The sequence below is a fragment of the Phocoena sinus genome, chromosome 15, assembly GCF_008692025.1.
Source record: "Phocoena sinus isolate mPhoSin1 chromosome 15, mPhoSin1.pri, whole genome shotgun sequence".
Taxonomy (NCBI): domain Eukaryota; kingdom Metazoa; phylum Chordata; class Mammalia; order Artiodactyla; family Phocoenidae; genus Phocoena; species Phocoena sinus.
Window position 1 is genome coordinate 78907032 of NC_045777.1, and position 59476 is coordinate 78966507.

Consider the following 59476-nt stretch of genomic DNA (forward strand, 5'->3'; position numbering starts at 1 on the left):
CTCGATGTCTTCCTTTGTGAGTCCCATGTGGTGCCTGAGGATGTCATGTACCTTATCTTCACAACTAGGCTTGGCCAGTGCCATTGTCAGGAAACAGACACTCAGAGATTGTCACCTGTCTAAAATCAAACAGTAGTGAGTGAGCTTTTTCCACTTCACCACACTACTAAGAAAGCACCAAGGTGGCACCAGGGCACAGAAAGGCTCACCAGCAGAGGTGACATTTGAGCTGGGTTTTGAGGGATGAATAGGAGTTCTGAAGTTGAAGGAGAAAATAGTGAAACCAAAGAGAAGCCCATAAGCCAAGGCATAGAAGCTGAAAGTGCCCAACAAGGACTCTCCCAATCCAGCCAGAGCACAGGGGGTGTGGTGGAGATGTCTGAGAAAGAGACAGAACTGATGGAGTGGGGCAGGACAGACTTGCTGATAGACTGTGAAGGCAACACTTCTTCCACATTTTTATGGCAAGTGAAATTTGGTTTTCCTTTTCAAGATTCAGCTGGAACATCACCACCTCCAGGAAGCCCTCTCTACCTCCCCAGGCAGCATTGTGTGCCCCACAGTCCCTGATGTCCCTCCACCACGGTCCTGGGTATTATCAAGAGCTCTTCCACACTTCACAATTTCCTGGCTATGATCTCCCTGGTTCTGGTCTGCGTGCTCCAGACCCACTGTTTCCACTAAGCTTCCAGGGGTCTCCTAGACACTCCCCCTGTCCGGCCCTCCTTTGGCTGGGCAAGAGGCAGTCTTCACTCTAAGAGGCCCTGGTGAGATCTGATGGGAGCTCCTGCCTTGGCTTGTCCCCTCTTCGTCACCAATCCCCATTTGTTCAGCCCAGTGGGCCCCCTGTGGAATCCCACAACAACGGCCCCTGTGAAACTTCCCCACACTCCTCAGACCTCCTATACCCACTCCTGCCCCCTCAGTAGGTGACTCCACTGCCCATCACATGGGAGAGCTTCTGCCACTTCCTGCTCCACCTCTTTGGATCTTTTCTGCACCTGCCCCAGTGCCCTTTCTTCTCTCCTTCCTCCAGGAGGAGGAACCTCCCCTCATTCCAAAGCCAGCCCAGGTACCCTTGCTATGGGTCTCACCTTCACCTGCCCCTCCAGAATGCCTCCCCCACTGTGGTAGTTATGTCTCTTTCTTTCGCTGTCTCTTTCACCTTTAATTTCTGCCTTTAGACTCATACCTCCCTTTCGCCACCCCCACCCAATATTTTGAAAGTACCCTGTTATAAATTGAGTGCTTCCCCCCAAAACTGATATGTCGAAGCCCTAACCCCAATGTAATGATATTTGGACGTGGGGCCTTTGGGAGGTAATTAGGTTTAGATGAGGTCATGAGGATGGGGCCTGATGATGGGATTAGTGCCCTTATAAGAAGAGGAAAAGAGACCAAAGTTCTTTTTCTCTCCACCAGTGTGAGGTCACAGCTAGAAGGCCACTGTCTGCAAACCAGGAAGAGCGCTCTCACGAGAAGCCAAATCTGCTGGCACCTTGATCTTGGGCTTTCCAGCCTCCAGAATTATGAGAAATAGGTATCTTTTGTTTCAGCCACCCAGTGTGTGGTATTTTGTTATGGCAGTCCAAGCCTACTAACATACCATCTAGACTCTGCACCCCCTGCATCCATTTCCTCATACCCGCCCCACCCCACCTTATTCCTTGACTCAGTCTGACTTCACCCCCCCCCACCAACTCCAAGGGCACTGTACTAGCCAAGGTCATGGACTGCTTCTTACTGCCAGGGCCCTTCTTTTTCACATTCAGCGCCATTGACCATCATCTCTTTCTTGACCGCATAGCAGTCAGAGTCCAGACATTTCACAGGTGTCAAGTTGGCAAAAATTAAAAAGTCAGATAATATCAAGTGTTGGTGAGGATGGGAAGTGACGGGAATGCTTTTGTACTGCTAGTGGGAGAGAAAATCAATTCACTTTGGAGGGCAGTTTGACAAACTCGTAATTCAAAGGTGTTCATATCACACTACCCAGCTGTTCCCCTCCGCAGTGGACAGAATAATAGCCCCCAAAGGTGTCCGCATCCTGATCCCTGGAACCTGTGAACTTGTTACCTTCCATGGTGAAAGGAACTTTGCAGATGTGATTAAATCAAGGATCTCGAGATGGAGAGATTTATCCTGGATCATGCAGGTGGGGCCAGTGTAATCACAAGAGTCCTTATAAGGGGGAGGCAGGAGGGTCAGAATCAGAGAAGGAGGTGTGACAGTAAAATCGGAGGGTCAGAGTGAGAGAGAAATTTGAAGACACTACGTTGCTGGCTTTGAAGCTGGAGGAAGAAGCCACAAGCAGGCAGCCTCTAGAAACCAGAAGAGGCAAGGAAATTGATTCTCCTTTGGAGACTCCAGAGAGAGTGCGCCCCTGCCAATACCTTAATTTCAGCCCAGTGAAACCCATTTCAGACTCCTGACATCCAGAAATGTAAGATAATAAACCTGTGTTGTTTTAAGGCACTAATTTGGTAATTTGTTACAGCAGCGATAGGAAACTAACACAAACTCCTAGGAATTTTCGCTGTCTTGGACTAGGAGACAAGAACGGGAATGTTTGCAGTGGCTCTACTTGTAATGACGAAAAACTGGAAACAACCCAAATGTCCAATACAGTGGAACACTTCATTCTACACAGCAACAGAAATGGGCAAATTACAGCTACACGTGTCAACTTGGCTAAATCTCACAAACAATACAGTGAAAAAAAAGGCAGCCTCAGAAGACTACATTCAGTATAATACTGTTTATGTAAAGTTTAGAAACATGCAGAACCGTACTTTATATTATTGCTTGGAGATACGTACAAAGTAAAAGTACAGGAACAATAAATACCAAATTCAGCAGTGTGGCTGTCTGGCAGAAGAGGGATGGAATCGGGGAGGAGACAGAGGGGACTTCAATGGCATTAAGAGATAGTTCAGTTTCTTAGGCTGAGTGAGAGTACACAGGTGTACACTGTATTATTCTTTATATTAATACTTTGGGGTAAGCCTGAAAACTTCTATATAAAATTAATAATTTTTAGGGTCAATTTTTAGACTTTAGCTTTGAAGTCAGACAGACCTGGGTCCCATTCTGACCTCTGCCACTTCCTATGTGACCAAGAGCAAAGTCATTAATTCCCTGAATCTCAATTTTATCATCTTTAAAATGGGTAGTTGAAGGATTAGGTGACTTGATATGTGTCTACCACAATGTCTGGCACTTAGTCGGTTCTCCAAAAACAGCAACTGCAGTGGGTTCCTCTTTCTAGAAATGATCCATTGGATTTAATTTATGGGGTACCTACTATCTTCCAGGGGCTGACTGGAGAAAGGGAACACTTCATCTTCATGGTTCTGCTCCCTGATTCAGTCTTTTTTTTTAAAAAAAAATAATAAATTTATTTATTTATTTATTTTTGGCTGCGTTGGGTCTTCGTTGCTGCGCGCGGGCTTTCTCTAGTTGCGGAGAGTGGGGGCTTCTCTTCCTTGCGGTGCACAGGCTTCTCATTGCGGTGGCTTCTCTTGTTGCAGAGCGTGGGCTCTAGGCTTGTGGGCTTCAGTAGTTGTGGTGCGAGGGCTCAGTCCTTGTGGCTCGCGGGCTCTAGAGCGCAGTCTCAGTAGTTGTGGTACACAGGCTTAGTTGCTCCGCGGCATGTGGGATCTTCCAAGATCAGAGCTTGAACCCGTGTCCCCTGCATTGGCAGGCGGATTCTTAACCACTGCGCCACCATGGAAGTCCGATTCAGCCTTTAAATTCATTATTCTCCAAGGATTCAATCACCACCCCCTCAAAAAAAAAAAAAAAGCAGCTTTATTGAGATACATGCCATACAATTCAGCAATTTAAATTGTACAATTCAATGGTTTTTGGTATATTCACAGAGCTGTGTATCCATTGGCACAATTTTAGAACATTTTCATCACCCCAGAAAAGCAGCTCCGTGCCCATTAGCAGTGATTCCCCATTTCCCCCAGATCCCACCCCGACCACCAGCCCCAGGCAACTAACCTACTTTCTGTCTCTATAGATTTGCTTGTTCTGGACATTTCATACTAATGGAATCCTATAATATGTGGTCTTTTGTGACTGGCTTCTTTCATTTAATATATTTTTTAAATAAGTTTATTTTTTTTAATTTATTTATTAATTTATTTATTTTTGGCTGCGTTGGATCTTCATTGCTGTGCGTGGGCTTTCTCTAGTTGCGTTGAGCGGGGGGCTACTCTTCATTGCAGTGCATGGGCTTCTCACTGCAGTGGCTTCTCTTGTTGTGGAGCACAGGCTCTAGGCGCGCGGGCTTCAGCAGTTGTAGCACGCAGCCTCAGTAGTTGTGGTGTGTGGGCTCAGTAGTTGTGGCGCATGGGCTTAGTTGCTCCGTGGCATGTGGGATCTTCCTGGACCAGGGCTCGAACCAGTACCCCCTGCATTGGCAGGCGGATTCTTAACCACTGTGCCACCAGGGAAGTCCTAATATAATGTTTTAAAGATTCATTCATGTTGTAGAATTTATTAGTAATGATTCCTTTTGATTTTTTTTGTGGTACATATGTGACATGAAATTTCCCATTTTAATCATTTTAAAGTATACAGTTCTGTGACATTAAGTCCATTCCCCTTGTCCTGCAACCATTACCACGATCCATCTCCAGAACTTTTTTATTTTCCCAAACTGAAGCTCTATGTCCATTAAATACTCCCTCCCCATTCCCCCCTCACCCCAGCCCCTGACACACACCATTCTACTTTCTGTTTCTATGAATTTGACTACTCTAGGTGCCTCATATAAGTGGAATCATACAGTATTTGTCCTTTTGCAACTGGTTTGTTTCACTGAGCATAATGTCTTCACGGTTCTTCCATGTTGTATACCATATCAATATTTCCTTCCTTTTTAAGGCCAAATCATATTCCATTGTATATCTATTGATTCCTTTTTATTACCAAATAATATTCCATTGCATGTATTTACCACAATTTGTTTATCCATTCATCACTTGGTGAACATTGGGGTTGTTTCATCTTTTTGGCTACTATGAATAATGCTGTTATAAACATTGTCATACAAGTTTTTATGTGACATGTTTTTCCTCTTGCTTATATACCAGTGAGTGGGTATATGGTAATTCCACGTTTAATCTTTCTGAGGAAAGGCCAGACTGTTTTCCAAAGCAGTTGCGCCATCTTACACTTGCACTAGCAATGTATGAAGTTCCAGTTTCTTCACCAACACTTGTTATTGTCTATCTTTTCTTATTATAACTCCCCTAGTGGGTGTGAAGTGTTATCTCATGATTTCAATTTGCACATCTCTGGTGACTAATGATGTTCACCATCTTTTCATGTGCTATTGGTCATTTTTGTATCTACTTTGGGGAAAAGCCTATTCAGACACTTTGCTCATTTTTCAGTTGGTTATTTGTCTCTTTATTTCTTCTTAATTAATTTATTTTATTTAATTTATTTTTGGCTGTGTTGGGTCTTCTTGCTGCACACGGGCTTTCTCTAGTTGTGGCGAGCGGGGGCTACTCTTCACTGAGGTGCGCGGCCTTCTCATTGCAGTGTCTTCTCTTGTTGCAGAGTGTGGGCTCTAGGTGCACGGGCTTCGGTAGTTGTGGCACATGGGCTCAGTAGTTGTGGCTCACGGGCTCTAGAGCAGAAGCTCAGTAGTTGTGGCGCATGGGCTTAGCTGCTCTGTGGCATGTGGGATCTTCCCGGACCAGGGCTCGAACCCGTGTCCCTTGTATTGGCAGGCAGATTCTTAATCACTGCACCACCATGTCCCTTGTATTGGCAGGCAGATTCTTAATCACTGCACCACCAGGGAAGTCCCATGTTTCTTTATTTTTGAGTTGTAAGAGTTCTTTATATATTCTGGAAACTAGTCCTTTATCAGATATATGGTTTATAATTTTCTCCCATTCTGTAGGTCGTCTTTTCACTTTCTTGATGGTGTCCTTTTTTTTTTTTTTTTTTGCGGTACACGGGCCTCTCACTGCCATGGCCTCTCCCACCGCAGAGCACAGGCTCCGGAAGCGCAGGCCCAGTGGCCACGGCCCACAGGCCCAGCCGCTCCACGGCATGTGGGATCTTCCCGGACTGGGGCACGAACCCACGTCCCCGGCATTGGCAGGCGGACTCTCAACCACTGCACCACCAGGGAAGCCCCGATGGCGTCCTTTGATGCACAAAAGTTTTTATGAAAGTCTGATGAAGTACAATTATCTATTTTTTTCTTTTGTTGCTTGTACTTTGGCATCATATCTAAGAAACCATTTTCTAATTCAAGATCATAAAGATTTATTATACCTTTATGTTTTCTTCTAAGGGTTTTATAGTTTTAGCTCTTCCATTTAGGTCATTGATCCATTTTGAGTTAATCTTGTTTATGGTGTGAGGTAGGGATCTGACTTCATACTTTTGCTTGTGGATATCCAGTTATCCCAGCACACACACACACACACACACACACACACACACACACACATATCCCTTTTAAAATGTGGACCTCAGGACTTCCCTCGTGCTGCAGTGGTTAAGAATCCGCCTGCCAATGCAGGGGACACGGGTTCGAGCCCTGGTCTGGGAAGATCCCACATGCCGCGGAGCAACTAAGCCCATGTGCCACAAATACTGAGCCTGCACTCTAGAGCCCGTGAGCCACAACTACTGAGCCCACACACTGCAACTACTGAAGCCCGCGCACCTACAGCCCATGCTCCGTGACAAGAGAGGCCACTGCGATGAGAAGCCTCTGCACCACAACAAAAAGTAGCCCCCTCTCACCGTAACTAGAGAAAACCCACGCGCAGCAACGAAGACCCAACGCAGCCAAAAATATAAATTAATTAATTAATTTTTTTAAAAAGTTCCTTTATGTTCTTTTGTAATCACTCCCTCCAGTCTCTCCCACACCCCTCAACTCCATCCCCAGATAACCCTGATCCGCTTCCTGTCACTGCAGGTTAGACTGCATTTTTGAGAATTTTACATAAATGGAATCATACAGTGTATACTATTTTTCTTATTTGGCTTCTTTCACTCAGAATAATTCTTTTGTTATTCATCCAGACTGTTGCATTTATCAGTTTGTTCCTTTTTATCTCAGTATAATATTTCATTGTATGGATATACCACAATTTGTTTATCCATTCGCCTATTGCTGGACCTTTCGATTGTTTCCAGTTTAAGGCTTTTTTGTTGTTGTTTTCAGTTTAAGGCTTTTACAAACAAAGCTGCTATTAACATTGCATATGTCTTAGTATGAACATAGCCTTTCATTTTTCTTGACTAAATACCTAGGAATGAAATGACTGGGTCAGGTGGTAGGTGTCTGTTTAACATTTTAAGAACCGCCAAACAGTTTTCCAAACTGTTTTAACATACCCACCAGCAGTATCTGAGTTCCAGTTACTCCATATTCTTACCAACACTTTATTCGCTTACTCTTTTTCTTTTTAGCCATTCTAATGGGTGTGGAATTCCTTTGTTTTGTTAAAAATAGTTTTGGTATATAGACACAGGAGTCTAAACAATAGATCATTTGTAGCTGTTTTGAACCTCATAAAAAGTGAATGCTCCGACTTCAGCCGTCTTATCTTTCTGCTGAGGGGGACACTCTCCTACCATATTATGAACATGTTGCCACAAGCACGGGGCTAGGTACACGGGAGGCTGAAAAAATAAGCAGCCTGACACCCTCAGCAGCCTCAGAGCTCCACCATCTTCCTTGTGAGGGGCTCAGTCATTACCTGCCATCCTGAGGACAGCAGCCGCCTGGACGTCACCCCACAGCAGCCCTTGGATGCAGTATCTCCCACCTCTGCCCACAGTCGGTTTCCCCCATACCCCCTTATTTGATTTAGACAGTCAGCATCCTGCCAGGCACTTAGGCTCAAATCAGGAAAGCCTTTCTCACCCCTAAACCTTTGATCTGTCGACAAATCCTCTTCACCCAATTCTGCCGACATTTACAAGTGTGTTATTTTGTTAACAAAGGTCCTGTTCTGGGGCTGGATCTAGAGTTGAATGAGACCCAAGACCTTTGGCAAAGTGACAGTCAGTCCCTTCAGCTGGGCAAGTCCTCCCTCCACCTCCCCAAGGCAGTTGTGCAGTCCTGGCCCAGCTGAGGCAGACATGCCCCTCCTGGGCTGAGCGCCCCCTCCCCTCTTTTATGGCTCCCTGTCCTCTCCTGGATGGGGTTCTACATTTCTTTGTCTAATGTCTGTGTTCCTCTATGATTTTCTTCCTTTTTCCTTTTCCCCCATCTCATACTTGCCTATAGACCCCCTTCCACTCAAGCCAGACTCTTGACTATTCCCCAGTCTCACACTGCATCTCTACACCTCTCCTGCCTTTGCCCAAGACGTCCCGCTACCTAGAATGCCCTTCATGGGAATCCCCTGGCGGTCCAGTGGTTAGGACTCCATGCTTTCACTGCCGAGGGCCCGGGTTCAATCCCTGGTCGGGGAACTAAGATCCCGCAAGCTGCATGATGTGGCCAAAAAGAAAAAGAAAAAGAATGCCCTTCCTCCCAATGCCTTGTCCTAAAACTATTGAAGAACTGACCCTTCCTTTTGGCCTAGCACACACCTCCTCCTCCACAGGCAGAATCAATCCTACCTTCCCAGCACACTCTGTCCCATCCCTGATCCCAGCCTGACCTGTACCAGAGTCATTAAAGACTCACACATCCCCACTCCTTGCTAGACTCGAGGTCCCCTGTGAGACAGAATCTGTGTCATTTTTCCAATCCCAGCCCCCAGCACAGGCTCTATTACATGGCAGGTGCAGGACCAGGACACCTGGACTCAAATTTCACTGTGTGAACCTCAGACAAATCACTCAGTATCTCTGTGCCTCTGTTTCCTCATCTGTAAAATAAGGAAAAACACCCAGCCCATTTTGTGGTTGAAGGGATTCAATGAATAAACCCACATAAAGGGCTTAGGAAGTGTAGGCAGGACCCTGGCAAGTGGTCAGTGCTTGACAAATCTTAGCTAGAAATGGTAGTAATTTGTTGCTGAAATGAGACCCTGTCCTCACTCTAAAGAATCTTCATATAAAGGGGGAGATACCTTCTACTTATCTTCAGGAGACTTCCTTAAATGAGGAGACCCCCAACCCTCCCCAGTTTCCATTAAGGGAGGGGGAGCCATCCACCAGAGTCATTTAACTCACCTCCCTTCTTTCTCAGTGTCAAAGTAACCATGAACGTCCTCCTCCTTCAGGAAACCTTCCAGGATTGGACTGCCTCAAGGAACTTCTGCTTCCCTCTGTCTTTCTCTGATGTGAAGGCCATCCCCTCCACCCTGCTTCCCATCTTCACCTTGCTCTCCTCTTATTCTGCAAGGAATGTAACCCTCCAGACCACTTCCAGGTCAACCTGAGGTTTTTCTATAAGTGTAGCTGGAGCTAAGAGGGGCCCTGGAGAGAGAAGATCCTGTCGGAACTTCCCTGCCTCCCCTGTTTTACATATGGGTAGGATAAATCTAGGATGCTCAGTTAAATCGGAATTTCAGATAAACAGTATCCTTCTCAATCTTTTAGTATAAGTATGCCCCAAATATTGCATGAGACATACTTAGACTTAGTGGTGGGGTTCAGGGAGAGGGCAGAGGCATAGGAGGAGACAGGGACCCAGGGGAGAGAAAGGAGGTCAGAAAGAGGTTCCAGGAGGAACCGGGAGCTCAGGGAGAGTAAAGGGTGTGTGGAGGGGGAGGGCTCCATAAGGGGTGGGTGTGTGTGAGAAGGGGAGGGCTGCCCAAGGAATGGGAGTGGGGATCGGTGAGGACGATGGGAAATCAGGCAGAGAGAGCAGGTCTCAGAGGCAGGAGGGGGCTCAGGACAGGGCATGAGTGGAGCTGGCGCTCAGGGAATGAATGGGTCTCGGTGAGCAGGATGGGAACTCAAGAGAGAAGAGGGGCTGCGGCTCAGGGCGTAACCGAGGCTGTCCCAGGCTCTGCCTCTGCCCACCTGGGCCTGGCTCCACACCTGTGGCTCCTCCCTTCTCCAACCCAGCCCGCGGGTTGGGAGCCGGGCACTAAGCCCCGCGGAGAGGGAGGTTAAAGGTGAGCGGCGCGCGCCGGTCGCAGACGGGGATTGGCAGGCGCCTGGGCTCATGGCCCGGGCCAGGGCTGCCCCACAGGCCGCCGGCTGGGTGAGCGGTTGCCACCCACGTGCTAAGGAGAGAAGGAGGCACCGGATCAAGGGGCAAAGGACACCCTGAGGGGGCGGGAGGGCGGGGGCCGGGCAGTGCCAGCGTCCACACCCGCTGCGTAGACAGCGCAGAGCCATCTGCCGCCGGCGCAGAGAAGACACCGAGAGCGAGTGGCGTCGGCCCGGAGCATCCCGCGTGCGCCCCGGACGCGGCACGGACGCAGCACGGGACACCCCGTGGCCCTGGCTGGGAGCCACCACGCCCTCCGCAGATCGCGCGGAATCCAGGTAAGGGGCGTGGGGGGGGTCAGGTGGGGGCAGGTGCCTAGCCCGAGGAGAGTCGGAGCCTCCGTTATGCTGGACCTCAGTGTCCCCACCTGTCAAATGGGGAGGGGCGCTTCTATGGCTCTGCTGAGCTGAAGGGGTTAATACTCTTGTGTACCTGCCCCCCTCACTCAAGCCGGGGGTGGGGTGGGGGGGTCGGGTAGCGAAGAGGCAAGCTCATACCCCAGAGAGGGCTCAGGATCAAGAATCCAAGAAGAGTTCATCCTGCCTGCCCTTCCAGGAGGCCCACAGGCTCCCACTGCTTCCTCGGTCCCACTGGCTGGGCTGGGATTGAATCTTGGTCCAGGGGGCTCTCCATGGAGCCGAGTGTGGGTCCAGGAAGCCAAGAGGGAGGGCCTTCCTCCCTGTCATTCCCCCCTGCCCTGGACAGTTGTGGGTGCCAATAGAGAAGCTGGTTCCAAGTGGGCCCTGGATCGGGGCAAGGACCCAGACTCCTCCGGGCTGGTCAGGAAGAAGCCAGCTGTCTCTGTGGGGCAGGGAAGCCATGTGGATTCCTAGTCACCAGGCTTCTAGTCAACAGGTAGGGACTAGGGAAGTGGTGAAAGGCATCCCCACTGGTCTGGCTCAGGGAGGCCAGGGCTCCCTGCCGGCTCCCAGCCACCCTTCTCCCAGCCACCCTGCCCCCAACCCCAGGTCTCCTGCGTCCACCTGCGGGGCCAGGAAGCCAGAGTCAGGCCTGGACTGGGTTTAGGAGCTTCGAGCTCTTGTCTGTGTCTGGCTGTGTGACCATGGGCATGTTACTTCCTTTCTCTGGGCCTGGCTCTCCCTCTGTGACATGGGGAGGCTTGTTCCTGGGCCACTGGTATGGAGACAGGGACAGAACAAACTGGGACACCAGGATGCTTTGGGGTACAGGGCAGCCCCCCCCCAAACAAGGTCTCCGGTCCGTCACAAGGAGGATGATGTGACAGGGTCAGTTGGATCAGGTGGCAGGTGAGGCCAGGGGTCTAGCCCTGGCCTCCATCTTGCCCAGGTTCCTCAGCATCTGGCCAGATCCTCAGAAGAGGGGCCTGGGGCTCTCAGGCCTGGGAACCCGAGGGCTGGGCTCAGGCCCACCCCGGGGAGGCTCAGCTCCTCAGCCACAGGGCAGAGACAGCTTCTGGGGAAGGAGGGGGGTTCCAGCGGAGGAGCTCTGAGCTGTGACAGCCAGGCTTCTCCCTCTCTTGGGAGGGTGATTCTTCTGAATGCGCCCCTCCACCCCTACCCCCTTACCCCGCTAAGGACACAATCTGCCTTAGACCTGGGCTCAGTTTGGAATCGTGCTCAGGGCTCAGGCTGGGATCAGGACTCAACCTGCGCTCAGGTGAGAGGGCCGCTGAGAGCTGGGGTCAGGGCCCCACGTCGGGTCATGGAACGCTGTGAATGAAATCCTCTGACACTGGTGCGGGTGACTTTGTAAGCTGAGGTGGATGGGAATGAGCGTTGACAAACTGCAGAGTGGAATGGAAATGGGAGGGGCCGCGCTTTGGAGGCTCCCACGACCTCACCTGCCCAGACACTCAGACTCCCCTCCCAGGGTCTTCCCTCTGAGGCTGCCCTTGACCTCACTGCTGGCCCTGTGGCGGGCAAAGGCGGGCTGAGACCAATGTTGGCGCTGTCGGGCTGGGAGGGGCCCTCTTTAGGCCAATTCTCACCCCCTGGTCAGGGCTGAAGAAGGGGTTTGGGCTCGGAAGCAGAGGAAGGAGAAGAGAGGGCCAGCTGGGAGTGGGAGGAGGAACTGAAACTCGCTGTGCACCTACTGTGTGCCAGGCACTGTGTGGGGGCTCTTCTGTCTCTGTTTCCTGCTTCCTGATAGCCTGAGATGGAAGAGGATATTCTCTCCACTTTACAGATGAGGAAACAGAGGCCTAGAAAAGTCAAGGCACTGGCTCAAGGTCCCACAGCCTGGAAATGGCAGGGCTGGGTTCAGACCCAGGCAGCCTGATTCCAAAGCTCTGGTTTCTGTTCCCACTGCTGCCTCTGACTCTCCTCCAGGTGACCCTGTCCTCTGCTGGGCCTCACTCTGCTCATCTGTAACCTGGGCCTAAGCATTCTTACCCAGACTGTTGGGCAGCAGCTGTGGGCGAGTATGTGCTCTGCATTCAAGGAGTAGCACACAACAGGGGGTGTATTCATGGGTGCTCACGGGTGTCCTCATGGCCTGTACCCACCTCATCCATTTCTCCACCTGTCTTTCCTGCTCCTGAGATACAGGGCAAGGCAGCTCATGTTGCGAGGTGGGCTAAGCCGACCTTGAGTAGGGGACCCTGACAGACCCCAGCAGGAAAGAACAGGACATGCCCAGGACAGGGCCTGGCACCAATAATTAGGTGACGCCTCCTCCTGGCTGGCCAGCCACTGAGTTATGGAGGTCAGCAGGCAGGTGGGTGAGCAGGTGACAGTCAGCTGCTGGGGGCCCCCAGTAGCCCCATGACTCTGGGTGAGAGAGATGTGCCTCCCTGGGACCCCCTTTCCATGTCAGTCCAGGAGTCTGAAGCCCTGATGAGGCTGGTGTGGGACCACAGTTGGTATGACTCCCAGAGCTCCCAGCACTGAGGAAGCCTGGGGATTCTGGGCAGGGCCGAGCTGACTGTCGGCCCACCCACAGCTGGTTTGAGATGGCTTTTTCCATCCCTGATTCCCCTGGTGGAGGTTGTCCCCTCATTGTCTGTATCCTGCAGCACCTGGTTCTTTCTCTAACACCATACCCAGAGCTGTTGGCTAGGAAGGAAGGAAAAAAAGAAAGGGTAGGGGTGGGAGAGGCAGAGAGAGAAGAAAGAAGGAAACCCACACTTACCATGTGCCAACCACGGGCCATCATTCACGTATTTCACTTAATCTTCACAACAACCCCCTAAAGTAAATATAACATCATATCACCACACCCATTTTAAAGATGAGAAACCAGGGGCTTCCCTGGTGGCGCAGTGGTTAAGAATCCACCTGCCAATGCAGGGGACACGGGTTTGAGCCCTGGTCCAGGAAGATCCCACATGTGCGGAGCAGCTAAGCCTGTGTGCCACAACTACTGAGCCTGCACTCTAGAGCCCGCGAGCCACAACTACTGAGCCCTTGTGCCACAATTACTGAAGCCCGTGCGCCTAGAGCCTGTGCTCTGCAACAAGAGAAGCTACCGCAGTGAGAAGCCCGCGCACCGCAACGAAGAGTAGCCCCCGCTTGCCGCAACTAGAGAAAGCCCGCGCACAGCAACAAAGACCCAACACAGCCAAAAATAAATAAATAAAATAAATCTATTAAAAAAAAAAAAAAGAAAGATGAGAAACCAGCGCTCAAAGCCCATTATACCATTCCCTCCTTGTATAGGGGTCTCACTCAGAGAGGACTCCAAAGACACCGAACAGGGGCAGGTTTGAGCACTACAGTACACGCCTCTGTGCCAGGGAGCCCTGGGCGGCCCGGGCATCGTCTGACCCTGACGTTTCTCAGGCAGGCAGGGGTCTGAGCGGCCAGGGAGGTCCTGGCCTTGACAATCATTCCACCCCTCCAAGGCACCCCCATTCTACTCTCCGGGGACTGACTCTGGGCAACCACACCCACACCCCGCCTCGACACGCAGAGGTGGCCAGAAATGCACAAAGAAGGAGGCTGCACTGCCAGGCGCACCTGCTTTCCGGCCCTCTGTTTCCTCCTCTGTAGAATGGGTCAACTAACACAGTGGGCCCTGTTCTACCTCTCCTCGCCCGCTCTCGTGAGACTCCGATGGTGCAGCTTGGAGGGCCCAGAGCTGGGAGGCAGGAGGCCTGGCGTGGTCACTGACATGACATGCTGGTGGTCTGAGACAGCCCCTGAGCCAACTCAAGCCCCACTTTCCCTCTGTGTAACGAGGTCTGCGGACACGTGGTCTGCAGCCCTCTCCAACTTACAAACTTCTAGGTCGTGGATATGAGTCTTGAGCAGCTGATGAGACCCTAATCCTCACACCCCCTCCTAGAGAGCGTAGGGAGAAGGACTTGCCAGTCTTTCGTTGACTCAGCAAGTATTCACAAAGCACCTACTGTGTGCCAGCTGCCCCTTCCACCCTGGCCCCTGCGCTTCAACTCTGTCTTGGGTGGGCTTATCTGATACTTGATATTTAGGGGCGGTCAGGTCATCCTTCAGTGCCTCTGAGCAGCCCAGTGGAAGGACACACTTGGGCTCTGCCTTCGGACACACCTGGCTTCAAATCCAGGCTACACTACTCATTAACTGTATGACCTGGAATGACTGTCCTACTCTCTCTAACACGTGTAAATAAACAACTCCCTGAGCTAGGTGTGCTCTGTAGACTGGGGACCATCAGCCCTATGTGCAGGTGTTTGGGTGGGTTGATTAGACACGACAACCAATGTTCAGGGCCTGGCAGGCCACTGGGAGGCCTGGTTGTGGTACAATGGGAAACACACATATCTAGTTTTTGTCTCTGGTTCCCAGCACACAGCTCCTAAAACCCATGGAATCTTCAGAGTGATAAGTGTCTTTTGTATGCTAATGAGATGACTGGTGGCCCCCTAGATAGTTCTGAGCTGGTCACTAGGAAGATCAAGGCATGATTAGAGGGTTGGAACTTTCAGCCCCACCCCCCATCCCGGGGAGGGGAGATGGCTGGAGATTGAGTTCAGCCACCAAGGGCTAATGATTTAATCGATCGTGCATATGTAGTGAAACCTCCATAAAAACCCCTAAATGAAGGCGTTGGGAGAGCTTCTGGGTTGGCGAACACATGGAGGGGCTGGGAGGGCGCGTACCAGGAGAGGGCATGGGAGCTCTGTGCACTCTGCTCCCATACCTTGCCCTGTGCGTCTCTTCCATTCAGCTTTCCTGAGTTGTCTCCTTTATGCTAAACTGGAAAGTGTAAGGAAAGAGATGTCCTGAGTTCTGTGAGCCTTTCTAGCAAATTATGGAACCTCAGCCAGGGATCACAGGATCTCCTGATTTATAGCTGGTTGGTCAAAAGTACAGGTGACAACCTGCACTTGTGATTGGTGTCTGAAGTGGAGGCAGGCTCGTGGGACCGAGCCCTTAATTTGTGGGATCTGATGCTAACTCCAGGTAGACAGTGTCACAATGGAATTGAATTGGAGGACACCCAGCTGGTATTGGTGAATTGGAGAAGTGTTGGAAAAGACATCACGCATTGTGTGTCAGCAGTGTTGTGAGTAAAAACTGCCCACTGGCAAATGGCAGCCATCGGCATTTTTACAGACGACAGACTCTTGGTGAAACACCAACTCCAGGCTGGCCCCCATCCTTTGCTCTGCTGTGATGCCAGTGGCACATTCTGCTCCCCTAGCTGTTCACAACACACAAGAGGCTGGCTGCTTCTGCCCATGTTACAGGGAGGGCAGCTGAGGCCCAGAGAGGGCAGATGACTTGCCTGAGACGACCCAGCCTCCCTGATGAGCCAGCCTCCTGGGCCTTATGCCCTGAAGGGAAGGTGTCCCCATGGGGTCCTTGGGCCCTGCAGAATGAGAATAAAGTGTCAGACAAGCTGGGGTGGGAAGCTGCACCCCCAGCTTCCCCGGTGTCGGATCAGCCGAACAGGGAGTCTTTTCTGCTGTTTGGGCAGCTTTGATCTCTGGACTTCAGGGTCCTCAAAAAGAGGGGAAGGGTTCCCATACCATCTTCTACTCCTCTTGTTTTCTTTACTTTTTTGGAGGATTTCCCCCCCTGGTTTCAAAAGCAATACGCAGGTATTACCCAACTTTAAAATTTATAGACATTTATAAAGTAAATGTCTCTGTTACCCACCCACCAAAGACTACCAGTATCATAGTTTGGTGCCTGTATGTCCAGACTTTTCTTCTTTCTTCATATGTGTGTTTACTATTATTAATTTACTCACATGGGATCACACTTCACCTATTGTTTGATAAGTTTCTTTTTTAATCAGCATTGCGTCTTAGTGATTATAAGTTTCTTTTTTAATCAGCATTGCGTCTTAGTGATTTTTTCCTATTTCTACAGCTGTAACAATGATGACAGCTAGCATTACTATGGAAGCACTTTGCAGGTATTAATTCACTTAATCCCCATTAAAAACTATGAGAGACAAATCCTATTATCACTATTTTACAGATGAAGTTGTTAACAGCTACATAGTATTCCACTGTAGGGACATCAAAATTTATTCAACCATTCTCCTGTTTCTCAGTATTATAAACAGTCCTGCAAGGAACATCCTGGTACATCTTTGCACACTTATGAAGATATCTTTATAGGACAGATTCCTGCAGTTGAAGTTGGTGGGTCAAAGAGTACCAACATTTTTGGTGTAATACATTTTGCCAAATGGTCCCGCAAAAATATAGTCCCATGTTACTTGGTCCACCGACAGAATAGGAAAAAAGCCTCACCTGGCCCATGTTATTCCTGCCTCTTCCTGGCCTGGGATAGGGGTTCTCAGGTTGCCCAGGAAGCAGCCACAGTGCTGAATAAGAAGTTTCTGGGCAGGGAATTCCCTGGCGCTCTCACTGCCAAGGGCCCAGGTTCGGTCCCTGGTCGGGGAACAAAGATTCCACAAGCTTTGAGCCGAGGCCGAAAAAAAAAAAACAGTTTCTGGGCAGATAACCCCTCTAGTTATGCCACAGGCCACTGTTTTCTTCCTCCCCAGCTGGCACTACACACCAGCCACCCACTCCCTGCCCCACTATGGGCTTCACCCCAGGGCCCTAAGAGAATGGCTTCCCTCTCCTCTCTACTATTCAACCATACTAGTCAAAAAGTACAGGGTCAGGAATTAGAGCCTTGTGACCTCAAGCTCATAAGTGAGGAGTAATCATAATCCCTGTTTTTCTAGTCTCCCCCAGGACAAGAGGAGAGGATGTGTCTGAATGTGCAATGGCTCCTGCCAAGGGCCAGGCAGAGACCCGTTTCGCTGGCTGAACTTTGGGCTTTGGGCACAAGAGGGATGGGCAGAAGCCCTAGCTTCAGGGATCCCACAGCGTGGCTGATGGGGAGTGTGGATGCAGGAGGAGAAGAGGAGGGAAGGAGCTGGAGAGGGATTGAAGTGGGCCGGGCCTGGAACTAGCCCCAGCGTACGTTTCCAGAGATCCTGGGGCCTGGTTCTTCTGGGACCACCTGGGGAAGCCCAGGCTGACCCTTGGGCCGCTCTCCTCAGGAAGTCTTCCTGTCCTCACCCTCAGTGCCCTGAGCACCCACTGACACCCTGGGACAGGCTCTGGACAGTTCTTTCTCCAGATGCTTCCCCTTCCTCTCCTGGGCCCACCCCCCAGCTCAGCCTACCCTGGAGCAAGAGCTCATGGGAAGCTGCCTGATGTAGTGTCAGCCCTGGGTTCAAATCTCAGCCCTGCCACCTACTCTGTGAGAACCTGGGCCAGTCGTGCTATAAAATGGGGACGATAGTCCTCGCCTTGCCCCTCTCTCAGGGAAGTGTGATAATGACCTGGAGGTCACTTTGGCAAAGGGTACATGGGTGTAGGCTGTGCCATCTACCAGAGCTTCTCTAAGTGCCTGCAGTCCATACAGACGGGCAAAGGGCTCATTTTTATTTTCAATCGGCCATGGATGCATAAGTATGCAAAAAAGAATAGAAAACGAATTACTATAAAAATTAAATTAAAAAATAGACAAATTATAAGCTCAGCTTCTTATTACATTCAACTATCAGATTACTCCATTAAATCAATATAAATGTTTCTAAACACTTGCTCTCAATTTATGTCTTTTTCTTATCTCACGAACTGGTAGGGGAATCCATGAGCTGGCAGTGGCCCACGGGGCATGCTTTGGTACAGATGCCTCAGCGCACACTGGAGCCGGATGAGGGGCAGGGCCGGGAGGTGGCTGCCCGGAGCACAGCAGCTCTGTGGGCTGCTGGCTCCCTGCTCTCCCCAGACCTGCCAATCTATGGCTCCCCAGTCCTGCCTTTGCCCCTGCTCTCCCCTCCCATAACAGCTTCTCCCTTCGCTGTGTGTCTGCTTCCCACTTTGTCTTTTGAGGCCCACCTCAAGCACACCTTCCTAGACAGCCTTCCCTGACTCACAGCCTGGGGGACAGGGAAGGCTCTCTAGAAGAGGATGTGCTTGAGGTAGGCCTCGAAATAGTCCCAGGCACTATTTCTGCCCCTCTCTGAGTTGCTGGTGGGCATGCTTCACTCTCCCATGCAGAGTTGCTTGGAGGCAGGATGCAGGTTATAAGTATCTGAGCATCCCCCCACCCCCCTACCCCTGGCTTAACTGAGGGCCTGATACCCGCAGCCAGTTCATATGTGTGCTGGATGGGCAGGTGAGTGGGTATTTGGGTAAGGGGATGGATGAAGAGATAGAAACTTAGGTAGATGTATAGCTGGAAGGACGGAGGGGCAGATAGATTGACTGGTAGGAGCTGGATGGGTGGATGAAGAGATGGATGGATGGATTGACAGGTTAGGAGTGGATAGATGAATGCGTGGATAGGTGGACAGTCTATTAGGGGATGGATAGACGTATAGGTAAATGAGAAGATGCATAGATACATGCCCAGGTAGATGAATGGATGGGTGGGCAGATAGCTGGATACTCACTTGATATATACTCTGATGTGTTTCCTTCTTCTTTCCCTCCTCCTCCACTCTAACAGTCTCAGAGCACAAAGGCAAGTGGTTCTCGATCCAGATCAGAGGTAGTCTATTTGGGATTATTTTTTCACTTGGTATTTTCGTAATTTAAAAATGTATGGGGCTTCCCTGGTGGCGCAGTGGTTAAGAATCCACCTGCCAATGCAGGAGACGGGGGTTCGAGTCCTGGTCCGGGAGGATCCCACCTGCCGCAGAGCAACTAAGCTCGTGCGCCACAACTACTGAGCCCGCGAGCCACAACTGCTGAAGCCCGCGCGCCTAGGGCCCATGCTCCACAGCAAGAGAAGCCAGTGCAATGAGAAGCCTGCGCACTGCAACTAAGCGTAGCCCCCACTCGCCGCAACTAGAGAAAGCCCGCGCGCAGCAATGAAGACCCAATGCAGCCAAAAATAAATAAATTTATGAAAAACAATGTATGAACTGGGACTTCCCTGGTGACGCAGTGGTTAAGAATCCACCTGCCGATGCAGGGGACATGTGTTCGAGCCCTGGTCCAGGAAGATCCCTCATGCCGCGGAGCAACTAAGCCCATGCGCCACAGCTACTGAGCCCATGTGCCACAACTACTGAAGACCGCACGCCTAGAGCCCGGGCTCCACGACAAGAGAAGCCACCACTGTGAGAAGCCTGCGCACCACAATGAAGAGTAGCCCCCTCTCGCTGCAACTAGAGAAGCCTGCGTGCAGCAACGAAGACCCAACACGGCTGAAAAAAAAAAAAGTATGAACAATATGACACTACTTGTAATATCACTATACGTAAATATAGAAGCAGAAGGTCTGTAAGCATGAAGTGTACTTTTCGCAAAGAGAAGTGACTTTTTTCTTTCCTCATAGGATGAGACCCGTATTTTTTGATAGAACAGCTGGGTGCTTCTGATATGAAAACTCATCCAGTCCAACTTCCTCTTTGATGTAGTCATATTTATCAATTGTCTCTTCATGATTTGTTCATCCATTTTTCAGATACAGAAACTGAGACCCAGACAGGGGAAATGACTTCCCAACTTGCTGCCGGTTAGACACACAGCTAAGACTCCTCTTTCTCACTCTCATCTACCTCTCCATCCTCTATTCCCTCAACTCACTCAACGATCTCTCCCCCTGCCAAATCCTCCTCTGGGTCTGATGCACCATCGCTCTCCCCACCTCCTGGATGCCTGATGCACCCCCAGCCAAGGCAGGCTTCCGTGAGGCTGCATGTGCACCTGCAAACTGAGTCTCTCTTTCAAAAAACTTGTAAGTCTAACGTCCATATAGAAAGGGTAAACATCATAAGTATCCAGCTCAGTGAATACTCACAGTGAACACACCTGTTACCTGAACCCAGATAAAGAGACAAAATGTTAGCAGCCCCTTCTTGATCCCTTCTAGTCATCCCAAGGCTAAAACACAGCCTAACACCAGAGATTAGCCCGTTTTGGAGCTTTATATAAATGAAGCCTTACAGCATCCACACTTCCATGTCAGGCTGCTTTTGCTTAACAGACTGTCAGTGAGATTCATCCATATGGTTGCATCTGGTGGTAGAGTGTTCATCTCATTGCTGTGTTAAGATTCCGTAGTGTGTCTGTGCTGTGATATATTTATCCGTTCGCCTGTTGATAAACATTTGAGTTGTTTCCAATATTGAGCTAATAAGAATAATGCTGCTCTGAATACTCTTTGGTGCACATACGTGCACGTTTCTGTGGAACTGCTGGGTCATAAGGTACGTGGATGTTCAGTTCTGGTAGATACTGACAAATAGTTTTCCAGAATGATTGTGCCAAGTCACACAGCGATGGTGGCAGTGGATGGGGTTCTGTGCACACCACATCCTCACAAACAATTGCTAGTCCTTTTAATTTGAGAAAGTAGGTATTTGTAAGGCAGGCTTCCATCAGATTGCCTGGGTTTGAATCCCATTCTCTTTTTTAAATTTTTAATTTTATTTATTTATGTTTTATGGCCGCACCACGTGGCATGTGAGATCTTAGTTCCCTGACAAGGGATCGAACCCGAGTCCCCCTGCAGTGGAAGTGCGGCGTCTTAACCACTAAACCACCAGGGAAGTCCCTCCCATTCTCTTTTTCCCTTGTGACCTTCAGCAAAGCCTGTTTCCTTGTCTACAAAATGGGTTGAAAGTCATGGGGCTGTTAGGAAAATTCCCTAGACTGAGTAGGTTAGGCTCCATAAACATTAACTATTTATAGTTAATTCTCACAACAACCCTCTGAATCACTTCCCTTCCTCAGTTTCCCCTTCCGTAAAATGGCAATAAAAATACGAACACACCCACACATACACACACAGTGGGGAGGATTTTCAGTAAGTGAAATAATATATTAAATGCCTAATTTTTTTTACTGAGATATAATACACTTATTATCAAATTTACCCCTTTTCACTGGCTTTTAGTATTTCACAAAGTTGTGCAAACATCACCACAATGTAATTCTAGAACATTTTCATCACCCCAAAAAGAAACCCCATACCCCTTGTAATCATTCCTCATTTTCCCACACCCAGCTAGTCTCAACCCTTGGCAGCTGCTAATCTACTTTCCATCTCTATGGATATTAAGAGTACCAAATCTTTGCTTTTCTATATGTTTTAACTTTCACAAAAGTGAAATACCTAGCACTGGGACAGGCGCATAATGTGCTCTTAATAAATGTTATCTATGTGTGTGCATGTGGCTGGCTGGCTGGATAGATGGAGAGATAGATAGATAGATAGACAGATGAATAGGTAGAGCACACTTAGTAGATAGATATAATATAAACTCATTCATTCAACAAGTACCCATTTGCACTTGATAGGAAAATGGTCCATTGAGAGAAGTAAGATGTGATTCTTGCTTTCGGGGAATTTGCCATCTAGTGGGAAGAGAGGCAGGTGCATGTGAACGCAGGGCAGAATGAAATTACAGTTGTATCTGAACAAGATGCTAGAGGAGGAAGTGGCATCTAGGGTCCATCTAGGATGGGTAAGCTTTCCTGACGTCGAATGGCAGTCTGGGGGAGCAATCCTGAGAACTAAGGCTGGGAGACAGGGAGGGTTTGGTGTCAGGCAGGACCTCTGGGACGGCCACGTCTTCACACCCCGCCCTACATCTCCACAGCTGTGAAAAAGACTTGTCTGTAGCAAGAGGTTATAAACACTGGGTGATACAGGCCAAATGGGAAAGGAGTGAAGGGGTGACCTGGGCTAGCACACGCAAGTCTGCACTGTCATCTGGGCAAGGACACTCTGAAATGGCTATGCCCTCGGTCTGTGGAGAGTGGCAGCCTCATAGGTGTAGGAACCAGGACTTCCAAGTCAGATCTGGCTCTGCTTTTTCTCAGCTGGGGACCTTGAGTAACTGCTTCCCCTCTCTGAGCCTGTCTCTTCAACTGTAATATGAAGCTAATAACACTTACTTCAGTAGCATTAGAGATGATGGTTCAAAAGTGTTGGACACAGTGCCTGGAATGAGGAATACGTACTCCCTTAAATGGCCATACAGATAGGTTGGGGGAGGCTGGATAAAGTGAATGAAGCACACATTCAAGGCCTCAGGAAAGTTGAGGCATTTAGAACACTTTTAATTAAATTATTTATTTATTTATTTATTTAGACTAGTGATGGATTTTATTTATTTATTTATTTGTTTATTTATTGGCTGCATCGGATCTTCGTTGCTGTGCACAGGCTTTCTCTAGTTGTGGCGAGCGGGAGCTACTCTTCATTGCGGTGTGCAGGCTTCTCGTTGCAGTGGCTTCTCTTGTTGCGGAGCACGGGCTCTCGGTGCACGGGCTTCACTAGTTGTGGCGCGTGGGCTCAGTAGTTGTGGCTCGTGGGCTCTAGAGTGCAGGCTCAGTAGTTGTGACACATGGGCTTAGCTGCTCCACCGCATGTGGGATCTTCCTGGACCAGGGATTGAACCCATGTCCCCTGCATTGGCAGGCAGATTCTTAACCACTGCGCCACCAGGGAAGTCCCAGAACACTTTTTAAAATTTAGTAATTGATATACGTATTTTTAAGATTGAAGATGTCATCATGCAAGAAATCAGAATTTGTGGACTTCCTTTTTTTATTCAGATAAGTGAGTTTATTTTTTTCCAAAATTCATTTGGGTAACTGTTTTGTATTTTTTGTGTCATTTTTTTTTAATTGAAATATAGTTGATTTACAGTGTTGTGTTAGTTTGTTAGGTGTACAGCTAAGTGATTCCATTTTTTATATATATATTCTTTATATAGATATATATTTTTTCATATAAATATAATATATATTCTTTTCCGATTCTTTTCTATTATAGGTCATTACAAGATATTGAATATAGTTCCCCGTGCTATACAATAGGCCCTTGTTTATCTTGGACTTCCTTTTATTTGTTGTAGTGTTGTTTTGTTTTGAATTATGTGCAGAGGCATTGTCTTTTCAGTGCTTAAGCCTCCAAAGGTATTATCAGGCCCTCAGGAGGGCAGAAATGGGGTGCAGATGCCTGTGGAGGGTTAGGGCAAGGGGTGAGGGAGATAATGCACTCTGCTGAGAACCAGCTCAAAGGAAAGTCTTTTGAACCACAGAACACAACTCTGAGATTTTCTCCTGGGGACAGGAGGCCTGAGGAGCCTGGGAGGGTGAGCTGGAATGCTGATCGCAGGGACTTAGAACCAAGGGTGGTTCAAGTTGCAGGACCCTAAGAAATCACTGAATTCAACTTCCCCATTTTACAGAGAGACAGATCCCCAGTAAGACAGAGACCTGCCCAGGGTCATTCACGGAATTAGCGGCAGAGCAGGATCAATTCAGGTGTCTGCTTAAGCCAGGGCCCCTGAAGCTAGGAGGCGCCAAGGGAGAGGAGGCCCTGCTTCCTACTCCTACCTCCACAGTGCATTCCCCAAGTGCCTGGGTGCCCAGCATGGGGGCTCAGATACTCTAGGACACAGTTCTGCCTCAGGGCCCAGAGGCCAGGGGAGAAGTCAGACAGGCACATAAGGGAAATCCACTGTGCCAAGGATCCCAAAAGGGCCACTTAGGGAGGGCCCTCTCTCCAGAGGAGGCAGGCTGAGGTGGGCATACGAGGAGCCCCAGAATTTGGGAGAGGTGGGCAGGGAGAATGAACACCTGCAGAGAGCAGCAGGGGGCAAGTGGAGCAGGGCAGCTGGGGCTCCTGGGAATGTGAGGTGACTGTTTGTCAGGGACAGAGGGAACCTGTCCAAGGGACGTGGTGTGTGGAAGGGCTGGCCTGTGACCAGCCTGGGTAAGCATTTCAGCACCTCAAGCGGTCCCAGGGGCCCTCGGGGCACTGCTGTTTGATTGTGGGAGCTGTGTGATCCTACCAGGGGATGGAAGAAAGTGTGTGGGGGAACCTTTTCCAAGCCTTCAGCCCCCAAATGACCACTTCCTCCCCTTTCCCTCCTGTGTCTTAACTAGGCCACACCCTCTGCAAAACCAAGGGAGGTTAACATTTGCCTCCAGCCCTCACCTGTCCCTGCAGCAGAGATAGCCCTGGGTGGGAATTCCAGAATTCTTCTAGACCAGGCTTTGTGGCTGTCCCTCTGTAGATCCGTGGGCCTGTTTCCACTCCTGTGGACTCTGGTGCCCGCTCTGATGTGGGGCAAGAACTCTACCTCTAAGGATTGTTAAAGGCGCCAGTGAGGTGACAGGTGTGATTGCCTCAGACCGAACAGCCTAGTTTGTGTCCTCTGGGTGAGAAGAGGGTCTTCAGAAACAGGAACACAAGGTGGACCACTGGGTCGGTGAGAGGAGGGGGCCCAGAGCAGATGGCCTGCCTAGGGGATGTCCAGGGGAGGGTGACCAAGGCTCTGCCTTGCCAGCGATTACCCATCACCACCGGTAACGATCCTGCGTGGCCAGGCAGGATTCACGCTCATCTAACCCCCAGGACCTCTGTGCAGGTGCAGTGATGATTATAATGGTAACTGGAGGTATTGAGACCTTCTTGTGGGTAGGCCATGCGAGACTTCTGAGAGGTGGGTGCTTCCAGCTGCGTGGAGCACTGAGAGAGTGAATGTGAGCCGGGAGATCAAAGAGAGCAGGGGGGCAGTAGTTAGGTGAGGGGCTTCACGGGAGGGCACCCCTGGGGGCAGGAATCCCTGGCACTGAGGCGCTTTCTGGCTCAGGTGTGAACGACTCTTCTTGAGACCCCTTTTGGGTGAAGTAGGGGCGGTTCCACCAGGACTCCAAGTGGTCACAGCATAAGGAAAGACGGGAGGGGACATAGGGACCTCCTCCTCTTCCAAACTCTAGACCCGCTGGAGCTCCAGGCCAGCGTTCTCACACCTGGCGCATTGATTATGCTAATTTAAGACAGCGCCGTCCACGCCCACACGCCATGAGGCCCCGCCCCTCGAGCGACCTATCGTGATGGGGGGCGGGGCTATGCTAATGAGCCGGCCTGGCCCCAAGGGCTGCGCGGGCAGCTGCACCTAGCCCAGGCGAGGCGGCGGCGGCTATGGCCACGGCCGGAGGGCTGGCGGGTCTGGTCGCGGGCTTGCAGGGCCCGCGGGTCGTCCCCAGCCCGGATTCGGACTCAGACACAGACTCGGAGGACCCAAGTACCCGGCGCAGCGCAGGTGGGCTGCTCCGCTCGCAGGTCATCCACAGCGGTCACTTCATGGTGTCGTCGCCGCACAGCGACTCGCTGACCCGGCGGCGCGACCAGGAGGGGCCCCTGGGGCTCGCCGACTTCGGGCCGCGCAGCATCGACCCCACACTCACCCGCCTCTTCGAGTGCATGAGCCTGGCCTACAGGTGAGGGGGGCTTCGGGGCCGACGACCTCGGCCCTCCATGGCGGAACCGCGCGCTGGGGCCCCGGACACCCCACCCGGCCCCCAGCCTTGGTCCCGGCTGCTCTCAGAGACTCCGGCGACATCCTGGATACCCTCCTCTCCCCAGCCCGGAGCGTCTTCTGACCCCGGCCCAGCCCACTGGCCCCCGACATGCTTGCGCGCCTCCTGGTTCCCATTCCTCAGCACCAAGACCCCCTTCCCTAAGGCTGGGATCTCCTGCCCTCCACCTCGACCTCCGTAGGCCCACCGCGGGCCTCTCTCTCCCGTCCCGACCCCTCTGCCCCCAAAGAATGCCCCCAGGGCATCCCTTGCGCTCCCAGGACCCTAGGCCATCCTAACATTCCCACCCTCCACTCCGGGGGCCACTCCACCGGACAACCTGCAGCCTTCCGCTCCCTACGCAGCAGTCCCCGCCCAGGCCCGCTCTAGTCTTGCATCCTCGCGATACACCTCGCGCCCATGTTGTCCCAATTCATAGCCAACGTCGACTGAAACCCAGTCTCTCGTCCCCCCTGCACCCCTCAATTGCCGGGACACCTGTTCTTGACCAGCTAGGTCGAGGGTGGCGGGAGGAGGGTGCCCCGGCCGGCCCAGAGGGGCGCAACTCTTAGTTTCCCAGCCGTGGTCCGGCAGTGGGTGTTGCAGGCCGCGCGGGGCTGGTCTCCGGGCGGCGTGGCCTCGCCCACCCGGGTCGCCACGCGAGGCTGAGCGCCTAATGTTGCCTGGGACCCCTGATTGGCGCGTCGCAGAGCACGCCGGCCGCGCCCGGCCCCAGCTCCACTCCTGTGTCCCAGGGGAGGGCGCGAACCGGGGTCCTGGCTCAGTGCCCGGGAGAGCAAAGTTCCCCGGAGCGGAGGGACCAGGATAAATTATCAACCGAGAACCGTAGGGGAGAAAGGGGGATCGGCCAGCCTTGATCTTTTCTCTGTGTAAATATTCCTCTTCCTCTGCGGCTCCTCCTCCTCTTCTGAGAACCGCTGGCTACAGACCTGCACTTGCTCTGACTGGGATCCAGAGCTGGGGTGGGGGTTGGGGAAAAGTGTTGCCCACCCCCCACTGTGGCGCCCAGCCTCGACTCCATTGGCTGGACGCTTTGTAACCTTGGCCCACACGCTCTGGCCCCGGGCCCAGGTCGTGTTGCAATCTGATCATCCAGAGCGCCAGACCTGTGTGGAAAGTTCAAATTCCCATCCCTTCCTCCCGCCCCTCCTCGGACATCAGGGGACCTCCTGGGAAAGGGCATCTAAGGTCACGGTACACCAGATTTGGGCACCCCTGCTCCCCAGACTCCCCCAGGGTCCCCCTTTTCCCATCCATTCCCAACTTAAGCTTTCTGCTTTACATTACACAGTGCTCTGCCTGGGCTGGCCCATGCCCCTATCTCAGACCACAGTGACCAAAAGGGGAGGCTCAGGGGAAATGGCAAGGCAGGGGGCAGAGCACACTCCAAGAACCGCCCACACTAGGAGGCTGACTGGAAGCTGATGTGACCCCATTCAGGGGCAGCTGGGGTAGAGAGGGCTGTGCTTTCTCCCTAAACTCCCAGAATATTCAACCTCTGTGGCCCGCCCCGGGTGGGGTCCTAAGTGCCAGGGATGGTAGTGGCTCAGTATCAGAGGAGTCTTTGAGTTCCCCCATAGAGGAAAAAACTGAGGCTCAGACTGGGACAGTGTTTTAGCCCTTAAAGACCCCTAATTGTAGGGGTTCCTTGGAGGGGAGAGGATTATGGAAGCTGGGGTATCCCAAGAGAGTAAGGAGATGGGCAGGGACAGCAAGGCAAGGAGTCCAGAGGTGCCAGGAAGAACTGGCCAGCTTGACCCGGAGAACAGCCTGTAGACGTCTGACCAGCTTTCACCCTCAGCAGGGCTGTATGGGCAGAGAGAGGACTGCTGCACTGGGAGGAGGCCCGTGTTCCACGGTTCTGCGGGTGGAACCCTCAGGGAGGCAGGTTCTGGAAGTTCCAAGAAAACACTTGTTCATGGTCAGAGCTGGCTAGCTATGGAAAGAATGGCCTCAGGAGTGAGGTGGAACAAGCAGGACTCTAAGGAAATTTCCTGGGAAATTTCCACAAGGTAGATATGTGTGTGTGGGCAGGGGAGGGTGGGGTGTTCTGAGTTTTCTCCATCCCATCCCCAAGATTCCCAGAATTTCTATTGCTCGTAAGAATCCCTTGAACCCTGGTCACAGGCTTTTGGCTCCAGGCTGGGCCCCTCTCCTCCCCTCCCAGCCAACAGGCCCAGCACAGACCAAATCCTTTCCTCCTGGGCGTGGATGTCACTGTCTCACCTCCCCCAGCCCTGCCTGGCCACAAAACGCTGTAGCCTCAGCAGGGAAATGGAGGAGGGAGGGCAGGCAGGCTGGGGGTAGGGCGCTGGGTGATCAGAGTGGGCTGGGAGGTTGCTGGGATACAGGCTGGGGCAACAAACTCAGGAGTGCCCCCAGGTGCCACAGAAGAAGCTGGCCCAGGAGGTATCAGAGTGCCCCTACTCCATGTCTCCCTTCTAGACAGATGGTGTTTATCTGACTTAGGAGGGAAAGGGGCCAGCCAGCGGGCCTGGGTGCTTGGGCCATGTGCTCTATTTGGGTAATGAGGCCTGTTGTGCCTGGGGGTAGCAGTCCCCCCCCCCCCAACCCCAGAGCAAACATAGGAGCTTGGAGACCAGAGAGTAGAGGGGACCCAGTGACCCATGCACTCAAGGGGCTGCAGGAGCCAGACTGCCACCCACCTGCCCCTTACCCCCAGGAACTGGGAGAGGGCCCTGGAGAGAGCAGGCCTGGAGTTCTGAAAGACTAAGCCTTGGGGCCTCAGCCTTCCATGTGAGCAAGGGCCAGAGGGGACTCATACATAACCCAGCCTGTGACTCCTGAGGAGCGGGGGAGGGGCCAGCAGGGGTCTAAGACCCTGAACATCTTGGCCTCCTAGGCCAGCTCCCCGGGGGTGGCAGACTTGGCCTGTGCCCATCAGGACCCTGAGAGTCAAGCCCCTCACCTGGTAGAGCCCTTCCGTCTCATGGATTTGATTGACTACTAGGGTTAGAGTCAGGGTCAGGGTTAGGGTCAAGGTGCCCCCTGCCCATCACTCCACCATCCTAGCTGCCTTCCTTTGGGTGGGCCCTGGTGGCTATTGTGTTGCACACACCCCTGGGAAGGGGTGCACCTTCCAGGTCAGTCCAGATTGCCATCCTGGGATTCTGGGCTGGGCAGACACCAGAAGGGCAGTGAAAAGGCAGTGGCTGGCTGCTTGGAGGCTGCCTCTGGTGAAGAGGCTCCGTCTCTACTCAGACAAACCTTACCCATCCCCTAGGCCTAAGGGGGCCAGTGAGACTGGTGGAGAAAAAGCCACAGGTCCTGAGTGAGTCTCCATCATGTCATGTGACCTTGGGCATGTCCCCTTCGTTTCTTGACCCTCAGTTTCCTTAAGGAAGAAACAGGCGAAAACCCTCCTTACCCAGCCTGTGAGATAGATGCCTGTGAGGCCAATGGGCATTGTCTTTCTGACACCTGAGCTGCTAAACAGATTTCAGCAGGTCTCACCAAAGAACACAGAGGCCCCAAGTGGGGACCTGGGAGAGTATTTTAAAGGTCTGCCTCTCAGGGTAGACATTTCAGGCAGGTTAGAGTGAGGGGCAGGATTTGGGAGGGGTGTCCATCAAGTTGCCCACCATAGATGAGCGCCTCGTGCATGGGAAGAAAGTGGAGCCAGCCCCCTCCAACCATCCCCTTTCCCCACGCCCCCCCTGACCCATCCCTCTCCCTCTGACAGTGGCAAGCTGGTTTCTCCCAAGTGGAAGAATTTCAAAGGCCTCCAGCTGCTGTGCCGGGACAAGATCCGCCTCAACAACGCCATCTGGAGGGCCTGGTATATCCAGTGTGAGTGGGCACCACAGGCCCCAGCAGGAGGGCTGGCAAAGGGGCTGCCCCGGAAACCCCCAGGGCCCTCAGGGCCAGCAGCCACAGAGAGCTTTGGGGGAGGCCAGGTCCCCAGCATCAGGACCCCTCAACAGCTTCTAAACCCAGAGGGTCTTGGGGGATGTGTCCCAAAGGGCGCTCTCCACTGTGAAGTTGGACACAGCAGGGGTCACCCTTCGGAAGTCCTAAAGTGAGCTGAGATTTGGGGAACAGTTCAAGGCCCATCCTGCATCCCATTCGTGTAGTCAGGTGCCTCGAATGCCAGGGTAGAAAGAGGCGCTCAATACTATCCGGGCCAATCGCACCCCTTTGCGAAAGGGAAACTCAGATCCTGGTGGGTCTCTACCAGCCTTCCACTGATGTCCTTAGGTTCCCCACCATGGAGATTTGGGGGGAGGGGGCCCAGAGAGGCCATGTGGAAGGGACTCTGGTCTTGGAGTCACCCAGAGCTGGTTTCCCACCCTGTCTCTGCCCCTTGCTGGCTGTGTGACTGCAGGCAAGTTGTCTAACCTCTCTGAACCCATTTTTTCATCTATAAAATGAGGCCAAGAGTCCTAACTTTGATGGCTGGCATGGGGATAACGGGTATGAACAGGGCTGGCACGAAGTTGGTGCTTAATAAATGATGGTTGAATCCGATGTACCCTTGAGGAGGTCACGGTCATTCATTTGGGGATACAAAACCCACCTATGCCCCATGGCAGGGTAGCAGAGGCTGAGAGACCTGTGCTGGACCTTGTCCAGCTCAGTAAGGTCCTCCTGTAGGATCAAAGGCTGCGCTGAGCTGGGAACACACAGCGTAGGAGGGACCACACATGGTATTCTCTGTAGTGGCCCCACTGGATTCCATTCAAGCAGAGAAAACAAGTGGGGTTTTTTTGTTTGTTTGTTTTTGGTTTCTATTCATCTTTGTGCCTGGCACTTTCCTAAATCATCTTATTTAAGGCTTCCTAGCAACCCTGGGAGATAGGTTTCATCACCCCCATTTTATGGATGAGCAAGTGAGACCCAGAAGGCGAGTGACTTACTCAGGGTCACTGAGCATAAAAGGAGCAGAGCTATGACTGGCTGTGAGTTCAGGGCTCTGCAACTCAGCCCAGCGCTCCTTCCACTGCTCCCAGCTGGCTGGCTTCCAGCCCTCGCCTGAGAATGTTAAGGACGGGCCCTGCCCAAACCAGGAAGCTGATAGGCGGGGGTGGGGGGGGGGGTGGGGGGGTGTCTCTAACTCCCTCACCCTCCCACCCCACCCCAAGCTTTCACCCTCTACCCTTTCCCCTCAAACCTGGATGGGGTGCAGACCCTTCTCTCTGCAGAAGGAATTTCTGATGCCACCCAGGGGTCCTCACCCAGCTTGTGGCACAAGTTGATGGAAGGACCCCAAGTTCTAAGTCAGAGGGAGGTTGAGTCAAGTTCTAGCACACCCTAGCTGTGTGACCTTGGGCAAGTCCCTAGCCTCCCCCAGTTGGTGCTTGCTCATCTGTCGAGTGGGAATCATAATAGATCCTATTGCTGAGGTTTGCTGTGAGCTTTCAGCGAGATAGATGGTCTGTATCTCAGCACAGGGCCTGAAACACACAAGGGCTCCCTGAAGGTGAGCTGCTGGGATTTACTACTATTATTGCGATAATAGCAACAGCAGGCCTCTAACCAATGTCAGGACTCCTCCTCCCTGAACACGGAAGGTTTGAAGGGAGGCTTCAGGAAAGGGGGAGGAGTGGGGTTGCTGGAGGGCTGCCTGGCTCCTCCCCCTCACACCCCCACCCTTTCGGCAGGCTCCTGACCTCCAAGAGCCCTTTTCCACACCCCCAAGTCATCTTGATTTCCTCTGATATCCCAGAGCACCTCTCATGAGCTGACTCTCCACCTTGCTTTAGCTCAGGTGATGTGTGTGCTTTCCTGTCTCTCCCACTAGGCTGGGAGATTCATCCCCGATTCATTCATGGATCCCCTGTCCCAACATCTATCCCAGCATAGGTGCAAGGGCCTAGGAGGCTGCATGAATGGATGAACTTCTCATTGTTAAATAAAGCATGTCCCAGCTCTAGGAAGCCACGTGATCCCTGCCCTTCTGTCCAGAGCACAGGGTTGCCAAGTGGGGGAGGGCAGAGCCTGACCAGGCCTGCTCAGCACTGACTCTCTGGGGGCCCTGGGCAAGCCCAGTCTTTCCTGGTGCTCATATCCTCAACTAGGCAGCCAGGAACAGATACTCTGAGATCCTCCTTGCTCTAACCCCCAGGAGTCCACGCAGCCTGGACTGCTGTGTGCCAAGCTCTGTGCCAGATGTAAGGATTTGGGGCTAAAAGCAACAGCTTCTGCCTTCACTCCCAACGGAGAGGCCAGCATGTAGAGAAATGGCCAAGGCAGGGTGGAAAGTGAGGCACATGGGACCATGGGGTTTCAGACAAGGGAAAGCTTCCTAGAACAGGAACAGCCCTAGGCTATCCTGATGGGAGGGCAGACTGATGAGGCAGAGGGAAGGGAAGGGCACTCCACGTAGAATAAAACCAGAGGGCTGTTGTGGGGGGGTGGTTAGGGTCTGGCTTCAAGGTGGGGCATATGAAGGCAATGGAAAGGCAGGAGAAGCAGTGGGGCCAGTCCCGGAGGGCTTGGAAGCCAAGCTAAGGGGTGTGGGCTTTATCCTGGAGGTTCAGGGAGCCATGGAGGGGTTTAGGCCTGTACTGCCCTTTAGGAAGAATTGACTTGGCCGCAGCAGGAAGATGGGCTGGAGAGCGTGAGGCTGGAGTCAGGGAGGTCTAGGCGAGAAATGACACCAGACCAGGGGGAACAGTGAGAATATGGAGGGTAGGAGACGGTGGAAGAAATGCCACACACCCTTGGGAATGAGAGGGTTAGTCCAAGGATTAGATGGGGACACTGGGAGACGGTGGGGAGCTGGGAGACTGGGAGGCAGTGTTGGCAGTCCAGAGGAGGCTTGGGCTTGGGAGGGAAGTTCCCAAATGTCTGAGAGTGATGTTTTGAGACTTCCTAATGGAGGTTCCCCAGGCAGCTGGAAGATGGGTCTCAACTGGAAAGGAGCAGGGTGAGAGAGGCTAGGGGGAGTGGGCCTGGCAGAAGGGCCAGTGAAAAGTGGTCAGGGAGGTAGGAGAACAGAGGGAAGGTTCCCGGGGCTTAGGGAGGAGGAGGGTGCCCTGCAGCCAAGGTCTCGGAGGACAGGACTGGGGAGGGCCAGAGCCTCGAGTTCAGGAGCTGGGCCAGCGGGGTGGGTGTGCGGGCAGATGCTGAGGTACCGGAGGTGACAATGCAACTGGGAGGGCAGAGGTGGATGTGGTGAGTGACAGGTCTGCCAGAGTCTGGGAGGAAAGCAAAGGGGTGATGGGAAGAAATTTAGCTTGTTGGGAAGCAAAGGAAGGGGAAGGTTTGAGAGGTAAAGGAGAGCCTGGAATTTGTTTATAGGCCAAAAAAGAGCCTGGAGAGAGATAAGGTTGAAGACAGGGATGGGAGTGGAGGAGGCAGAGAAAGGGCTCAGGCAGGTGGCCTGAAGTGGGCCAGCGGTGGCTCTCAGATGGAATTGGGTATCCTGAAGCAGGGGACCAGGGCTCTGGACCTCTAGCCCGCCAGCCTGACCAGGACCTTCTTGGGGCAATTAACTTTGTGTGGCCCAACAATGCCATTCAGCAAGCATTGCCTGCGCACCTACTAGGCTCCCAATGGGGCAGATGGGGTGTGGGAGGTTTGTTTTACAGGGTCTCATAGAACAGGGAGATCTGGGCAGCAGGCAGCAAGGCTTCCTGGAGGAGGTGGCACTTAATCAGAGCATGGAAGGCCAAGCAGGATTTCATAGTGTGGCACTTGAGTCCCAGTCCCCTTGGAGTGGGAGATGAGGGAGCTGGACACCCCTGACCTGGCGCTCTTCTCTCAGATGTGGAGCGGAGGAAGAGCCCCGTGTGTGGCTTCGTGACCCCCCTGCAGGGGCCTGAGGCTGATGAGCACCGGAAACCGGAGGTAGCTGAGACCACGGGACCAACCACCTGCCGCCCCACCAAGCCAGGCCCCTCCTGCCCATCACTCCTCATGCTGAGCGGGAGGGGCTGGCCCAGAGGGAGACTGGGTGAGGGGTGGGGTGAGTGCCACCCCTCGCACTGAGTCCCCTATCCGGCCCTCCTCAGGCCGTCGTCTTGGAGGGGAATTATTGGAAGCGGCGCATCGAGGTGGTGATGCGCGAGTACCATAAGTGGCGCATCTACTACAAGAAGCGGGTCAGTTGGGGGGGCCCTTTCCCCTGCGACTTCTGGCCACGGCCTCTCTTGCAAGAGCCCCGGAGGGCTTCCCCCCGCAACCCCAACCCCGACCCTGTCCTCCATTAAGACCCAGGCCGACAGCGCCACCCAGTGGCCACAGGGCCTCCTCGCAACCTCCTTACCTCCCAGGGCCAAAGAGCTTCCGAGGGGAAGTGAGGGATCCGGTTGATCTGGGGGAGCTAGTGAGTAGGGAGGCCTTGGCGGGGAGCGATGGAGGAGCGGAAAGGGATCCAGTGTCCACCTTTGTGTGTTCCTGCAGCTCCGTAAGTCCAGCAGGGAAGGGGATCTCCTGGTCCCAAAGCAGGTGGGTGCTCCCTGGACCCAGAGAATGGATGCTTCCCTCTGGGTGGGCGAGGCAGTGGTGGTGGGGTGAGGGTGGGACGTGAGTGGAGTGGGTGTGTCCTCTGGTTGATTAATTGAGCTTTTCTCCTCTTGGGAAGGGCAGCATTGGAGCGCAGTGGTGGGAAGACCCCAAGCCTTCTGGTTCACTAAGCAAGTGGTGGGGAAGCATGGGGCTCTAAGAACTGGGGACCCAGGCAGGGAAAAGTGTAGGGGCAGGAAGGGACCCTCATCTCTTCAGCAGGCCACCCCAGCCTCTCTCCTGGGAGGAGTTGTTGGAGGCCAGTGGGGTGACCCTAGCCTTTCAGGCAGCAAACTGGGTCCACCGGAGAGAGGAGAGGAGGGGCTGTATGCAGAGAGGCCCCCTGGATGGCTGACCACTTCATCCCCCAGGCAGGGGGCGGTGGGAGACCCCTGTGTCTCCAGACTGGGAAGGAGTAGGGCAGTGGAGCCCACCCGGGGCTGCTGACAGCTCTGTCTCCTCAGGTGGAAGGGGCGTGGCAGCCACCGGAGCGATGGTGCGAGCAGCTCTTCACCAGCGTGGTGCCCGTCCTGCTGGCGGGCCCAGAGGAGGAGACCGGCGGGCGGCAGCTTCTAGATCTCGATTGCTTTCTGTCCGACATCTCCGACACACTCTTCACCATGACTCAGCCCGGCCCTACACCCCTGCAGCTGCCCCCCGAGGACGGTGAGGGGCTGCGCCAGGAAAGGGAGGCCTGAGGGGATCCATGCAGCCAAGGGAGGATGGCCAGGCATGGGTGCCCCCACGCCGCCCTGCCCGATGCTGCTGACGTCACCACTGCCCCCTCCAGCCTATGTTGGCAACGCTGACATGATCCAGCCAGACCTGACGCCTCTGCAGCCCAGCCTGGATGACTTCATGGAGATCTCAGGTGGGGCAGGCCCCTCCTCCTGGGTGAGTGGATGGTCAGGGTCAGTGGGAGGAAAGCCCCAGTACGCTTGAGACCTCAGGCCAGTCCCAGGCCCCTCTGGGAGGGCGGATGATCTGGGTGATTTCTGAGGGATCTTCCTGGTCTCCCTTTGTCTGGCCTTGGGATGCAGGTGCCGTGGCCTCAGATGAGAGCAAGCCAGACAGGGTACCTAGCAGGGGACAGGGGACCAGGAGCGTCGAAGCTGCAGGCTCTGGGGAGTTCCCAGGAGAGCAGTAGATGCTGGGACTCTCTCAGGGGAGAGAGGGTCTTTGATGGCTCTCCTTTGTTTGGGTCTATTTATCAGTATTTATATAATTCATTAAAAAAACAATTTATTAAAGAACATTTCAAGCATACACACAGGTAGGGAGAGAGAGGAGTTCACTGACCCTCATGGAATCCTCACCAACGTCAACATTTATCAACTCTTGGCCATTCTTATCTCATCTAGACCTCATCCAATTCTCCCCTCCTATGTTATTTTTAAGAAAATCCCAGGAATCATATCTTACAAAGCATTCTTTAAAGTAGCCCTTTAAAGTAGGCCTTGGCTCTGGCTCCCTCTCCTGAACCCCAGGGCCACCAGTCGCTGCTTTCTCATGTCCCTCCAGAGATATCATGTCTATATAGCACATGTGGACCAATGTCTCTTCTTGTCTCTGTAACAGCCTGTTTCTCGCATTGCTTTCTTCACTTAGCTGTAGACCTTGGAGACTGCTGCTGATAGCCACACACTTAGGGGGCTCCGGAGCCGTGCTGGGGGTCAGACATGGAGGCTCAGCCTGTCTCAGCTGAGGCCTTGGGTGCAGAAAGGGGGTTCCTGGGATAAAGGCTTGCATTGGGTGACCCCTCCACTCCTTCCTGACTGGCAGGGTCCTGGGCCTGTCAGTTAAGAGGTGGAAGCCTATGGGGCGGGGACGAGGGAATGAGGAACCACCCCCATGCCTGCCTGGGTGGGGGCTGGGGGCTGCGGGGACAGCAGTGTTGATGGCAGTGCCCTGGGAGCAGACCAGCCTGGGAGGGCAGCAGCCCCGTCTGGGCACACAGACCCCTGCCGCAGGTAGGAGCCCAGCCGCTGCCCCCCATACCCGGGCTCTGGGCAAAACCTGATCGACCGGGGCTGGGAAGCGACTTCTCTCAGCGCAGGGTGGCTGCCAGAGTGGGGGCCAGCGAGGGCAACCTACAGTAGGGGGTGTGGGTCGCACAGGGGAGGCGGCTAGTGTGGCCCCCTTAAGCGCCCTGTGAACTGGGAGGGCAGGGAGCGCCAGGGCCGTCAGGGCTGCCGCTTGGTCCCCAAGAGCTCCTCACTTGAGAGGAAACCTAGTGAGGGGGCCATAACCCTGTGGAGAGAGGGGGCTTGGTGGAGGGGCTCAGGGAGCAGGGAGAGGCTGGCTGAGGGCCACTCGGGGAAGCACCGGATGGGGGAGGGGCTCAGCCAGGGGATGGCAGGTCAGTGGGGGCGACAGGGTGGGAGGGCTCCGCCGGTGGCTGGGACTCGGAAGTGCCTTCTGCGGGCATGGGGTGGGGACACGCCGTGGTGAGGGGACGTGGTGACTCAGGCTGGGCTGGGCTTGCTGCTCTGTGAGCCCCACCGGGTTCTGGGGAGTGGGCGGCACGGTGAGCAGCAGCTGCTCTGTGGCCCTGAGCATCCCGGGGCTACGTGATGAGGCCCGTGGTCCCTGGGGGCCGGGGGTGGAGGATCGGCAGCCGCTCACCCGCTGCCGCCCAGTCCTTCTGTGGAAGGGAGGCAGGAGGACAGCAAGAAGATCCCTTCAGACCTTGTGGCCGAGAAGGACACACAGACACACACAGAGGTGGGCACAGGACAGACATGTACACACTGAGCACCTCACACCAGGGCAGGTGCACACGGACTCAGACAGAGCTCCAGACAGCGGGACCGACACACAGGGAGGCAGACAGACAGGTGCTACATGAGACTGACACACGCAGAGCCGGCCATCCAGCAGCACACGCGCCCCCAGTCACATGAGATGCACAAATAAGACCCGGTCAGGCTCGAGGTTTGGTGCTGGCTTATCCCACTCCTGAGTTTCCTTCGAGGGGGCCCCCGGGAGAAAGGCCTGACCACCTGTCTTGGCCAGGGGGCTGGGGTCCATCCAAGGCCAGTAGGGTCGCGTCTGACCAGACCAGGAGGCCTTGGGAGCTGGTGCAGACAGGAGGCTACTCAGGGTCAGAGAAAGGTGCCCGGAAGGCAGCGGGCGGGCGGGCGCACCCAGGCCCGGGATGTGGTTAGGCCCCAGGCAGCTGCTTCCCAAAACCAGAATAGCCTGGGGCTTACACAACCCGCACCTCGAACAATCTGGCTGCCCCGCTCCCCGCCAGCTCTTCCAGGCCTTCCAGCACCCCCTCACTCCTGCCCCCGCTCTGAGCCCACCCTCTGACCCCTGCTCTGACCCCCCTTAGTCCCTTCACCCACACTCCTGAGCTTTGTCCTTGTAGCCCTACCCATTGACCTTCCAGCAAACCCGACTTGTCCCAGACCCACTGACCTTCTGACCCCTCTCACCCCTAACTCACTCCGTGAACTCCTGACGCCATGATGCCCTTTTCCCCATCCTAGACCTCCTCCCCTTGGACCCCACCCTTTCCCTCCCTGGTAGTCTCCAGTACCAGTACCACCCCGCCCCACCACGTCCCCAGCAGAGCTGGTAACAGAAGCAGACAAGGCCTGGGATTCCCAGGCTGGGGGTGGGGAAGGGGGGCCTCTGGAGCCAGTTTTGGGGCTCGGTGGGAAGGCTGCTTCCTGGGGTGTCCCACTGATACCCCCGCACATCCCCCTGCTGTCTCCCACTCAGGCCCATCCCACCAGAGCCTCTGCTGTGGCTTCCCCTGAGTGAGACAGAAACTCTCCCAGTTTCACAATCTCCTGTGGAAGGCCCCCCCTCCCTCGCCGGCCCCCACCCCACTGCCAGCCCAGCCTGGGGACAGGGCCAGCCCGCTGCTTCCAGCCGCGACCTTAGCCCTGACAGCTGCCACCCTGTGTGTCTGAATTACAGATTTCTTCACCAACTACCGCCCCCCACAGACACCTACACCCTCAAGCTTCCTGGAGCCCCCCAGCTTCGGCCCCATGGCTGACCCTGTCCTCAGCAGTGGGATCCTGGGCTCGGAGGTGCCCTCTGCCTGCTCGGGCATGATCCACCTCTCGGGACATAACCGCCTGCAGGTGAGCTCACCCTGCCCAGCTCACCTGCCCACACCCCGGAGGTATTCAGGGTACTTCCTGAGTATGCTCAGTCCAACAAGGGAGACTGGAGGGGGAGAAAGACCCCATCTGTGGCCTCCAGGAGGGCACCGTTCAGCTGGGGAGGAAAGACCCTCGTGAAGCAGAACTGACAAGATGGTTGGGGGGGAGCCTGAGGACAGAGGAGCGTGGAGCTGGGCTGCTTGTGGAAGACTTCCTGGAAGAGGGGGGAGTTCTGGGCCTTAATGAATGACTTGGGTTTGGGCAGAAGAAGAGACCAGTAGAGGGGAGGAGAAGCAGGAACGGAAGCATGGAGGCCGAAGCTGAGCGTGTGCATTTAGGAAGCAGTGACTCCATCACTTTGGTTCAGGAACTCCCAGGCCCACTTCAGACGTTGCCCCCGTGATGCTAGGATAGTTGCCTTTTCCCTCTGTTATCAGACTTCTCAGGCACTAGCATAGTTCATTGTTTGAGAGGTTTCTCTCCTTGACTAGACTGTGAGCTCCTTGCTGGAAGGGCTATGCTTTACTCACCGCTGCATCTTCTCATACTTAGCACAGTTCAAGCACCTTAACGGCACTGGGTAAACGGCTGCCCAATGAGTGAGCAAGTGAGTGAACGGATGAGTGTGTGGATGGATGGGTGTGTGGACAGATGGGTGTGTGGACGGACGGGTGTGTGGACGGGTGGGTGTGTGGATGGACGGGTGTGTGGATGGATGGGTGTGTGGATGGACGGGTGTGTGGATGGACGAGTGTGTTGGATGGACGGGTGTGTGGATGGACGGGTGTGTGGATGGATGAGTGTGTGGATGGATGGGTGTGTGGGTGGATGGGTGTGTGGACGGATGGGTGTGTGGACGGGTGGGTGTATGGACGGATGGGTGTGTTGGATGGATGGGTGTGTGGATGGACGGGTGTGTGGATGGACGGGTGTGTGGATGGATGGGTGTGTGGACGGATGGGTGTGTGGACGGGTGTGTGGATGGGTGTGTGGACGGACGGGTGTGTGGACGGGTGTGTGGATGGGTGTGTGGACGGACGGGTGTGTGGACGGACGGGTGTGTGGACGGACGGGTGTGTGGACGGATGGGTGTGTTGGATGGACGGGTGTGTGGATGGATGGGTGTGTGGATGGACGGGTGTGTGGATGGATGAGTGTGTGGATGGATGGGTGTGTGGGTGGATGGGTGTGTGGACGGACGGGTGTGTGGACGGGTGGGTGTGTGGACGGATGGGTGTGTTGGATGGATGGGTGTGTGGATGGACGGGTGTGTGGATGGACGGGTGTGTGGATGGATGGGTGTGTGGACGGATGGGTGTGTGGACGGGTGTGTGGATGGGTGTGTGGACGGACGGGTGTGTGGACGGGTGTGTGGATGGGTGTGTGGACGGACGGGTGTGTGGACGGACGGGTGTGTGGACGGACGGGTGTGTGGACGGATGGGTGTGTTGGATGGATGGGTGTGTGGATGGATGGGTGTGTGGATGGACGGGTGTGTGGATGGACGGGTGTGTTGGATGGACGGGTGTGTGGATGGACGGGTGTGTGGACGGACGGGTGTGTGGATGGATGAGTGTGTGGATGGATGGGTGTGTGGGTGGATGGGTGTGTGGACGGATGGGTGTGTGGACGAGTGGGTGTGTGGACGGACGGGTGTGTGGATGGATGGGTGTGTGGATGGACGGGTGTGTGGATGGACGAGTGTGTTGGATGGACGGGTGTGTGGATGGACGGGTGTGTGGATGGATGAGTGTGTGGATGGATGGGTGTGTGGGTGGATGGGTGTGTGGACGGACGGGTGTGTGGACGGACGGGTGTGTGGACGGATGGGTGTGTTGGATGGATGGGTGTGTGGATGGACGGCTGTGTGGATGGACGGGTGTGTGGATGGACGGGTGTGTTGGATGGACGGGTGTGTGGATGGACGGGTGTGTGGACGGACGGGTGTGTGGATGGACGAGTGTGTGGATGGACGGGTGTGTGGGTGGATGGGTGTGTGGACGGATGGGTGTGTGGACGGGTGGGTGTGTGGACGGACGGGTGTGTGGATGGATGGGTGTGTGGATGGACGGGTGTGTGGATGGACGGGTGTGTTGGATGGACGGGTGTGTGGATGGACGGGTGTGTGGATGGATGAGTGTGTGGATGGATGGGTGTGTGGGTGGATGGGTGTGTGGACGGATGGGTGTGTGGACGGGTGTGTGGATGGGTGTGTGGACGGACGGGTGTGTGGACGGACGGGTGTGTGGACGGACGGGTGTGTTGGATGGATGGGTGTGTGGATGGACGGGTGTGTGGATGGACGGGTGTGTGGATGGACGGGTGTGTGGATGGATGGGTGTGTGGACGGATGGGTGTGTGGACGGGTGTGTGGATGGGTGTGTGGACGGACGGGTGTGTGGACGGGTGTGTGGATGGGTGTGTGGACGGACGGGTGTGTGGACGGACGGGTGTGTGGACGGATGGGTGTGTTGGATGGATGGGTGTGTGGATGGATGGGTGTGTGGACGGACGGGTGTGTGGATGGACGGGTGTGTTGGATGGACGGGTGTGTGGATGGACGGGTGTGTGGACGGACGGGTGTGTGGATGGACGGGTGTGTTGGATGGGTGGGTGTGTGGATGGACGGGTGTGTGGATGGATGGGTGTGTGGATGGATGGGTGTGTGGATGGACGGGTGTGTGGATGGATGAGTGTGTGGATGGATGGGTGTGTGGACGGATGGGTGTGTGGACGGATGGGTGTGTGGACGGATGGGTGTGTGGACGGGTGGGTGTGTGGATGGACGGGTGTGTGGATGGACGGGTGTGTGGATGGATGGGTGTGTTGGATGGACGGGTGTGTGGATGGACGGGTGTGTGGATGGATGAGTGTGTGGATGGATGGGTGTGTGGACGGATGGGTGTGTGGACGGATGGGTGTGTGGACGGGTGTGTGGATGGGTGTGTGGACGGACGGGTGTGTGGACGGACGGGTGTGTGGACGGACGGGTGTGTGGACGGATGGGTGTGTTGGATGGATGGGTGTGTGGATGGACGGGTGTGTGGATGGACGGGTGTGTGGACGGATGGGTGTGTGGACGGGTGTGTGGATGGGTGTGTGGACGGACGGGTGTGTGGACGGGTGTGTGGATGGGTGTGTGGACGGACGGGTGTGTGGACGGACGGGTGTGTGGACGGATGGGTGTGTTGGATGGATGGGTGTGTGGATGGATGGGTGTGTGGATGGACGGGTGTGTGGATGGACGGGTGTGTTGGATGGACGGGTGTGTGGATGGACGGGTGTGTGGATGGATGGGTGTGTTGGATGGATGGGTGTGTGGACGGATGGGTGTGTGGACGGGTGGGTGTGTGGACGGACGGGTGTGTGGATGGATGGGTGTGTGGATGGACGGGTGTGTGGATGGACGAGTGTGTTGGATGGACGGGTGTGTGGATGGACGGGTGTGTGGATGGATGAGTGTGTGGATGGATGGGTGTGTGGGTGGATGGGTGTGTGGACGGACGGGTGTGTGGACGGGTGTGTGGACGGACGGGTGTGTGGGTGGACGGGTGTGTGGACGGGTGTGTGGATGGGTGTGTGGACGGACGGGTGTGTGGATGGATGGGTGTGTGGATGGACGGGTGTGTGGATGGACGAGTGTGTTGGATGGACGGGTGTGTGGATGGACGGGTGTGTGGATGGATGAGTGTGTGGATGGATGGGTGTGTGGGTGGATGGGTGTGTGGACGGACGGGTGTGTGGACGGGTGGGTGTATGGACGGATGGGTGTGTTGGATGGATGGGTGTGTGGATGGACGGGTGTGTGGATGGACGGGTGTGTGGATGGATGGGTGTGTGGACGGATGGGTGTGTGGACGGGTGTGTGGATGGGTGTGTGGACGGACGGGTGTGTGGACGTGTGTGTGGATGGGTGTGTGGACGGACGGGTGTGTGGACGGACGGGTGTGTGGACGGACGGGTGTGTGGACGGATGGGTGTGTTGGATGGATGGGTGTGTGGATGGACGGCTGTGTGGATGGACGGGTGTGTGGATGGACGGGTGTGTTGGATGGACGGGTGTGTGGATGGACGGGTGTGTGGACGGACGGGTGTGTGGATGGACGAGTGTGTGGATGGACGGGTGTGTGGGTGGATGGGTGTGTGGACGGATGGGTGTGTGGACGGGTGGGTGTGTGGACGGACGGGTGTGTGGATGGATGGGTGTGTGGATGGACGGGTGTGTGGATGGACGGGTGTGTTGGATGGACGGGTGTGTGGATGGACGGGTGTGTGGATGGATGAGTGTGTGGATGGATGGGTGTGTGGGTGGATGGGTGTGTGGACGGATGGGTGTGTGGACGGGTGTGTGGATGGGTGTGTGGACGGACGGGTGTGTGGACGGACGGGTGTGTGGATGGACGGGTGTGTTGGATGGACGGGTGTGTGGATGGACGGGTGTGTGGATGGACGGGTGTGTGGATGGACGGGTGTGTGGACGGATGGGTGTGTGGACGGGTGTGTGGATGGGTGTGTGGACGGACGGGTGTGTGGACGGGTGTGTGGATGGGTGTGTGGACGGACGGGTGTGTGGACGGACGGGTGTGTGGACGGATGGGTGTGTTGGATGGATGGGTGTGTGGATGGATGGGTGTGTGGATGGACGGGTGTGTGGATGGACGGGTGTGTTGGATGGACGGGTGTGTGGATGGACGGGTGTGTGGATGGATGGGTGTGTTGGATGGATGGGTGTGTGGACGGATGGGTGTGTGGACGGGTGGGTGTGTGGACGGACGGGTGTGTGGATGGATGGGTGTGTGGATGGACGGGTGTGTGGATGGACGAGTGTGTTGGATGGACGGGTGTGTGGATGGACGGGTGTGTGGATGGATGAGTGTGTGGATGGATGGGTGTGTGGGTGGATGGGTGTGTGGACGGACGGGTGTGTGGACGGGTGTGTGGACGGACGGGTGTGTGGGTGGACGGGTGTGTGGACGGGTGTGTGGATGGGTGTGTGGACGGACGGGTGTGTGGATGGATGGGTGTGTGGATGGACGGGTGTGTGGATGGACGAGTGTGTTGGATGGACGGGTGTGTGGATGGACGGGTGTGTGGATGGATGAGTGTGTGGATGGATGGGTGTGTGGGTGGATGGGTGTGTGGACGGACGGGTGTGTGGACGGGTGGGTGTATGGACGGATGGGTGTGTTGGATGGATGGGTGTGTGGATGGACGGGTGTGTGGATGGACGGGTGTGTGGATGGATGGGTGTGTGGACGGATGGGTGTGTGGACGGGTGTGTGGATGGGTGTGTGGACGGACGGGTGTGTGGACGTGTGTGTGGATGGGTGTGTGGACGGACGGGTGTGTGGACGGACGGGTGTGTGGACGGACGGGTGTGTGGACGGATGGGTGTGTTGGATGGATGGGTGTGTGGATGGATGGGTGTGTGGATGGACGGGTGTGTGGATGGACGGGTGGGTTGGATGGACGGGTGTGTGGATGGACGGGTGTGTGGACGGACGGGTGTGTGGATGGATGAGTGTGTGGATGGATGGGTGTGTGGGTGGATGGGTGTGTGGACGGATGGGTGTGTGGACGAGTGGGTGTGTGGACGGACGGGTGTGTGGATGGATGGGTGTGTGGATGGACGGGTGTGTGGATGGACGAGTGTGTTGGATGGACGGGTGTGTGGATGGACGGGTGTGTGGATGGATGAGTGTGTGGATGGATGGGTGTGTGGGTGGATGGGTGTGTGGACGGACGGGTGTGTGGACGGGTGGGTGTGTGGACGGATGGGTGTGTTGGATGGATGGGTGTGTGGATGGACGGGTGTGTGGATGGACGGGTGTGTGGATGGACGGGTGTGTGGATGGATGGGTGTGTGGACGGATGGGTGTGTGGACGGGTGTGTGGATGGGTGTGTGGACGGACGGGTGTGTGGACGGGTGTGTGGATGGGTGTGTGGACGGACGGGTGTGTGGACGGACGGGTGTGTGGACGGATGGGTGTGTTGGATGGATGGGTGTGTGGATGGACGGGTGTGTGGATGGACGGGTGTGTGGATGGACGGGTGTGTTGGATGGACGGGTGTGTGGATGGACGGGTGTGTGGACGGACGGGTGTGTGGATGGACGAGTGTGTGGATGGATGGGTGTGTGGGTGGATGGGTGTGTGGACGGATGGGTGTGTGGACGGGTGGGTGTGTGGACGGACGGGTGTGTGGATGGATGGGTGTGTGGATGGACGGGTGTGTGGATGGACGAGTGTGTTGGATGGACGGGTGTGTGGATGGACGGGTGTGTGGATGGATGAGTGTGTGGATGGATGGGTGTGTGGGTGGATGGGTGTGTGGACGGATGGGTGTGTGGACGGGTGTGTGGATGGGTGTGTGGACGGACGGGTGTGTGGACGGACGGGTGTGTGGACGGACGGGTGTGTGGACGGACGGGTGTGTTGGATGGATGGGTGTGTGGATGGACGGGTGTGTGGATGGACGGGTGTGTGGATGGACGGGTGTGTGGATGGATGGGTGTGTGGACGGATGGGTGTGTGGACGGGTGTGTGGATGGGTGTGTGGACGGACGGGTGTGTGGACGGGTGTGTGGATGGGTGTGTGGACGGACGGGTGTGTGGACGGACGGGTGTGTGGACGGATGGGTGTGTTGGATGGATGGGTGTGTGGATGGATGGGTGTGTGGATGGACGGGTGTGTGGATGGACGGGTGTGTTGGATGGACGGGTGTGTGGATGGACGGGTGTGTGGATGGACGGGTGTGTGGACGGACGGGTGTGTGGATGGATGGGTGTGTTGGATGGGTGGGTGTGTGGATGGACGGGTGTGTGGATGGATGGGTGTGTGGATGGATGGGTGTGTGGATGGACGGGTGTGTGGATGGATGAGTGTGTGGATGGATGGGTGTGTGGACAGATGGGTGTGTGGACGGATGGGTGTGTGGACGGGTGGGTGTGTGGATGGACGGGTGTGTGGATGGATGGGTGTGTTGGATGGACGGGTGTGTGGATGGACGGGTGTGTGGATGGATGAGTGTGTGGATGGATGGGTGTGTGGACAGATGGGTGTGTGGACGGATGGGTGTGTGGACGGGTGTGTGGATGGGTGTGTGGACGGACGGGTGTGGGGACGGACGGGTGTGTGGACGGACGGGTGTGTGGACGGATGGGTGTGTTGGATGGATGGGTGTGTGGATGGACGGGTGTGTGGATGGACGGGTGTGTGGATGGACGGGTGTGTGGACGGATGGGTGTGTGGACGGGTGTGTGGATGGGTGTGTGGACGGACGGGTGTGTGGACGGGTGTGTGGTTGGGTGTGTGGACGGACGGGTGTGTGGACGGACGGGTGTGTGGACGGACGGGTGTGTGGACGGATGGGTGTGTTGGATGGATGGGTGTGTGGATGGATGGGTGTGTGGATGGACGGGTGTGTGGATGGACGGGTGTGTTGGATGGACGGGTGTGTGGATGGACGGGTGTGTGGATGGACGGGTGTGTGGATGGATGGGTGTGTTGGATGGATGGGTGTGTGGACGGATGGGTGTGTGGACGGACGGGTGTGTGGATGGATGGGTGTGTGGATGGACGGGTGTGTGGATGGACGAGTGTGTTGGATGGACGGGTGTGTGGATGGACGGGTGTGTGGATGGATGAGTGTGTGGATGGATGGGTGTGTGGGTGGATGGGTGTGTGGACGGACGGGTGTGTGGACGGGTGTGTGGATGGACGGGTGTGTGGGTGGACGGGTGTGTGGACGGGTGTGTGGATGGGTGTGTGGACGGACGGGTGTGTGGACGGGTGTGTGGATGGGTGTGTGGACGGACGGGTGTGTGGACGGGTGTGTGGATGGGTGTGTGGACGGACGGGTGTGTGGACGGGTGTGTGGATGGGTGTGTGGACGGACGGGTGTGTGGACGGGTGGGTGTGTGGACGGGTGGGTGTGTGGACGGACGGGTGTGTGGATGGACGAGTGTGTTGGATGGACGGGTGTGTGGATGGACGGGTGTGTGGATGGATGAGTGTGTGGATGGATGGGTGTGTGGATGGATGGGTGTGTGGGTGGATGGGTGTGTGGACGGGTGGGTGTGTGGATGGACGGGTGTGTGGATGGATGGGTGTGTGGACGGACGGGTGTGTGGACGGGTGTGTGGATGGGTGTGTGGACGGACGGGTGTGTGGACGGACGGGTGTGTGGACGGATGGGTGTGTGGATGGATGGGTGTGTGGATGGATGGGTGTGTGGATGGACGGGTGTGTGGATGGATGAGTGTGTGGATGGATGGGTGTGTGGACAGATGGGTGTGTGGACGGACGGGTGTGTGGACGGGTGGGTGTGTGGACGGGTGGGTGTGTGGACGGATGGGTGTGTGGACGGGTGTGTGGATGGGTGTGTGGACGGACGGGTGTGTGGACGGACGGGTGTGTGGACGGATGGGTGTGTTGGATGGATGGGTGTGTGGATGGACGGGTGTGTGGATGGACGGGTGTGTGGATGGACGGGTGTGTGGATGGATGGGTGTGTGGACGGATGGGTGTGTGGACGGGTGTGTGGATGGGTGTGTGGACGGACGGGTGTGTGGACGGGTGTGTGGATGGGTGTGTGGACGGACGGGTGTGTGGACGGACGGGTGTGTGGACGGATGGGTGTGTTGGATGGATGGGTGTGTGGATGGATGGGTGTGTGGATGGACGGGTGTGTGGATGGACGGGTGTGTTGGATGGACGGGTGTGTGGATGGACGGGTGTGTGGATGGACGGGTGTGTGGACGGACGGGTGTGTGGATGGATGGGTGTGTTGGATGGGTGGGTGTGTGGATGGACGGGTGTGTGGATGGATGGGTGTGTGGATGGATGGGTGTGTGGATGGACGGGTGTGTGGATGGATGAGTGTGTGGATGGATGGGTGTGTGGACAGATGGGTGTGTGGACGGATGGGTGTGTGGACGGGTGGGTGTGTGGATGGACGGGTGTGTGGACGGACGGGTGTGTGCACGGATGGGTGTGTTGGATGGATGGGTGTGTGGATGGACGGGTGTGTGGATGGACGAGTGTGTGGATGGATGGGTGTGTGGGTGGATGGGTGTGTGGACGGATGGGTGTGTGGACGGATGGGTGTGTGGACGGGTGTGTGGATGGGTGTGTGGACGGACGGGTGTGTGGACGGACGGGTGTGTGGACGGACGGGTGTGTGCACGGATGGGTGTGTTGGATGGATGGGTGTGTGGATGGACGGGTGTGTGGATGGATGAGTGTGTGGATGGATGGGTGTGTGGGTGGATGGGTGTGTGGACGGACGGGTGTGTGGACGGACGGGTGTGTGGATGGACGAGTGTGTTGGATGGACGGGTGTGTGGATGGACGGGTGTGTGGATGGATGAGTGTGTGGATGGATGGGTGTGTGGGTGGATGGGTGTGTGGACGGATGGGTGTGTGGACGGGTGTGTGGATGGGTGTGTGGACGGACGGGTGTGTGGACGGACGGGTGTGTGGACGGATGGGTGTGTTGGATGGATGGGTGTGTGGATGGACGGGTGTGTGGATGGACGGGTGTGTGGATGGACGGGTGTGTGGATGGATGGGTGTGTGGACGGATGGGTGTGTGGACGGGTGTGTGGATGGGTGTGTGGACGGACGGGTGTGTGGACGGGTGTGTGGATGGGTGTGTGGACGGACGGGTGTGTGGACGGACGGGTGTGTGGACGGATGGGTGTGTTGGATGGATGGGTGTGTGGACGGACGGGTGTGTGGATGGACGAGTGTGTTGGATGGACGGGTGTGTGGATGGACGGGTGTGTGGATGGATGAGTGTGTGGATGGATGGGTGTGTGGGTGGATGGGTGTGTGGACGGACGGGTGTGTGGACGGGTGGGTGTGTGGACGGGTGGGTGTGTGGACGGATGGGTGTGTGGACGGGTGTGTGGATGGGTGTGTGGACGGACGGGTGTGTGGACGGGTGTGTGGATGGGTGTGTGGACGGACGGGTGTGTGGATGGATGAGTGTGTGGATGGATGGGTGTGTGGGTGGATGGGTGTGTGGGTGGATGGGTGTGTGGACGGATGGGTGTGTGGACGGGTGTGTGGATGGGTGTGTGGACGGACGGGTGTGTGGACGGGTGTGTGGATGGGTGTGTGGACGGACGGGTGTGTGGATGGATGAGTGTGTGGATGGATGGGTGTGTGGATGGACGGGTGTGTGGATGGACGGGTGTGTGGATGGACGGGTGTGTTGGATGGACGGGTGTGTGGATGGACGGGTGTGTGGATGGACGGGTGTGTGGACGGACGGGTGTGTGGATGGATGGGTGTGTTGGATGGGTGGGTGTGTGGATGGACGGGTGTGTGGATGGATGGGTGTGTGGATGGATGGGTGTGTGGATGGACGGGTGTGTGGATGGATGAGTGTGTGGATGGATGGGTGTGTGGACAGATGGGTGTGTGGACGGATGGGTGTGTGGACGGGTGTGTGGATGGGTGTGTGGACGGACGGGTGTGTTGGATGGACGGGTGTGTGGATGGACGGGTGTGTGGATGGATGAGTGTGTGGATGGATGGGTGTGTGGGTGGATGGGTGTGTGGACGGACGGGTGTGTGGACGGGTGTGTGGACGTACGGGTGTGTGGATGGACGAGTGTGTTGGATGGACGGGTGTGTGGATGGATGGGTGTGTGGATGGATGGGTGTGTGGGTGGATGGGTGTGTGGACGGACGGGTGTGTGGACGGGTGGGTGTGTGGATGGATGGGTGTGTGGACGGATGGGTGTGTGGACGGACGGGTGTGTGGACGGGTGGGTGTGTGGACGGGTGGGTGTGTGGACGGATGGGTGTGTGGACGGGTGTGTGGATGGGTGTGTGGACGGACGGGTGTGTGGACGGGTGTGTGGATGGGTGTGTGGACGGACGGGTGTGTGGGCGGACGGGTGTGTGGACGGATGGGTGTGTTGGATGGATGGGTGTGTGGACGGATGGGTGTGTGGACGGACGGGTGTGTGGACGGGTGGGTGTGTGGACGGGTGGGTGTGTGGACGGATGGGTGTGTGGACGGGTGTGTGGATGGGTGTGTGGACGGACGGGTGTGTGGACGGGTGTGTGGATGGGTGTGTGGACGGACGGGTGTGTGGACGGACGGGTGTGTGGACGGATGGGTGTGTTGGATGGACGGGTGTGTGGATGGACGGGTGTGTGGATGGATGAGTGTGTGGATGGATGGGTGTGTGGGTGGATGGGTGTGTGGACGGACGGGTGTGTGGACGGGTGTGTGGACGGACGGGTGTGTGGATGGACGAGTGTGTTGGATGGATGGGTGTGTGGATGGACGGGTGTGTGGATGGATGAGTGTGTGGATGGATGGGTGTGTGGGTGGATGGGTGTGTGGACGGATGGGTGTGTGGACGGGTGTGTGGATGGGTGTGTGGACGGACGGGTGTGTGGACGGACGGGTGTGTGGACGGATGGGTGTGTTGGATGGACGGGTGTGTGGATGGACGGGTGTGTGGATGGACGGGTGTGTGGACGGACGGGTGTGTGGATGGATGGGTGTGTGGATGGATGGGTGTGTGGATGGACGGGTGTGTGGATGGATGAGTGTGTGGATGGATGGGTGTGTGGACGGATGGGTGTGTGGACGGACGGGTGTGTGGACGGGTGGGTGTGTGGACGGGTGGGTGTGTGGACGGATGGGTGTGTGGACGGGTGTGTGGATGGGTGTGTGGACGGACGGGTGTGTGGACGGGTGTGTGGATGGGTGTGTGGACGGACGGGTGTGTGGACGGACGGGTGTGTGGACGGATGGGTGTGTTGGATGGATGGGTGTGTGGATGGATGGGTGTGTGGATGGACGGGTGTGTGGATGGACGGGTGTGTTGGATGGACGGGTGTGTGGATGGACGGGTGTGTGGATGGACGGGTGTGTGGACGGACGGGTGTGTGGATGGATGGGTGTGTTGGATGGGTGGGTGTGTGGATGGACGGGTGTGTGGATGGACGGGTGTGTGGATGGATGGGTGTGTGGATGGACGGGTGTGTGGATGGATGAGTGTGTGGATGGATGGGTGTGTGGACAGATGGGTGTGTGGACGGACGGGTGTGTGGACGGGTGGGTGTGTGGACGGACGGGTGTGTGGACGGGTGGGTGTGTGGACGGACGGGTGTGTGGACGGGTGGGTGTGTGGACGGGTGGGTGTGTGGACGGATGGGTGTGTGGACGGGTGTGTGGATGGGTGTGTGGACGGACGGGTGTGTGGACGGGTGTGTGGATGGGTGTGTGGACGGACGGGTGTGTGGACGGACGGGTGTGTGGACGGATGGGTGTGTTGGATGGATGGGTGTGTGGATGGATGGGTGTGTGGATGGACGGGTGTGTGGATGGACGGGTGTGTTGGATGGACGGGTGTGTGGATGGACGGGTGTGTGGATGGACGGGTGTGTGGACGGACGGGTGTGTGGATGGATGGGTGTGTTGGATGGGTGGGTGTGTGGATGGACGGGTGTGTGGATGGACGGGTGTGTGGATGGATGGGTGTGTGGATGGACGGGTGTGTGGATGGATGAGTGTGTGGATGGATGGGTGTGTGGACAGATGGGTGTGTGGACGGACGGGTGTGTGGACGGGTGGGTGTGTGGACGGGTGGGTGTGTGGAAGGATGGGTGTGTGGACGGGTGTGTGGATGGGTGTGTGGACGGACGGGTGTGTGGATGGGTGTGTGGATGGGTGTGTGGACGGACGGGTGTGTGGGCGGACGGGTGTGTGGACGGATGGGTGTGTTGGATGGATGGGTGTGTGGACGGATGGGTGTGTGGACGGACGGGTGTGTGGACGGGTGGGTGTGTGGACGGGTGGGTGTGTGGACGGACGGGTGTGTGGACGGGTGTGTGGATGGGTGTGTGGACGGACGGGTGTGTGGACGGGTGTGTGGATGGGTGTGTGGACGGACGGGTGTGTGGGCGGACGGGTGTGTGGACGGATGGGTGTGTTGGATCGATGGGTGTGTGGACGGATGGGTGTGTGGACGGACGGGTGTGTGGACGGGTGGGTGTGTGGACGGGTGGGTGTGTGGACGGACGGGTGTGTGGACGGGTGTGTGGATGGGTGTGTGGACGGACGGGTGTGTGGACGGACGGGTGTGTGGACGGATGGGTGTGTTGGATGGATGGGTGTGTGGACGGATGGGTGTGTGGACGGACGGGTGTGTGGACGGACGGGTGTGTGGACGGATGGGTGTGTTGGATGGATGGGTGTGTGGGTGGATGGGTGTGTGGACGGACGGGTGTGTGGACGGGTGGGTGTGTGGACGGGTGGGTGTGTGGATGGACGGGTGTGTGGATGGATGAGTGTGTGGATGGATGGGTGTGTGGACAGATGGGTGTGTGGACGGATGGGTGTGTGGACGGGTGTGTGGATGGGTGTGTGGACGGACGGGTGTGTTGGATGGACGGGTGTGTGGATGGACGGGTGTGTGGATGGATGAGTGTGTGGATGGATGGGTGTGTGGGTGGATGGGTGTGTGGACGGACGGGTGTGTGGACGGGTGTGTGGACGTACGGGTGTGTGGATGGACGAGTGTGTTGGATGGACGGGTGTGTGGATGGATGGGTGTGTGGATGGATGGGTGTGTGGGTGGATGGGTGTGTGGACGGACGGGTGTGTGGACGGGTGGGTGTGTGGACGGGTGGGTGTGTGGACGGATGGGTGTGTGGACGGGTGTGTGGATGGGTGTGTGGACGGACGGGTGTGTGGACGGGTGTGTGGACGTACGGGTGTGTGGATGGACGGGTGTGTGGATGGACGGGTGTGTGGATGGATGGGTGTGTGGATGGACGGGTGTGTGGATGGATGAGTGTGTGGATGGATGGGTGTGTGGACAGATGGGTGTGTGGACGGACGGGTGTGTGGACGGGTGGGTGTGTGGACGGGTGGGTGTGTGGAAGGATGGGTGTGTGGACGGGTGTGTGGATGGGTGTGTGGACGGACGGGTGTGTGGACGGGTGTGTGGATGGGTGTGTGGACGGACGGGTGTGTGGGCGGACGGGTGTGTGGACGGATGGGTGTGTTGGATGGATGGGTGTGTGGACGGATGGGTGTGTGGACGGACGGGTGTGTGGACGGGTGGGTGTGTGGACGGGTGGGTGTGTGGACGGACGGGTGTGTGGACGGGTGTGTGGATGGGTGTGTGGACGGACGGGTGTGTGGACGGGTGTGTGGATGGGTGTGTGGACGGACGGGTGTGTGGGCGGACGGGTGTGTGGACGGATGGGTGTGTTGGATGGATGGGTGTGTGGACGGATGGGTGTGTGGACGGACGGGTGTGTGGACGGGTGGGTGTGTGGACGGGTGGGTGTGTGGACGGACGGGTGTGTGGACGGGTGTGTGGATGGGTGTGTGGACGGACGGGTGTGTGGACGGACGGGTGTGTGGACGGATGGGTGTGTTGGATGGATGGGTGTGTGGACGGATGGGTGTGTGGACGGACGGGTGTGTGGACGGGTGTGTGGACGTACGGGTGTGTGGATGGACGAGTGTGTTGGATGGACGGGTGTGTGGATGGATGGGTGTGTGGATGGATGGGTGTGTGGGTGGATGGGTGTGTGGACGGACGGGTGTGTGGACGGGTGGGTGTGTGGACGGGTGGGTGTGTGGACGGATGGGTGTGTGGACGGGTGTGTGGATGGGTGTGTGGACGGACGGGTGTGTGGACGGGTGTGTGGATGGGTGTGTGGACGGACGGGTGTGTGGACGGACGGGTGTGTGGACGGATGGGTGTGTTGGATGGATGGGTGTGTGGATGGATGGGTGTGTGGACGGGTGTGTGGATGGGTGTGTGGACGGACGGGTGTGTTGGATGGACGGGTGTGTGGATGGACGGGTGTGTGGATGGATGAGTGTGTGGATGGATGGGTGTGTGGGTGGATGGGTGTGTGGACGGACGGGTGTGTGGACGGGTGTGTGGACGTACGGGTGTGTGGATGGACGAGTGTGTTGGATGGACGGGTGTGTGGATGGACGGGTGTGTGGATGGATGAGTGTGTGGATGGATGGGTGTGTGGACAGATGGGTGTGTGGACGGATGGGTGTGTGGACGGGTGTGTGGATGGGTGTGTGGACGGACGGGTGTGTTGGATGGACGGGTGTGTGGATGGACGGGTGTGTGGACGGACGGGTGTGTGGACGGGTGGGTGTGTTGGATGGATGGGTGTGTGGATGGATGGGTGTGTGGACGGGTGTGTGGATGGGTGTGTGGACGGACGGGTGTGTTGGATGGACGGGTGTGTGGATGGACGGGTGTGTGGATGGGTGGGTGTGTGGATGGACGGGTGTGTGGATGGATGGGTGTGTGGATGGATGGGTGTGTGGATGGACGGGTGTGTGGATGGATGAGTGTGTGGATGGATGGGTGTGTGGACAGATGGGTGTGTGGACGGATGGGTGTGTGGACGGGTGTGTGGATGGGTGTGTGGACGGACGGGTGTGTTGGATGGACGGGTGTGTGGATGGACGGGTGTGTGGATGGATGAGTGTGTGGATGGATGGGTGTGTGGGTGGATGGGTGTGTGGACGGACGGGTGTGTGGACGGGTGTGTGGACGTACGGGTGTGTGGATGGACGAGTGTGTTGGATGGACGGGTGTGTGGATGGATGGGTGTGTGGATGGATGGGTGTGTGGGTGGATGGGTGTGTGGACGGACGGGTGTGTGGACGGGTGGGTGTGTGGACGGGTGGGTGTGTGGACGGATGGGTGTGTGGACGGGTGTGTGGATGGGTGTGTGGACGGACGGGTGTGTGGACGGGTGTGTGGATGGGTGTGTGGACGGACGGCTGTGTGGGCGGACGGGTGTGTGGACGGATGGGTGTGTTGGATGGATGGGTGTGTGGACGGATGGGTGTGTGGACGGACGGGTGTGTGGACGGGTGGGTGTGTGGACGGGTGTGTGGATGGGTGTGTGGACGGACGGGTGTGTTGGATGGACGGGTGTGTGGATGGACGGGTGTGTGGACGGACGGGTGTGTGGACGGGTGGGTGTGTGGACGGGTGGGTGTGTGGACGGATGGGTGTGTGGACGGGTGTGTGGATGGGTGTGTGGACGGACGGGTGTGTGGACGGGTGTGTGGATGGGTGTGTGGACGGACGGGTGTGTGGGCGGACGGGTGTGTGCACGGACGGGTGTGTTGGATGGATGGGTGTGTTGGAGAATAGATCACTGGGTTGTAGATGGGGGTGGATGCTTACAGGTTGGTACATGTATATAGGTAGGTGAGTGGTTGGTTGGATGGATGGGCTGGTGGATGAATTTGTAAATGAGTAAGTAGTTTGGTGGATCAATAAATGGGCTGGTGGATGGATGTGCGGCTGGTGAATATACAGATGGTGGATAGATGGATGGACTATGGGTGGGTTGGTGGGTGAGTGAAGGAAGTATAGGTGGTTGGATGGATTGGTGAATGGGTTAATACCTGGTAGGCTGGTAGAAATGTAGGTAGATGAGCTAGCTCATAGATGAGAGAATAGATAGGTAGGTGAATGGATGGAGGATGGATGGATGGATATGGATGGATGGGTTGGTAAGTTATTTGGTGAACGAATGGGCGGGCAGGAAGATTGATGCTCTTTCTCATGCCTAATTTGTGCATGAATGGGTTCCACTCTTTCCCCTCATTAGATTATAATTTTCCTGGGGTGTGTGTCTGAGGCCAGGGACCATTTCTCCCAACTCTCCCAGTGCCCAGTCCAGAGCTCAGGCAGGGCAAGAGGCTGCCTGGGAGGCCTCAGAAAGGCTAGCTCTCTCCCCTGCTCTCTGTCCCCCAACCAGGCTCGGAGCAGCTGCCCTGGCCCTCTGGACTCCAGTGCCTTCCTGAGCTCTGATTTCCTCCTTCCTGAAGACCCCAAGCCCAAGCTCCCACCCACTCCCGCACGCCCACCCCTCCTCCGATACCCCAGCCCTGCCAAGGGGCTTGGCCTGGAGCCCTGTGCCCCACCCCCTTTCCCTCCCCTGGCTCCACTGCCTGCTATGCTGCAGGAGGAGCCTGTCTTCTCTCCCAGATTCTCTTTCCCTCCTGTCCCTCCTGCCCCGGGAGTGTCCCCGTCTGCTCCCACGGCCTTCGCACCCACCCCCCAGCTGGGTCCAGGCCCTGCCCCCGCCCCCTTCCCCTTAGACCTTCTACCCTCGGGGTATTCGGAGCCCCCGTTGGGGCCTCACTTCACCGTGCCCCAAGGCACGCGGCCCAGAGGCAAGCCCCCTACCCAGTCCCCCAGGGGGCGGAGGCCCAGCCCCCCAACCTTGGCCCCTGCCACTGCCGGGGGCAACCATCCTTGCCTCGCACAGCTGCTCACAGCAGGTGAGCTGGGAAGGGGACGTGGAGACCAGATGCGGAGCGGGGAGCCTGTGGGATTAGAGGGTGGAGGCTAAGGGGCAGGCTCAGCCGGAGGGCAGGTGGCAAGGAATGAGGGACCTGGGCCCTGAACCCAAAAGCGGTGTGGGCAGTGAGGAGGGGAGGGACGGGGTCTTGGGAGATGATGGGATGGGGGCCCCAGCAGCCCTCACAGTTCTGTCTGTGCACAGCCAAGCCTGAGCAAGCCCTGGAACCTGCGCTCGTGTCCAGCGCCCTCCTCCGGTCCCCAGGGTCCCCGGTAAGATGGCGGGCACTGGGAGGTGGCGGTGAACCCCGGGGCTTCACCCCGACTCTCTGCCCTTCTCCACCCCAGCAGGAGATAGCCCCCGAGTTCCCCTGCACCTTCTTTCCCCCGACCCCGGCCCCTACACCGCCCCGACCACCTCCGGGTCCAGCCACATTGGCCCCTCCCAGGCCCCTGATTGTCCCCAAAGCGGAGCGGCTCTCGCCCCCAGCACCCAGCGGTAAAGAGGGGTTGCAGGGATCGGGGAGCTCTGCGGGAGGGAGGGAGGGGGAGGAAGAAGGGGGGACTACATCTGGGGCCAGGATGAGAGGGCCAGGGAAATGGGACCCTCTCCCCTGTGTTGGTCTGTCTGTGGGTCTGTCTGTCTCTGACACAGGTGGTGAGCGGCGGCTGTCTGGGGAGCTCAACTCCCTGCCGGGCCCGGGGACGCTGAGCATGTGCATCTCTTCCCCTCAACGCATCCTAAGCCGGGGCCCTCCGGACAAAAAGGTGGCACCGTTTCTCACCCTAAGGTCTGTTTGCTCCCCACAGGCCCTCCCACGCCCCCTCCTAGGCTCACCCCGCCTTCTGCCCCCTCAGACCGAAAGCCGGCGCATCACACACATCTCTGCGGAGCAGAAGCGGCGCTTCAACATCAAGCTGGGGTTCGACACTCTGCACGGGTTGGTGAGCACACTCAGCACCCAGCCCAACCTCAAGGTGCGTCTCCAGCCCAGGCTGGCACCCCCGAGCCCCAGCGCCCCATCGTGGACACACCCGGTTGCCTCCTCCCATCCCAGTGCCTCAATGGGTCCCAGGGCGGGGGACCCCCAGTCCCTGAGCCCGGCCCTACGGTGCTGCCGTAGATGAGCAAAGCCGCCACGCTGCAGAAGACAGCCGAGTACATCGCCATGCTGCAGCAGGAGCGAGCCGCCCAGCAGGAGGAGGCCCAGCAGCTCCGGGACCAGATCGAGGCGCTCAATGCCGCCATCAAGTGGGTGCGGGGGCCTGCAGGCGCTGGGCCAGGGGGCCTGCTGCCTGACTCCCCGCCCTGACCTGCCCCGTGCCCCCAGCCTGTGCCAGCAGCAGCTGCCTGCTACGGGAGTGCCCATCACACACCAGCGGTTCGACCAAATGCGAGACATGTTCGATGACTATGTCCGGACCCGCACACTGCATAACTGGAAGTTCTGGGTAGTATCCTCGCTCGGCCAGTGGCGGGGTGAGCGCTGCAGCCGGACCAGGCTGGGCCCGACACAGGCTCCGCTCCCCGGGCCAGGCAGGGTCTCAGAGCTGATCCCGGAGGAAAGGGCTCCGATTCTACCCCCTCCTTCAAGGCCCCTGGCATCTTGGCCAGCAGCATTACCCAGTGATGGGCTGGGAGCAGAGGGAAACTGAGGGGGAGCCCCCTGGGTGAGGGGACCACAGCCCTGCCCTCAGAAAGTCCCAGGGGCAGTTTGGGAGAACCTAAACTTGGAGTAACATGACTGGGGTGGGCCTGTGGGAAGACATAGAATCTCTCACTCCCTTACCTGGTCAAGCCCTTGACTGAGCCAGGGCAGGAAGCCCAGGGATGGGGGACAGTCCAGCCCAGAAGGAAGGTCCTGGAGGAGCTGGGGGAAGGGCCTGAGAGCCAGAGAGCTGGGAGGGCCTTAGTGTATGGGAGGGCGGCTACAGTAGGAGTCCTTAGGGTTCAAGGCTGGACAGTGGCCAGATGTCAGGGCTACATGTGAAATGCGTGAGGGTACCAGCTGGACGACAGAACTGCTCCTTGACCTGGGTCCAGTTCAGCATCCTCATCCGGCCTCTGTTCGAATCCTTCAATGGGATGGTGTCTACGGCAAGCCTGCAGAGCCTCCGCCAGACCTCACTGGCCTGGCTGGACCAGTACTGCTCCCTGCCTGCTCTCCGACCAAGTACGTGAGCCACCTGCCAAGCCTCAGGGCAGGGCGTTCCACCCTACTCAGACCCCAGGTCCAGCCTGTCTTCACTGTGGCCTAGGGTTTTGTCCATCCCCACCATGCCCCCAGATGGGCCACCAGGACATCTGCAGACAGAGATCCTAGGAGGGGCTGACTGACAGTCTTGCTAACTAGTACCTCCCCCGATCCCTTTGTCTTCAGCATCCAAGGGTAGGGCCCTGACCCCAGAAAGTGCCTCTCCCTCTCTCTCTCTCTCTTCCCAGCTGTTCTGAACTCCCTACGCCAGCTGAGTACATCTACCAGTATCCTGACGGACCCGGACTGTATACCCGAGCAAGCCACACGGGCGGTCACAGAGGGCACCCTTGGCAAATCTGTATAGTGCTGGCCGGACCGTGCTGCTCACTCAGCTGCCCTGGGGCTGCTCTCCCTGAGCACTCCCCTCCTGCTCCGGGTCCCGGCTGTCAAGCAGGGTTTCTTCTGATCTCCTGGGAGCCGGGAAGAACTGAGTTCCAGTCCCTGCTCTACTATAGCAACAATGCTGTGACCTGGGGAGATCATCCTCCCTCTTTGGACCTCCATTCTCCAGTCTGCAAAATGGGGACGGGGAAGCTTCAAGTAGAAGAGGATCCCAAGGCCTTAGCAGCTGTGGCGCTTGGGGGCCTAAGCTGGCAACTCGGGGAGTTTGAAAGAGGGAAGGGGACGATGCTTCCTTGTCACTCCCACCTGCTCCCCCCACAGGTCAGGCACAGGCTTCTGTTTCTAAGCCGGGAAGGAGAAGAGGAGGTTCCTTCTCTCTGCTCCTCCACTGGTAGCCTGGACGGGCTGCAGGATGGCATCCCCGAGTGAGGCCAGGAAGGTCTGATCCCAGGAGAGAGCAGGGCAGGGGGTGGCCAAGCCAGGGGAGGCATCTGGTACGTGTGTGGATGAGTGTGTGTGGATTTTGTAAAGAATTCTTGACCAATAAAAACAGAAACTGTCAGGGACTGTCAGAGTTTCTCACTCTGGGATGGAAAGAGAGCGGTTTGCAGTGGGAGGTGGCCTTGTAGAGGGCCTCGCTGGCCATGAAGGGACCTTAGGCTTGTCCTCTGAGCTGGAAGCTCCTGGAGGGTTTTGAGTGGAGGTGAAAGAAGATCAGACAGAGCTTCTTAACAGGATCCCTCTGGGGGCTGAGTTGTGAATAGGCCACGGGGAGTCAAGGGAGAGATGACAGACACTCAGCCTGGAAATCCTCTGTGGCCAGGGGGAGGTTCAGAGAGGCTCACCACCTTCTACGTTGGAGGAGGGCAGAGCCGGGACCCCAGAGTGGAAGTGACAGGGCCTTCCATCCAAACCATCCAGAAGGAGGACGTTGCCTTAGCGGGTAGTGACGGCCTCACTGCGTGAGATGTGCAAGCAGAGGGTGGGTGGCCACCAGGTCGGGATGTCTTAGAAGGAACTGATACTGCAGATTGGAAGTTGGGGCAAA

At 56.2% G+C, this 59476-nt stretch overlaps 1 protein-coding gene across 9 annotated transcripts; it reads left to right on the forward strand.

The window, feature by feature from the left end:
- Nucleotides 1–10372: 10372 nt before the first annotated feature.
- Nucleotides 10373–58990, forward strand: MLXIPL (MLX interacting protein like). Of its 9 annotated transcripts, none has more exons than XM_032605416.1 (17): nt 10373–10443; nt 27703–27910; nt 29602–29708; nt 33628–33710; nt 33875–33964; nt 34266–34310; nt 34832–35033; nt 35158–35238; nt 38298–38467; nt 55284–55809; nt 56034–56327; nt 56484–56596; nt 56687–56806; nt 56953–57080; nt 57160–57283; nt 57873–58002; nt 58272–58990. In XM_032605416.1, the coding sequence occupies exons 2-17, from the start codon at nt 27837–27839 to the stop codon at nt 58388–58390; spliced, it is 2406 nt and encodes an 801-aa protein (XP_032461307.1). In that variant the 5' UTR covers nt 10373–10443; nt 27703–27836; the 3' UTR covers nt 58391–58990. The 9 variants fall into 9 exon arrangements, with proteins under 9 accessions (XP_032461307.1, XP_032461309.1, XP_032461301.1 ...); XM_032605410.1 differs by lacking the exons at nt 10373–10443; nt 27703–27910 and adding an exon at nt 25470–25799 and having other exon boundaries at nt 56034–56101; nt 56177–56327; XM_032605411.1 differs by lacking the exons at nt 10373–10443; nt 27703–27910 and adding an exon at nt 25470–25799 and having other exon boundaries at nt 56034–56101; nt 56180–56327.
- Nucleotides 58991–59476: the final 486 nt, after the last annotated feature.

Excerpts from the sequence above, each read along its gene's own strand:
- MLXIPL (XM_032605409.1), top strand. The coding sequence starts at position 25,501 with ATGGCCACGGCCGGAGGGCTGGCGGGTCTGGTCGCGGGCTTGCAGGGC. Across the intron at positions 33,965-34,265 it reads GCATCTACTACAAGAAGCGG|CTCCGTAAGTCCAGCAGGGA; the intron begins GTCAGTTGGGGG and ends GTGTTCCTGCAG. Across the intron at positions 58,003-58,271 it reads CCTGCCTGCTCTCCGACCAA|CTGTTCTGAACTCCCTACGC; the intron begins GTACGTGAGCCA and ends CTCTCTTCCCAG.